This window comes from Vicia villosa, linkage group LG2 (assembly GCF_029867415.1).
Source record: "Vicia villosa cultivar HV-30 ecotype Madison, WI linkage group LG2, Vvil1.0, whole genome shotgun sequence".
Taxonomy (NCBI): domain Eukaryota; kingdom Viridiplantae; phylum Streptophyta; class Magnoliopsida; order Fabales; family Fabaceae; genus Vicia; species Vicia villosa.
The window spans coordinates 115,285,156-115,357,244 of NC_081181.1; positions in this window are offsets into that span (position 1 = coordinate 115,285,156).

The window sequence follows — 72,089 nt, forward strand, 5'->3', positions numbered from 1 at the left end:
ATCAGAAGTTGAGATACCCAATGGAAGGCAAGATTGTCACTGTGCATGGTGAAGATGAATATTTGGTAAGTTTCGTAGATGAAACCAAGTATCTTGAGTTCACTGGAGAGACATTTGAATCACCCCGCATAGCACATGAATGGAAGCTCGAGCCAGTTCCAGAAACTAAACATGTCTACACTCCGCCTAAAATTACTGAAGATGTTCCTACAATGGCTTCCCTGAAAGACGCTAGGGCTGTGGTAGAAGAAGGTGGCTGCACTATCTGGGGGCAATTACCTGACATCCCATACAAATCCAACAAATGGGGTTTAGGCTGCACTGCTAAGGATCAAAAGGGAACACCACCTCCTCGTTCAGAAGACTTGAAGCATCACTTCATCAGCAAGGGAGTCAATGCTAATGAAGAAGACGAAGATAATCACAACCTAGACAAATGGATCTTTCCTACGTCAGACAAAGGGCTGGACAACTGGAAGACCGAGGACATTGTTTCCATCTCCTATAGTCAGGAGTAATTGCCGTTCTTAGTTTATTTCCTGCTTTTCTTTTATTTCCAGTTTTTAATTCTTGTATTTCAATAAAGACAATAAAACGCTAAAGCCATGTGTCCTGCCCGAGGCACAATGGTCCATTTGTTAGGGCTTGTCATTTCATAAGCATATTTTCATTCAATAAAGCATTGGACGTTTCGTATTCAAATTGTGTGTTTGCTTTTATCTTTTCTTTTATTTACCTTTTATAGCTATGCGTTCTCACACACACCCACATAATGCACTACAGATCCACATTCACTCTGGATCCTGTTGATAACGATTCTGCTATTGCTAAATATGACTTTGAAAATCCGATCTATCAAGCTGAGGATGAAGGTGAGGAAGGTTGTGAAGTGCCTAGAGAACTTGCCCGTTTATTAGAGCAAGAAGAAAAGACTATACAACCGCACGAAGAGCCAATTGAAGTTGTGAACATAGGTACCGATGAAGAAAAGAAAGAAATCAAGATAGGGGCTGAATTAGAGGATGCTGTCAAGCAAAGGTTGATCCAGATGTTACGAGACAATGTTGAGATCTTCGCCTGGTCATACGAAGACATGCCTGGGCTCGATACTGATATTGTGGTTCATCGTTTACCTATCAAAGAGAATAGTCCTCCAGTTAAACAGAAGTTACGAAGAAGCAGACCAGACATGGCTCAGAAAATCAAAGAAGAGGTCGAGAAACAATTCAATGCTGGGTTCCTGAAAGTAGTGAGTTATCCGCCATGGATCGCCAATATAGTGCCCGTACCGAAGAAAGATGGAAAAGTCAGAATGTGTGTAGACTATAGAGATTTGAATCGAGCAAGTCCTAAAGATGATTTCCCATTACCACATATCGACATTCTGGTTGATAGTACTGCACAATGCAAGGTTTTCTCTTTTATGGATGGTTTCTCAGGTTACAATCAGATTAAGATGGCACCCGAAGACATGGAGAAGACAACATTCACTACGCCTTGGGGCACTTTCTGTTACAAAGTCATGCCATTTGGGTTGAAGAACGCTGGGGCAACCTACCAACGTGCAATGGTAGCCTTATTCCATGATATGATCCACAAAGAGATAGAGGTCTATGTTGATGATATGATTGCAAAGTCCAACACTGAAGAAGAACATCTGGTCCATTTACAGAAGTTGTTTGATAGGTTGAAGAAGTACAAGTTGAGATTGAATCCGAACAAGTGCACCTTTGGCGTGAGGTCTGGCAAGCTGTTGGGTTTTGTTGTTAGTAGCAAAGGTATCGAAGTTGATCCTGGTAAAGTGAAAGCCATACAAGAAATGCCCGCTCCACGAAACGAGAAAGAAGTTAGAGGATTCCTAGGTCGACTGAATTACATCGCTAGATTTATCTCCCACCTGACCGCTACTTGCGAGCCAATCTTCAAGTTACTGAAGAAAGATCAAGTAGTGAAGTGGAACGACCAATGTCAAGAAGCTTTTGACAAAATAAAGAAGTACCTGCAAGAACCTCCGATCATGATACCACCTACAGAAGGAAGACCTTTAATTATGTACTTAACAGTGTTAGAAAGCTCAATGGGGTGCGTACTGGGGCAACATGACGAGTCTGGTCGAAAAGAGCATGCGATATACTACCTTAGCAAAAAGTTTACCGACTGTGAAACAAGATACTCACTGCTCGAGAAAACTTGCTGTGCTTTGGCTTGGGCTGCTCGCCGACTGAGACAGTATATGTTGAACCATACCACTTTGTTGATTTCCAGAATGGATCCCATCAAGTATGTATTCGAGAAACCTGCTCTCTCTGGACGAATAGCAAGATGGCAAATGATACTAACAGAATATGACATCCAATACACAACACAGAAAGCGATCAAAGGGAGTGTGGTAGCAGATCATTTGGCACAACAAGCGGTAGATGACTACCAGTCAATGAATTTCGAATTTCCAGATGAAGATGTGATGCTTGTTACCGACTATGAACAACCTGGCCCGGATGAAGGACCTGAACCAGGATCCCGATGGACTATGGTTTTCGATGGAGCTTCAAACGCACTTGGTAATGGCATTGGCGCCATAATTGTCTCTCCTGCTGGTGGACACACCCCATTCACCGCAAGATTATGTTTCGACTGCACCAACAACATGGCTGAGTATGAAGCGTGTATCTTGGGGCTCAGAGCTGCTATCGATTTAAGGATCAAATTCTTGGAAGTATATGGGGATTCAGCCCTAGTAATCAGTCAAATCAGAGGGGAATGGGATACAAAACATCCTAATCTCATACCCTATAAAGAGTTTGTACTATCTCTAATTCCATATTTTGAAGAGATTACTTTCGAACATATTCCCCGAGAAGAGAATCAACTGGCAGATGCGTTAGCTACTATGTCGTCCATGTTCAAAGTCAGATGGGATAATGAGGCCCCCATAGTTATCATTGAAAGACATGATGAACCCGCATATTGTTATGAGATAGTTGACGACGAGGCTGAAGAGAAACCATGGTTTTACGAAGTAAAAAGGTACCTCGAGACTCAAGAATACCCTGAAGGGGCATCCATTAATGACAAAAAGTTCCTAAGAAGATTCGCATCCAAGTTCTTTCTGAGCAATGGGACCTTATACAAGCGCAACCATGATTCAACCCTGCTTCGTTGTGTGAACAAGAAGGAAGCTGAAAAAATCATGGAAGACATGCACGATGGTACTTTTGGGACCCACTCTAGTGGACATACTATGGCTAAGAAGATTCTAAGAGCAGGTTACTACTGGTCTACAATGGAAACTGACTGTCACCACCATTCAAGAACTTGTCACAAGTGCCAGATATACGCCGACAAAGTACATGTGCCTCCTGTTCCTCTGAACGTACTAACTGCTCCTTGGCCTTTTGCAATGTGGGGCATTGATATGATTGGAGAAATTAAGCCTACTGCTTCCAATGGACATCGTTTCATTCTGGTAGCCATCGACTATTTCACTAAATGGGTAGAAGCTGCTTCATTTGCCTCCGTAACCAAAAATGTGGTGGCTCGATTCATTAAACACAATCTCATCTGTCGGTATGGCATTCCCGAAAGAATCATCACTGATAATGGTACCAATCTGAACAATAAGATGATCACTGAGCTCTGCACACAATTCAATATCAAACATCACAATTCTTCACCTTATAGACCAAAGATGAATAGCGCTGTGGAGGCCGCTAACAAAAACATCAAGAAGATTGTACAGAAAATGACTGTGACTTACAAGGATTGGCATGAAATGTTACCATTTGCTCTTCATGGTTACCGTACCTCCGCACGTACATCAACTGGGGCAACCCCGTTCTCGTTAGTCTATGGTATGGAAGCTGTATTACCAATTGAAGTTCAGATACCGTCATTAAGGATCATGAAAGAAGCAGAGCTAGATGAAGATGAATGGATCCAAACTCGACTAGATCAAATAAACTTGATTGACGAAAAAAGGCTCGCGGCTGTTTGTCATGGACAACTGTATCAGAAACGTATGATCAAGGCATTTAACAAGAGAGTCAAACAACAAGTTTATCATGTTGGTGACTTGGTCATAAAGAGAATCATTCTGCCACAAGGTGATCCTAGGGGCAAGTGGACTCCCACATATGAAGGACCATTCGTCATCAAGAAAATCTTCTCTGGAGGAGCAATGATACTCACTACTATGGATGGAGAGGACTTCCCACAACCTGTGAACGCAGACATAGTCAAAAAATACTACGCATAAACATGACCCGCTAGGTCGACGCGCCTAGGCAAAAGTAAGGGCATCCCGGCAAACCAAAAGGGTTTGGGCAAAAATTAGGGATATATATATAAAAAATATGTACACCCGTCAAGTTGAAAACCCGAAAGGGCGACTTGGGCAAAAAAGGGTATCCTGCTAGACTGAAAACCTGAAAGGGCGGTCTAGGCAAAAGTTAAGGATCAAGCGTACGACTATGTCCCGTTCACATCATCCATCAATCAGATGCATCTACGACAACAAGTTCAAAAGGCTCAGATCAACTTAGTCATCTTTCTCCGACAAGCATGGGATGAGATACTCGAGGACATAATAGCAATAGCGGAGTGGAAACTCAATAGGATTACTTTTACATAGCTACTTTTTCTTTTGTCTTTTGTACCTTTTCAAAAAAACACACAATATGTTTTATCTTGCCTATTTATGGCTCTTCTCAATATAATTTACTTCTTCCTTCCAAATTCATTTTCTTCTTTTTTACTTTTCGAATACGCAAACGTCCAATGATAGTTTTGAATGAACATATGCATATGAACATGATTATCATCCATTTTTTTTTTCTTTTTTTTTTTTTTTTTTTTTTTTTTTCCAATAGAAATAGGTAGTAATCTATTAGTAGGAAAAGCAAAGAGACAATGTCCGAGGTAATCAAAAGTCCTCCCACAAATCGATTGACATATATTCATCCCCACAAAGCCGGGTTCACAAGATCATATCCCCACAGAGTAATCATTAAGAAGATATCTTCAAACACTCCCGATAGAGACATGGCTGCCCAACAGAGTTTACATCTTCAACACAGTCGCTCTCCTCCAACACGATTTATCAATATCTTTATCACCAATCAGGGAACATCAAGTCACTGATCATCTCCAAACAGAAATCATAAATTCCCAGCTGAGCATCTTCAAGACAAGATCAGACAGTACAATTACAAGGACAGAAAGATCTACATAAATCATATTCACATATCATATGTCATAAACATGTTCATACATTGCATACATTACCTCATAATGAACTCATACATAACATGCAAAAGCTCTCATTTATGTTGAGGGATTCATTACATAACCCATGCATCATGACATTGCATAAATTTAACTTTACCTTTTGCAGAATACAGGTACAAACAAACGAACGAAAACTCCAACTTTCCAAGATCTAATTCATCTACCACGAACGGTAATGACACGATCATTTCCAAGATCTAATTCGGTCACCACGAACGGTACTGACACGATCATTTCCAAGATCTAATTCAGCTACTACGAATGGTACTGACACGATCAACGCTCGAAGATCTAATTCATTTACCACGAACGGTAATGACACGATCACTTTCAAAGTCTAATTCAGCTACTACGAACGGTACTGACACGACAGAAGATCTAATTCAGATACTACGAACGGTACTGACACGATCAAATTTCAGAGATCTAATTCTATCATCACGAACGGTGTAGACACGATCACTGACGTCCACGGTCTAATTCAGTTACTACGAACAGTGCTGACACGACAAGAGAGTCTAATTCTATCATCACGAACGATGTAGACACGATTATCTCTCCGAAAGATCTAAATCATTTACTACGAACGGTAATGACACGATCAACGCGCAAACGACATTTCTCAAACTTCAACTACCGGATGGCATCTTTAAAGCCCATCCCCGACAAAAGTCCCTACTTCAAATAGGGCAAATTTCTTGGTATTCTTATGTTCAATCATCTTCCACCTTCAGATACCGACTGGCGCGCAGACCACTCTACATCTTCAGGTTTAAGATAATTGAACAGGGGCAGCTGTCATACCCCAAAATTTGCCCGTGCTATTTTTCATACACAAAACCAAATCATAAGACAAAGCTCCAAAACACAGTCTCCCACACAGAAGTTCTAAACTAGGGTTTGAATAATTCAGAGGAAAATCATTGAATCAAAGGCTCAAGGTGGTTCCATAAGGTCACTAACATCCCAAAGCATCTCCATATAAAGTTTCAAGACAAACAGAGCAAACTTAGTCCCTCAAATCATGACTAGGTCAACAGTCGACTCTCAAGGGCAAAATAGTCATTTCAAGCCAAAATACAGTCAAAAGTTCCAGATACCTGGTCAACAACATCCTCATAACCCTAAAGTCATCATTTGATCAAGGATTGATCATGATGATGCAGGGAAAGATCAGAAAAGTCAAAAGTCAAAGAGTTACTATTTTGGGCATGAACTGAAAAAGTCAACCAAACTTTGAAAATTCACCAAATATTCATACTTCATCAGAAAAATTCCCACCAAAGCTCATCTTGAAGAGAATTCATTCCTCTATCCAATGGTCCAAGAATCAAAGCTCACAGGTCAATGGTTTAAGAATTATGGCCTCATACATTACAGGTCCTTTTCAAAGGTCAACGAAAAGATATGTTTTTCAAAAGGTCATAAAATGAGAATGGAAAAGAATTTTGATATGGGACCAAAGACATTGGTTAGAAGACTCTCTAAGGCTTCTAAAAAGTCTTAGAACACCTCCATACCCCAAAACTTGAAGGAGATAGACCTTGTCAAAGTTAGGCTATTTTAGAAGGAAAAAATGTGAAGAAACTCAAATAATTTTGCTAATGGGCCTACTTTTTTTAAATCCAAACTTGTTCCTTATGACATTGAGAGCCCATAAATAAATTTCCACGAATTTACTTGAATTAGGTGATTTATTATGAATTTTTTATTCATATTAAAGGAAATTAAAAATAAAATTAAATCATATAATTGCAAAAATTTGATTTGATTCTATTTTTAACCAATTTCAATCACCAATTAAATCATATATTCAATAAAATTTCGTTCAAAAGAGATTGATTCATTGAAGATTGAAATTGAGCCAAAATTGGAAAGAAAAAGAAGAAAATTTCAATCAAATTTTCTCAATATGCAAATCAAAGATTGAAGGAGATTTGATTCAATTTCTGTTGCCCTAATCCATCACATATAAGTAGCAAACAATTGCAGACCCCTAACACACGAAATCTGCAGCCAAAGAGAGTACTACCCGAGTCAAGAAAACTCAAAGAAAACTCAAACTTCAATTCTTGGTTTCAAGGAGGTTGAAGGCTTTCAATTGATCCTAATTTACTCTCTGAACATCACTGAACGGTTCTCAATCGTTTCCAAGTCACCAAACCACACGAATCACTCACTGTAAGTCACTTTTAACCGATCTTTAAATTGCTTCGATTCTGCAAATTCATACATTCATTCTCGAATCCAATTGCATATTTGTGTTTCTCATATTGTGTTGATTAATTCTGGAAATTTTTGGACGTTATGATGCTGTTATATGCGTGTTGCCATGTTAGGGTTTAGAACTTTAATTTAGGGGTTTCTGTTCCAAGCAAAATCAGGTTTAATCAGGTCCATGACTGGATTCGCAAGGCTTAAACGGTTCGTTCCATGTATATGCGAAAAATTTTCTTGTCGTTTTGGTCCTGTTCGCTATTTTCCACAGGTGTTAAAAGCGAAGCTTTTATAGCGCGTATGGAATAAGCGGTGTAAAAAGCGAGTTGCAGAAATCTGGGTGGGGAAGATGAAGCGTGGCGCTCTCCTATTCGTCCAAACGCGCGCGTTTTTATTTTTAAACAGAAAGATCCTATGCGTCTTGGCGTACACGCTAGCCATGGTCCCTCATCCAGCCAGCCATGTGATCTTCATCCAGACTCATCCAACGCGCCAGATCACGCAGATGTATCATGGTCCCTCGCGCGCTAGCCACACAGGATCCAGCTGAGTTTTCTTCAAATTTTTTTATTTTTATTTATATAGTCACGTAAATATATATATATATATATATATATATATATATATATATATATATATATATATATATATATATATATATATTTGCTTTGTTTTTTTCTTTTTTCTTTCTCTTTTTTATTTAAGTATTTTCTTTTATATATAATAAAAACATTTATATTTTTATTCCTAAACCTTTTTTTTTATTAATATCTAATAATTGTTTTATTTTCTTTTAATATTTTTCCATTGTTTTTTTATTATTATTTATAAATTATATTTATTTAATTTAATTAACCATGTTAAAATTATTCAAAAAAAATCATAATTATTCCATTTAAATTCCAAAAATTTCGTAGATACAATTTTATGCTCGATTTAATTTTCTGAACTTGGTCTAATTAATTAGGTCGCGAGACCAATAATTAACTAAATCAATTCATTATTACACTCTCTTTGAATCTCAACCAGGATTGATAATACACTGATTTATTTTCTTTTCTATATTTTGTCAGGATTAGCAACATGATTTGCCCCAAGTGCGCGCCTTCAACAAACCTCGAAGTTAAGTAATTTAATTCTAATTCAATTTAAATTATATTTAGATTATTTTACTTTTAGGGTTTGCCTTGCATTCACTCTCTTTTCTGCCTTGCCTTTCAGGGTCAACCCTTAAAGGCGCCCTATTAACCATATCAGATCAAATCAGAGCTAAGTACCCTCACTTTTTAACTATTATTTTTTATATTTATTTATCCTTTATGGTTTTAGGGTTAATCCCTTTGCCATCGAACTTGACAATGCACTCACCCCTTTTTTATTGTTGTTTGCCATGTTTCTTTCTTTCCAGGGTTCGCCAATTGCCAAAGCTCGAATAGTCGGTAACCCTAAAACCTCGACCCTATTTAATTATTACTTGTTCAGACCTATTATTTTATATCCGCTGGTTACAAATCCCCTCTCCTCCGCTGGTTTCATTTTCCCCCTTCCCCTTTATTGCTTTATATTATTATGTACTGCGTGGTTAGTAATTTAGGGAGTGCAAGATTGTAATTGACCTAGAATCATTAATTTACAAGATAATATAATTTGAATTGAATCACGTGATTGATACACACACGCACGCTTTTTGGGTAACCCTCTCTGTTGCCTGTTGCCTTGTTGCCTGTTGCCTTTGTGTTTTTGCAGAATAAGCCACGTCCCTCGAATTCGAGGATACCTCAGCCATGTTGCCTCGATAAAAAGGTCACGATCCTAATGATGCTGCCTTCGATACACAAATGACCTCGACCCTCGGATGTTGCCTACGAAAAAAGGCTGAGGTATCTTCTGGCTGCCTACGAAAATGGCTTATTCTGATCCTTGCCTTAGACTACCTGCCCTTCTATGGCATGGGACAGTCTTATGGCAAAGGATGCTTCGATGACCCTTCAACCTCCAAACGAAAGGCTTCCTGCCCTCTTATGGCAAGGATAGACCCTTTCATTCTAAAAGGCAAAAAGAGACCTATCATCTGAGTTTAAGGTAATTGCCCCTAATTGCCTTGCAATGCTCAAACCTTTTTATTATATTCTTTCTCATAATTTTTCAAAAGGGCAACGCTTATTCACAAGCTAAAGTCCCTATCTTTTTAATCTACATTTTCTAAACAAACGAGCAAGCAAAGCAATTAAGAGCCCATGGAAAACCATGGATGCAAAGGGTGCCTTACACCTTCCCTTTGCATAAATTACCCCCCGAACTTAGATTTCTTTAAAAAGGTTTTTTTTTCTGTTTCTTTTTGCCTTTCTGATTTAGTTTGGATAAAATAAAAGTCGGTGGCGACTCTTGCTTACCGCGACATTTCGATTAATAAAAAGTCAGTTCACCGTATTACAGGATGCTTACCACTCTGTGCATTCAAGGAACCTGCAGCGAGGAGAATTAATTACATGTTGCGTACCGTTGTTATACGAATGGTTCGTCTCGCACCTACCGAAGTCTAGCACTTTCTGGAACGTTAGGGATGGCCTTTATTGGTCACAGAAAATCATGTCCCTCACTCATTCAGACATTGAGTGGTGTAGTCCTGACAACGACGAAACCAAGTTCATCTTCAGTTGCGGAAGTTATCCCAACGTACCCCTTATTGGAACTAAGGGAGGAATCAGTTACAATCCAGCTTTAGCTCGTCGTCAATACGGCTATACCATGAAAAACATACCAAGTAGTATTCAATTGGAGGGGCTGTTCTTCAAGAACATCGACGATCATGGTAACATGCTGAAGAAGGAAATTTTCCAAGCCTAGAGTCTTGTTCACACAAAAGGGAGAAGATTGTTAGGAAAACATCTTTGCATCTCCCTGGATCCCTACCTTCAATGGGTACGCGTCAGGGCATTCAAGCTCAGGATGCCATATCAGCGTCAAGAACCTATTCCCCTAAGGGAACCAATATTCCTTTTCTCCATCGATATTGAAAAACTACAAGCGGCATTAAATAAGGTATGCCAAGAAAGGAATGCTTGGAGAAACAAGTATCGAATTGTCAACACGGAGAACGTTGAGATTCAGAACATCCTAAGAAGGAAGGATGAGTTACTTGAAGTACTCGATCGACAAGTGACACAATCGTCACTTTCTCATCATATCCCTCCTGCTTCCTGGATCATCGATCAACTCACGTCAGAGAACGCTCAGCTCAAGAAACAGAAGAAAATGTTAGAACATGAAGTCAGCTCTTCGTCAAAGTTTTAGAGTCCTTTCTCTCTGTTTCTCTGTATTTCCCTTTTCAAAGTGTGTAAAAAACGGCGTTTTCGCTTAATTAATAAAAGTTTGATGTTTCTTAACGTAATTATGGTGTTTCCTTGAAAAATATTAACTTAATTACACATCATGCATCGCTTTAGTCGTACGCACTGACACGAGAATTGTCGCGGATCTAATCGTCACTTTGCTTTCTCCAGAACGAGAGGAGGAGAAGGAGGTGAACAAAGGCATTTAAGCTGTCTCATCCATACAACACCCGTTCAAGTCGCAAGAAAAGAATGGAAGACTTTGAACAAGAGAATGGAGAACTCAGAGAAGAGGTCACTACTCTCAAAGATGCTGTTGAAAGGCTCAATAGTATGGTAGAAGCCCTGGTGGTTGCACAGAATCGACCAACGCCAGAAGAACCACAAAGGACTGTGGTTTCCGAGATTGTTTCTACTCCTATTCCTCAGTATACCATGCCGCCCAACCGACCTTGGGGCATGCCGTATAATTTTATTCCAGATGGGTACATACCCACAGTTTCTGAAGTTCCAAGAGCTACTACGGAGATGCATCCACCGGAGGGTTACAGACCTTTGGAAAATAAAGTTCCAAGAACAACAGCAATGGGTTACGCACAACAGAATGCTGAGATACCAAGATCTGCTGTCATGGCTTCTCCACAGCCAATTATGCATACTTTTCCTCCACCGGGCGGACAAGTATATCATCACGCTCCCAGTGAGGACGCTGGCGTGTATGAAAGAATGGACGAGTTCCAGGAACACTTTCTGCAAATGCAGAAGGAACTCAAGACTATTCGAGGACAAGATCTATTTGGAAAGAACGCTGCAGACCTCTGTCTTGTTCCAAATGTTAAGATTCCTCACAAATTCAAAGTACCAGAGTTTGAGAAGTACAAAGGGAATTCATGCCCACAAAGTCACCTAGTGTTGTACGCTCGAAGGATGTCGACTCAGACTGATAATCAACAATTGCTCATTCATTATTTTCAAGACAGCCTGACTGGTGCTACACTCAAGTGGTAGATAAACTTGGACAGCTCAGAGATTCGTACTTTTCGAGACCTCGGAGAGGCCTTCGTCAAACAGTATAAGTACAATCTAGATATGGCTCCCGACAGAGATCAACTCCGGGCCATGACTCAAAAGGATAGAGAAAGCTTCAAGGAATACGCTCAGAGATGGCGTGAAGTTGCTGCATAGATCTATCCACCACTTGAAGAGAAAGAAATGACAAAAATCTATCTCAAGACCTTGAGTCCATTTTACTATGGACGAATGGTTGCAAGTGCACCAAGTGACTTTACCGAGATGGTAAACATGGGTGTACGTTTAGAAGAAGCAGTTCGAGAAGGACGCTTGAACAAAGAACCAGAATCTTCTATTGGTCCTAGGAAGTATGGAAGTTCTTTCCAGAAGAAAAAGGATCAAGATGTCAGCAATGTCTTGCACAAACCAAAGAAGAAGTTTTCACCTCAAGTTGCTACAATAACTCTGGTTGTTAACTCAGCGCCAGCTTATCAACCTCAGGTTTCTCAACAACCATTTCAACAAAGGTCACAACAACCTCAGCAGCAGGTTCGACCTCCAAATTTCAACAACAATCGGGTGCCGAGGTTTTTTACCTTTGACCCCGTACCAATGCCGTATGCGGAATTGTTTCCAACTCTACTGGCAAAAGGACTCATTCAGACAAGGATTCCCCCAAATCTGGTAAACAATTCTTCACCATGATTCAAGGCTGACCAATCTTGTCCCTATCATCAGGGGGCACCAGGTCACAACATTGAGAACTGTCTCCCTTTCATGACCGACGTTCAAAGATTAGTAAAAAGCGGAATGTTATCCTTCAAAGATACTAATCCTAACGTCCAAGCAAATCCTTTTCCGCAGCACAAAGAAGCTTCAGTGAATCTAATAGATCAACACCCCAATGTCATTCAAATCTACGACATTCGTCAGATAGGGGAAAATCTCGTCAAAATGCACGCTAGACAAGCTGGGTACGGCCATGTACCACCTCACAACTACTTCACATGTGAAATTTGTCTAAAGAATAATCAAGGATGTGCCGTAGTTCGAGCTGCATTACAAGAAAAAATGGACTTAGGATGGATTCAACACATCTGAGTCAAAATTGAGCACGACGTCAACATGGTTCAAGGATGTCCAGGAGAATACAAGATCTACAAAGTCGAAGATCTCGAAGGATCGGTAGTCAGGTTCCATAAGACTTTAAATGGACTTGCCTACTTTGGAACGGATTTCCATCCTTACAATAGATGCAGAATCTGTCGAAGAAATTCACGAGGATGTTTGCGCGTTCGCAACGACATTCAGAAACTAATGGATGAAAATACCATTACAGTTCTTGCCAACAGAGAAGATGACGAAGTCTTTACCGTATCTCCTCAAGTTAATCAAGATGAACCAACGCAAGTTAAGTATGACAGCAGGGAGACAGCAATTGCTCCGTTAGTCATCTACTTACCAGGTCCTGTACCGTATGAGTCCACGAAGGCTATACCATACAAGTACAACGCTACATTCATTGAAAATGGTAAGGAAATACCATTACCGTCTGTTGTCAACATTGCTGATGTTAGTCGAGTCACCAGAAGTGGACGAGTCTTCAACAGAACAATAGAAAATGTGGAGAAGCCTTCGGAAGAAGCACCGCATAGGCAAGATAATCATCCGACCAATGCTGTTCAAGCGAAAGAAAATGATGAGATCTTGAAATTAATCCAGAGGAGTGAATACAACATTGTAGACCAACTGCTACATACTCCGTCTAGGATATCTGTTCTCTCCCTACTATTGAGTTCTGAAGCTCATAGGGAAGCTCTACAGAAAGCTTTGGAACAAGATTTCGTAGAACCGAGTGTTACCGTGGGGCAATTCAACAACATCATTGCCAACATCTCCGCAGGAACTAATCTGAGTTTCTGCGACGAAGATCTTCCTGAAGAAGGAGTGGACCATAATCTTCCACTTCACATCTCAGTTGGCTGCATGGGTGATGTTCTCACAAAAGTCCTAATAGACAATGGATCCTCTCTCAACGTCATGCCGAAATCAACATTATCAAGATTATCCTTCAAAGATTACCCGCTAAGGGACAGTCATGTCATCGTTAAAGCATTTGATGGATCAAGGAAGTCAGTTTTTGGAGAAGTAGATCTTCCCATAACCATTGGACCTCAGGCGTTCAAAATCACTTTCCAAGTTACGGATATCCCGGAACAATACAGTTGTTTGCTAGGTCGCCCATGGATCCATGAGGCTGGGGCAATTACCTCAACGCTTTATCAGAAACTGAAGTTCATAAGAAATGACAAATTAGTAACCGTATGTGGAGAACGAGCTCTGATCGTCAGTAACCTGTCATCATTCTCCTACATAGAACCAAAAGAAGTCGCTGGAACTAAATTCCAAGCACTTTCCTTGGATAAGGAAAAAGGAAAGGAGAAAGCAGCGTCTATTTCTTCCTACAAAGATGCAATCCAAGTTGTAAAGGATGGCACTACCAGTGGTTGGGGGCACATTAATATTCCTACCAACAACAAGAACAGAACAGGAGTCGGATTCTTTCCAACATCATCAAAGGCTATTCCAGGAATTGAGGTAGTTCTTCCAATTCAAGAAACTTTCCGCAGCGGAGGTTTTCTTCAACCTATTCAACAAACAGTCAATACCATCGGTACGGAAAACACCAATGAGAATTTTGAAGTGGAATGTATGTCCTACCTTCTCGAGGCAGGACACATCTCCCTATCAGAGTCTGATTCACCTTGCTGTTATCCAACTAAAGGATTTGAAAGTAAGACTCAACCAAGATGTGACGAAGTTATCAACAGCTTCACCACCAGAAGTCATGGTTCATCAGAAGAAGTTCCTCCTGTCCCCGAAGAGACTTGGGACACATTAGGAGAACCAAGCAGAAAATTTGACTACATGGTGAAATACTCCGCTCTTGAAAGTTCAAAAATCTCTCTTGAAGACATTGTTCCGACTGGATGGAACATTGATTATGAGTACCTTACTCAGCCAAAAGAGATATATAACCCTTGCTATTCATCATCATCAACTGGTGAAGTCATCATTGAGGATTATATCCCCAAGTCACCCACAGAGGCTACGGATTTGGAGTTCACATACCTAGTCAATGCCATCTAGAGAGAAGAGAAAGATCAAAATACAGAAGAGGATAATCTCGAAAGTGTCTCCGACAACGAGTCTCTCCATTCAGAAGATTGGAAGTTTCCTCAAAAGAAAGTCCGACATACTCCACTTGGAAATGGGTATGCTCACACTGCCCAGTCTGCTGAAGTAGAAGAAGATCGTCTAAGTGTTGCAAAGACAGTGGTTGGTAAATCAAGACCTACCACAGGCCAACTTAAGCCTAAGGTTCCAGATTACCTAGTGCACAATGGGGTTCGCCACTATTGGACGGCTGTTGAAGTTTCAACTGTTGTTCGCATTCCTAAGTAGGAACTTTCACCGTTATTTTGTCCTCTCACTATAGCCCAGGGTGAACAGATGTTTCATAGGGCTTTGCATTTTACTATTTCTTAGGAAAATTTCCCTCTTTGCTTCGCCCAAAGCAATAGAGTTTTGTTTTATAGGGTCTTTGTTTCAAGAAGTGACTGTCGATAAATAAAAATGTCATTTTGTTCCTTCGTTAGTTTTTCCTTTTCTTTTTTCAGAAATTGGTAATCCTAAAAAAACACCCTTAAAAAACATCAAAATATTCCATTAACTGCATACACCGAGTCTTCCCTCGTTGTCTAAATAAAACTCATCACACATATGCAGATTAATCATAAAACACCCCGTTGAAACGTGCGACCGTATGACTTCTCCAAGCTATAGGTTTCCTGTATTCACGACAGAGGAAGAAGAAGTCGAAGAAATATAAAAGGAAATTTCACGGTTACTTCAACAAAAGGAAGAGGCCATTCAACCATACAATGAGTCTCTAGAGATCATTAACCTTGGTTCCGATGGAAACAGAAAAGAGGTTAAGATTGGAGCTTCACTCAGTTCAGAGATCAGAGAGAGTTTGGTACAGCTACTCAGAGAATTCTCAGATGTCTTCGCTTGGTCTTATCAAGATATTCCAGGGTTGGATACCAATATAGTGGAGCATCACTTACCCTTGAAGCCAGAATGCCCTCCGGTCAAGCAAAAAGTGAGAAGAACTCATCCAGAAATGGCTATGAAAATCAAAGAGGAAGTTCAAAAGCAAATCAACGCCGGTTTCCTCGTCACTTCAGAATACCCTCAGTGGTTAGCTAACATTGTTCCCGTTCCTAAGAAATATGGAAAAGTCCGCATGTGCGTCGACTACAGAGATTTGAACAAAGCTAGCCCTAAGGATGATTTTCCGTTACCACATATTGACATGTTGGTTGACAGTACAGCAAAATCCAAAGTTTTCCGGATACAACCAGATCAAGATGGCACCTGAAGACATGGAGAAAACAGCTTCCATCATCCCTTGGGGAACGTTCTACTACCGCGTTATGCCTTTTGGACTAAAGAACGCAGGGGCGACATATCAAAGAGCTATGACTACACTTTTCCGCGACATGATGCATAAGGAAGTGGAAGTCTATGTGGATGACATGATTGCCAAATCAGAGAATGAGGAAGATCATATACAGAATCTGACAAAGTTATTTCGACGCTTACGGAAGTTTCAGCTTCGCCTGAATCCCAATAAGTGCACTTTTGGTGTCTACTCAGGAAAACTCCTTGGTTTCATCGTCAGCAAACGAGGAATTGAAGTGGATCCAGATAAAGTCAAGGCAATTCAAGAAATGCCTTCACCCAGAACCGAGAAATAAGTTAGAGGATTTCTTGGACATTTGAATTACATCTCGAGATTCATATATCTCATGACTGCAACTTGTGCTCCAAATTTCAAACTTCTACGGAAAAATCAGAGTTGCGTCTGGACAGACGATTGTCAGAAAGCGTTCGACAACATTAAGGAATATCTGCTCGAACCACTCATCTTGTCTCCTCCAGTGGAAGGAAGACCTTTGATAATGTATTTAATCGTCTTAGAAGATTCCATGGGTTGTGTCCTTGGAAAGCAAGACGAGACGAGAAGAAAAGAACATGCCATCTACTACCTGAGCAAGAAATTCACTGACTGTGAATCCCGCTACTCCATGCTCGAGAAAACCTGTTGTGCTTTGGCCTGGGCAGCCAAGCGTCTCCGCCAGTACATGATTCAACATACTACTTGTTTGATCTCCCATATGGATCCAATCAAGTACATTTTTTAGAAGCCTTCCTTAACTGGGAGAATTGCCCGATGGCAGATGTTGTTATCAGAATATGACATTGAGTATCACGCACAGAAAGCCGTGAAAGGAAGCATTCTAGCTTAGCACCTGGCTCACTATCCACTCAATGGTCATGAATCAACCAGTTTTGACTTTCCGGACGAGGACGTCATGTACCTCAAGATGAAATACTACGACGAGCCACTACCAGACGAAGGACCTAAGATAGGATCCCAGTGGGGCTTGATATTTGACGGAGCTGTCAATGCTTATGGACAAGGAATTGGGGCAATCATTGTTACACCTCAAGGTACCCATATTCCATTTGCCGCCAGATTAACTTTCAAATGCACAAACAATGAGGCCGAATATGAAGCTTGCATCATGGGTCTCGAAGAAGCCATGGATCTAAGAATCAAACACCTCGATGTATACGGAGATTCTGCTTTGGTCATTAATCAAATCAAAGGAGAATGGGAAACACGCCAACCAGGGCTAATTCCTTACAAAGACTACGCGAGAAGATTGTTACCATTCTTCGACAGGGTAGATTTTCATCACATTCCTCGCGAAGAAAACAACTTGGCTGATGCATTAGTCACACTCTCTTCCATGATTAGGATAAATCATTGGAATGACATTCCTCGGATCGATGTCATGCGCCTGGATAGGCCCGCTCACGTGTTCACAGTAGAAGCAATCATCGACGATAAACCGTGGTATCACGACATCAAGAACTTTCTTCAAAAGCAAGAGTACCATCTTGGGACGTCAAAGAAAGATAGAAAAACTTTGAGAAAGTTAGGTGGCAGATTCTTCCTGAATGAAGATGTTCTGTACAAGAGAAATTTCGACATGGTTCTGCTCGGATGCATTGAATAGAAAGAAGCAGAAATACTCATGAGAGAAATACATGAAGGTTCCTTTGGTACTCACACCAATGGACACACCATGACAAGGAAAATACTGAGAGCAGGATATTATTGGCTGACGATGGAGTCAGATTGCTACCAGTATGCAAAGAGGTGTCACAAATGTCAGATCTACGCCGATAGAATTCATGTGCCACCATCTCTCCTCAATATACTCTCTTCCCCTTGGCCTTTCTCCATGTGGGGAATCGACATGATTGGAATGATCGAGCCAAAAGCGTCCAACGGACATCGCTTCATCTTGGTAGCCATTGACTATTTCACCAAGTGGGTTGAAGCAGCTTCGTATGCAAACGTCATAAGACAAGTTGTCGTCAGGTTTATCAAGAATCACATCATCTGTCGCTACGGCATTCCTAGCAAGATAATCACTGACAATGGGTCAAATTTGAACAACAAAATGATGAAGGAACTTTGTGAAGAATTCAAGATTGAACATCACAACTCGTCTCCTTACAGACCAAAGATGAATGGAGCTGTAGAAGCAGCTAACAAAAACATCAAGAAAATCATTCAGAAGATGGTCATCACTTACAAAGATTGGCATGAAATGCTCCCGTTTGCTCTTCATGGTTACCGTACATCTGTACGTACTTCGACTGGAGCAACTCCTTTCTCCCTTGTATATGGCATGGAGGCCGTCCTACCCGTAGAGGTTGAGATCCCATCAACAAGAGTTTTGATGGAGGCAAAATTAACAGAAGCCGAGTGGTGTCAAAGCAGATTCGACGAATTGAACTTAATCGAAGAAAAGCGCATGACAGCTTTATGCCACGGATAGCTATATCAACAAAGAATGAAGAAAGCTTTCGACAATAAGGTTCGACCTTGCACAATCAAAGAAGGCGACCTTGTACTCAAAAAGATTCAATCTTTTCTCACAGATTCAAGAGGGAAATGGACTCCCAATTATGACGGCCCATACGTGGTCAAGAGAGATTTCTCAGGAGGAGCCTTAATACTCACGACTATGGATGGAGAAGAATTCACCCGTCCTGTGAACGTCGACGCAGTCAAGAAATACTTCGCCTAAATAAATAAAAGAACAGCTCGCTAAGTTGAAAACTCGCAAAGAGCAGCTTAGGCAAAAAAGAGCGTCTCGGTGAATCGAAAACCCGAAAGGGCGATTCAGGCAAAAGTTAGAGACATAAAAATATAATAATCAATCCCGGTAGACTTAAAACCCGAAAGGGGTAGTCTACGCAAAAGTTAGGGATATATGGCAAGTAATTGTGTTCAGGACAAACTTGATCATTCAGAAATCCATAGCGGAGTATTCATCACCAGTAGGTCATCTTCTACGAAGCACGAATACAGCGCAATTCAGAGTGGAAGGGAAAGATAATGGTCGTCACGTTTCATCGTAGCCCTTTTCCCAAAAAATTACCAATTTCCAACTTTGTAAATACTCCATGGAATCAAGCATTTGGCTGATTACCATTCCATAAATAATAATTTGAACCTTGTGCCTTTTCTTTGCAATCAAGTCTTATTCCGTTTCTTAATATGCATTTTTAAGTTTAATAGTCATTTTCTTAAAACAAAATGTTTTCATAAAATAAAATGAATTTACTTGTAAAATAAAGGTGAAATTTCTTTCTAAGGTTTACAAACAATAGGAAGAATGCAAACAGTTGCTCCAAGAACGGTTGAGACTCCGGGAACCCAAATTTCCCCATAAGGTCGCTTTGCGAACATCTTCCGATGAAGGGTCTTCAGTTCAAATCATATCACTCACTTCAAACAGCGGGCAACCGGTAACCAGTTATCCCCAACGGAGTGCAAACTGCAAAAAGAAGACATCTTCTGATCAACAAAGATTCAAGTCGTATCATAGGATTTCACATCTGCGACAATTCTATTCACATTCACTTTACATTCATAATATTCATGCATACTTCGCACATCATAATTGCATAGTTAGCATAGTCTAGTTAGGCTTTGATCAGGTTAGTGCCCGAGTCACTTGGGCATGTACTCAAGCTTCCCCTGCACAGTCATGAAAGGGTTTTTCTTCTTAAGAAAGAAAGTTCATACACCCGAATTTCCCAAGAGGTTAACAAATGGTGGTCTTCCAGAGGAAGATAGTTTGTTTACTTTGAGAAATCCCCAGCAAGTCAACAAATGGTAATCTCTCTCAAAGAGATAGTTTGTTCACTCCCAAGCAAAGTCGACAATAGATATCTTCTTCAAATAAGATAGTTTGTTCAATTTTGGAATTCCCCGACTGAGATTCTCCTGCAGAGCGACACTCGACAATCTTCTTCAAATAAGATAGTTTGTTTCGCATTTGAATTCCTCACAGAGTCGACGAGCGGTTTTCTTCTCCAAGTAGTTCAGATTCCCCGGCATAATTGACGAGTGATAGTTTTTCCTCCTGGAAAACAGTTTGGTAATTCCCCAGCAGGGTCAATAGATGGCACTTTTCGTCAAAGAAAATAATTTGGAATCTTCCCAGCAGATCGACAAATGGTAGTCTCCTTCCGGAAGACAATTTGCTCACTTCCAAGGCTTTCTCGGCATAAGTCGGTGAATGGTGGTTTTCTTCCCGAAGACAGTTCGTCCACTTTCAAGCAAAGTCATTAGCCCCTCAAAAGGGCGCATGATCATAGGATATTCCTTCAAAGACATCAAGTTAGAAGGAAATCATGATGAAGTTTCTTAGTTGCCATCAAATGGTATCTCACCTCCAAGTGCTGTTGAGAAGTTTGATGAGGAAACAAACCCTTGGAAATTTTCTCTTCATCAGAGATATCTTCCAAAAGATGATGAAGTTTCTTAGTTGCCATCAAATGGTATCTCACCTCCAAGTGCTGGTGAGAAGTTTGATGAGGAAACAACCCTTGGAGATTTTCTCTTCATCAGATATATCTTCCAAAAGATGTTGAAGTTTCTTAGTTGCCATCAAATGGTATCTCACCTCCAAGTGCTGGTGAGAAGTTTGATGAGGAAACAACCCTTGGAGATTTTCTCTTCATCAGAGATATCTTCCAAAAGATGATGAAGTTTCTTAGTTGCCATCAAATGGTATCTCACCTCCAAGTGCTGGTGAGAAGTTAGATGAGGAAACAACCCTTGGAAATTTTCTCTTCATTAGAGATATCTTCCAAAAGATGACGAAGTTTCTTAGTTGCCATCAAATGGTATCTCACCTCCAAGTGCTGGTGAGAAGTTTGATGAGGAAGCAACCCTTGGAGATTTTCTCTTCATCAGAGATATCTTCCAAAAGATGATGAAGTTTCTTAGTTGCCATCAAATGGTATCTCACCTCCAAGTGCTGATGAGAAGTTTGATGAGGAAACAAACCTTTGGAGAATCTCTCTTTATCTGAGATATTGTCCAAAATCACAACTGAGACCAGTTTCGCGATTTAGACATCCGAAATGAGAGGAAGTTGTTTACCTTTTTCTAAGTAATAAACGCTTAGTTAGAGGAGATGGATCACGCATTTCGCATTTTTACCGGAGTTTGTCTCCCTATCCCCCGCCAAGTGCGACAATGGGATCAAGTCATGCACAAGGATTTTATTATCACTGCGACATCTCAAGGATGCCCAAAATCCGGGTATTCTTTGATATTTAAGTCTCTTCCGCACAGGAGAGATCAAGATGTCAATCTTTCTCCCTCCGGACGAAAGAAACTTAAATAGGGGCATCTGTCATACCCTAATTTTGACCCCCCTGAGATGTCATAATTGCATCCATAACGGATGACTAACAAAAAGTTACTTCAAACTTCATCAAACATTCGCCTGGTTGAGCTCGGCATCACTAATGGATTCATTCACGGCGGGTGGAGGAGAAGGAGTGTGTTTCGGGTCATGTAGCTCCACGAGGCGGCCATTCTACACCACCTTAAGGAAGTCTATCCCGTACAAGTCCACTTCAGATTACATGAACAAAACTTGCTCCTTAGCTTTGTCAAAGGCCTCATCCCCAGCTGTTAGCACTTCAATCTGCGAATTCCACAAAGATTCTTTCAAGTCTTCTTAGAATATATCGCCAACTTCAATTGACCATTCAGATAAGCGATAATAGTGTTGAACTTGGAATCAGAGGACTCCTTTTGAGTCTTCAGCTCAGCAAGGTCCTTCTCCAAACTGAAAGCTTTATCCTCCACGGCCTTCAAAATCTTTTCCAGCTTGGATATCTTATCCGAATGGAGCTTCTGGTCTTTCTCAAGCTCATGTATTTTTCTTGCATGGTCATCCCCGACTTCAAAGAGACCCCGAGCCAGAACCATACTCTTCATGAGATAGGAGTTGAGGTTCTGGAAGAGTTCTTGAGGACCCATCAATTTATATCTTTTGACATATCTGTCAGCATTCAGATGGTTATAAGCATATTTGACTCCATCAAAGTCATTTGACCAGAAACTGAACTCCCCGGGATTACCACCACTTCTCTCACCTTGGCCTCGCATCAGGGCAAGAACGTCTAAGTCTTTCTGACAGGCATGATCCTTCATAACAATCAGAGCCTTTTTTGGAGTAGGTTGGTGAAATTCCTCGGGTATATCTTGAGTAGACACCACTTGCTCAGGAAGTTCCACTGACTAGGCCTTAGAGCCGGTAATTGGCATACCCTAATTTTGACCCCCCTGAGATGTCATACCTCCAAGTACCTTATTAAACTCAGGACAGGTACTCAGAGCAGTCACTTGCTTGTCTGATACCCAGTAGAGGGTACTCAAGGACAAAAGAGTTCAGGCAAAGAATCGATCAATATGAGAATAGCCTCTAATACAATCATAGGATTCAAATGATTCATTTATTCACCTATTTTGATTAGACAACATCCATAAAAAGCTCCAGGACACCTATCAATTGGTTCAATCATCTTCAAATAATCCATATGACAATATCCATAAGGCATTACACTTCAATTCAAGATCTACAGTCATCAATTTCATCTGGTCGACAATTAGGTTTTTGACCTAATTCACCAAGATAGTTGACTTTTAATCAGGACATGGATCCAAAACTCAAAACATGACTCAAGACCTTCTTTTACCTCAATATAATCCATTCACATCATTCATTTGAGGAGGAGAGTTTGATTCATCACAGAAGTCCAAGATTTCACTTCATTCGGAAAAGTCAACTGTACAGTGTCACCTTTAACTTTTAGGGTTTTGAGTCAAAACATGACTTTTAAGGATCAATATCATCAATATATGATTAATGAAGTCATTTGACCAAAGAAAATCAATCAAGAATTAAAAAGTCAAAGATTGACTTTTCATACTTAGAAATTTTTCTAAGTGTTTAAGTCTTTTTTTCAAAATTTTGGAAGGGAATATCTCAAAATTTAAAGTACAAACTGAAAAAAACCTCCAAAATCAAAGTTCTAGATTTTAATCCAATGAACAACTTTGTCACATATGATTTTTTGGCTAGAAATCAACCATTGAAGAGATATGGAGCTCCAAAGTTGCTGCCTTCATGAAAACAAGCAAAAAACCCTAGTTTTCTTCAAACTTCAAGCTCATTTTTCACAAATTTCCCAATTGATTTTGAAGAAACTTCAAACTAATGAATTGAATTACATGTTAAGGGCTTTCCACATTGTGCTCAACCTTCTCCAAATTCATTTTGAGCTAAGAGATATGATTGATCAAAGTTAGGCATTTGAAGTGAAATTATAGGTCATGCCTAAGTGTGAAATTTGCAATTTTTATGCAAGTGCTTACACTAAATGATGCCTCTAGACTTCAGAAATATTGCAAGGATAGGAGAGAATCGTTTGCATCATTGCACAAATATTTGAAGGGAATATTCCAAAACCAAAACATGTGATTATGTAATGATTACATTTTTGAGAATTTATGGCCAAGTGGTGATTCATCAAAGGAATCTTCTCCCAACCAATTAGAGCTCATTTCTGCATCAAATTTGTCTCCTGAGATCAAGCAAAACCGATGGCTAGGGAGTGGTATCAAAGAACTCATCATTGCATATGGATCTTTCTCACATTTCTTCATAGCCAAGAAACCAAGTTAACCTCATTAAGCAAAGCTCACTCTCTGCAAACACACTGAACTCTTTGCCTATAAATAAGAGAGCATACCTCAGTAATTAGACACACCAAAGCAACAGAATTCTTTCTTTCTCTCTTCTCCCTTCATACTTAGGTTTTTCAAAGGTTCTTTGGCAAGAAGGCTCGGATTCTTCAAACCAAAGCTCTTCCTTTGAAAGTAAGTATTCACACATATCAAAGGAGGTATTTAGAGGTGATCCAAGCATCTGGAACAGCTCTATACTTGGAGGATCATCATCTTCACCTCTCACTTGGAGCCATATCAGTTGGGGTCGAGCAAGAAGTTCTGGGGAGTTCTAATCCAAACTAGGCATCTCATCACCTTCTTGGGGGATCACTGAAGCTTTTGGGATCGTTACAATAACTCTATAGCACCCTTTGATCAAAGCTCGATCTTCATTTCAGAGGTAAGTTTCATCAACTTCAAACTCTATGATTCCTATCTCATAAATCAAAACTTGTTATGCCAACAAGTTTCTGCACCTGAGAGGATCATTAACCCTCAGTCAATTGCATCATATCTTACATATAGAGTATTTCATTTTAAATTTCAGTTTTAGGGTTCTTAGTGTTCATGCTTGCGAATTTTAAGTTACACTCAGAATAAATGAAATTAAAGGGTAATATCATAATCCTCGTCCAAAAACGAGCAAAATCCATCTTTACATCTTTGGATTTGGTTGAGAATTGAGAGAGATAGGATTTCCAGAAATTTGAAAGCTTGGGGTTGAAGATGAAGATGGTGGCGCCATTTTTCAAATTTCCCAGGTTTTAGTTTAATATATTTTGAATGGTTTGTGTTTAACCTACGAATTCATCGTAGTGTCCCAATGGTTACAGCGCACGTCCAAACTCTTGCCATGCCTTAGGTCTGGGGTTCGATCCCCCCCTCAGACCTTTTGTTCATTTTATTTTCCAATTCATTTTAATGCTTTGCCTTCACATATAATCACATGGGCTCCTTTGCTAAACAGGCCACACGCGTGGCCCAGTTGGTATTTGTTTTGTCTGGTATTTGAAGGGCATTATTCCCGGTGAAACTCTTCAGATACCTATGTGACCTATGTCCATCTTCACTTCTTCTGTTTTCAAAAACCTTTAACTGTTTATCATAAATATTCAACTGTTAAAAAAATAAAACAACAAAAATTGCTGGTGAGGCTTTGTACATACATCTTCAAAGACCTCCACTCCATCCATGTTAGGCTTTATAGATTTCAATTTACAGTCTTTATTTAAATTACTGTCAAATATAAACTGTTTATATATTGTTTAGAACTACGTCTGAGTGTAAACCTTAGGACAGTTAAACTATATATATATATATATATATATATATATATATATATATATATATATATATATATATTATAGGACTATGGCCTAGGATTGAGAATGTCTTCCCGGTGAAGGTTCTTTCCTAATTAGAGATCTTTAGTTCAAACCCTCAAGATGAATTATTCCCGGTGAAACATCTTGAAAAAAGCCTTAGAACCCAAAATAGGACACATCCACCCAAGAGGAATTATTCCCGGTGAAACCTCTTACCCATTTGCTTAGAGGCAAAATAAGTTCAAAACCACATAGCTTTCTCTTGTGCTATAACAAGGACCCTCGATGACCCTCGATTAGCCTCCTCTTGGGCTTTGTACAAGGACCCACAGGCTTCTTAAAAGCATTCCCAGCTTCCTCTTGAGCTTGTATACAAGGACCCATCAGGTTTCTTATAAACATAGGAACAGTTCTTTAGTTACCTTTTAGCCTATCCTGGTGAGTTTCTTACATTCTTTAAACAGACTTTAAACAAGCTAAGATTGTCTCAATCTCATATTGAGTACACCTTTTGGAATGAGAGACATGGACAGTCTCTGTCACCCTTATCTTCATTAATCTTCCTTAGTAGAGTCTAGGATCCATATTTGTTTATCCTTGGTCAGTGTCAGCCTCAACCTTGGGCCTCATACAAGGCATAAAATAATGACTTCCCCAGTTAAGAGCCAGCCACAATTCTGGGCTTTGTATAGAACACCAAATAAAATCCATCAAATAAATGCTCTCCAGCTAGAGTCAGCCTCAATTCTGGGCTTTGTACAGAACACAAAAACTTCACAGTTTAAGTCAATCCCCAGTAAAGTTATCTCCCAGAGTCAATAAAATAATAAGTCAATCAAAAGCCTCAAGCTTGGGCCCCATACAAGCCAACTAAAATCAAATCTTTTATACAGTAGATAGATATAGCTTATCTCCATAGAGAGATCTTTCTCCTATCTCACCACATTCAAACAAACAAACATTAAATTACATTTTAATTTTAATCAGTCTCCCATTTAGGATTTTGAAAGGCATGCTCTGGCAGTAAAACCCAGGCATGTGGTAACTTTCCCTAATTTGGATGAGCATCTTTCTTTCATTCAAGACGCGGTTGACTGGTATACTTGCACATACACAAGTAAGGTCCCCCTCTTGAATGAAATGAATTCAGTTATTCTGTCACTCTTTTAATGTTTGTGGTAGAATAGTAGAAATACCTCTCTGTAGAGATGATTTCATGTCTCTTTACTGTAAACAGAGATTTAATTAAAGCTTCAACCTTGAGCTTCAAGCAAGGCACCAAAAATAATTAATTTCCCTAATTAGTTCTCCGAACTACATTAAGCTCTGACTTCCATTAGGGATATGTAGGCATGAGGTTCACAAGGAATCTCAGCGAGCTAATAAAATACCAAAAATAGTCAGTCTGTCTGTCTTTCTTTTAATTCAATCCATTCCTTCTCCTAACACAAAGGAGAAACTTTCCCAATAATAAGCAACAAACACAAACACATAGACACAGAGAAGGTTCCCGTAGGGTACTACGGATATGTATGGTGCTTAAACTTTTCCCTATGTAAAACCGACCTCTCGGACTCCAGAATTTCTAGTCTAGGTGAATCCCCACACTTAGCAAACTCCTAGGGTTTATTTGAGATCTTTTTCCCCTCTCCTACTCGTAGGATAATTAAAAAGTTCATGTGATATCGTAGGAAGAACTGAAACAAAATTCATCCCGCCCCGGGCGCATTCTCCTTCCAAATTTCGCGTGAAGGGTCTAGCGTGCCGTCCTCCCAAGTGAAATGGGGAGGTAAAAAAACGAAACCACAGTAATCTTCTTACGCTTTATGGTCCGGGTCTCAAGACCGGAGATATCTTACTTGTTCTCAGACGGTCCACCGGTGCCTCTTCGAGCAGCACGGGCCGCAGCCAGAACCTTCCTTTTCTCGATAAGAGACAAGTCAGTCATTTTGTCTGCATAAAATAAAATCACATGGATTAGAAATTCATAAAAGGACAAAAAGCTTTATACAATCGATAAAAGGGTCATTACTAAGAAAAGCAAGGAGTTCCCTGTCGGAGATGGGAAGCAATGATTTAATTTTCATCATACGTAAAGAATCTAGAACTTTCAGACAGCTACATTCCACTTCGCTCAGCTTCTTATGCGAAAACCCACATATAGGGACAGGGTCTTTAGTCCAATAGTGGGGAAAGCGGGCATAACCGAAATCGGTATAGAGGACTTGTGGACAAGTCAGTCCGCCTTTCACCCTCACGAACTTTGTAACGACCGTTTTTCTTTAATTATTTATTTATGTGAATTAATTGCGCATTATGTGTTAATTATATGTTTAATTGATTTTATGTAGTTTTATTTGGGGATTATTAGTAATAATATAAGATAGTAAGTGTTGTTGATAATTGGGCCTAAGTCGGTATTAGTAAGTGAGGGGTGTTAGTTAGAGCCCATTAGTAATTTAAGATAGTAAGGGTTTAACTAAAACAAGGGTTTTAGAGAAAATAGAAATTAGAAGTTCATTTTGGGGTTTTGGTGAAAGAAGAGAAGAGTAGAGTGAAGAGAAAGAGGGGAATCTCAAGATTGAAGCTAGAGTTGTCTTCAATCCAAACCTAATTTAAGGGTGGGATTCTTTCATGCTAAAGGGATGTATGATGATGTTTTGGGTGGAATTTAATTGTATGTTGCATCCATGGAAGTTGTGTAAAAATTGAATAGAGATTGTTAGGGTTTATGAACAATTGCTTGATTTGATGATTTGAAATGTGTTTAAATTGATGTTATGATGTTATAAGACCCATAATATGTGTTGTATTTGTGTTTATACCATGTACTCTGATTGTTCGTGATGTTTGATGTTTTCCAACTTGATTGGGTTGAGTTTAGGGGTTTTGGGATGGGTTTCGTATGCTGTTTTCTGTGTTTGGGGTTTTCTGAAAATCGCCAGTTCGCGCCGCGAACCCTTGTGCGCGCCGCGAACCTCTTGGTAGAAACTTTAGAAATTCTGGATCTGCTCAGTTCGCGCCGCGACCCCTTGTTGGCGCCGCGAAATGCTTGGCAGAAAGTTGGGAATTTTTGGATTCGCTCAGTTCGCGCCGCGAACCCTGTTTTGCAGAATTTTTCCTAAACTTTGAAATGATGTATCTTTTGAACCGTAACTCCTTTTTAAGTGCCGTTTGAACCTACGTGAAGCCCTAATTGATGTCTTTCCATTGAATATGCTTAGTGTAACTTAGAATACTCTTGGAATCTTCTTGCATTGGATTTTGTTGACATTGGATATCCGGAATTGATTATGTCGTTTAAGTTGATCATGTCGTTTACGTGGATTGTGTTGTTCGAGTCGATTATGTCGTTAAGTGTGATTGTGAATGTGCATCATTGAGTCACATTCATTGCATTGTTTGAGACGGCCCTAGTGGCAAATGTTTGAGACGGCCCTTGTGGCGAATGTTTGAGACGGCCCAATGGCAATTGTTTGAGACGGGAGTTTTACTCCAATGGTACCACATGCATTTGCATTGTTCGAGTTGCATAAGTAAAGTCGTGTGATGAGTCGTATTTGAATATTTGTGTGTGCATAACATGAATGTTATCTTGTGTCGATTTGATGGTTGTTTCGTTGAGCATATGTGATAAATGCCTATGTATGCCTTAATTGAGATTGATATTATTGTTGTTGGTAAGATGTTGAATGATGTGAATAGTAGTAAGTGATATATGTTGAGAAGTGGTGACCGATGTATGATTATTTCTCCGCTTTGAATATTATCATACGCTTCTTTATAATGAATGATATCTCACCCCTTCTGTTTGAATGTTGCCCTCTGTTGGTAACGTGCAGGTAATGACGCAGAGTAGTCGTGTACCTATAGCTCGAGTCGGTGTGTGTCGATGCTCTGATACGTAGCACTCGGGGAACGTTGGATTACTTGTTTACGTCTTGTTTCTTGTGTTTATCCTTGTTGAACTTTGTCCTTATGTTATGCTAAGACTTGTTAGATGTATTGAGCCGTGTTTGGCCTTGACATTATGAGTTGTATTGTTGTTGACTTATGATTTTCCGCTGCGATGCAAGTACTTAATTTGATGGCAATGATTAATGATTTCGATATTGTTCTCCTACATGTGTGCTATGTATCTAAGTGATTGATCATGATGTATGTATGTGATTTTGTTGTTTTAAATGTGACGCTCCGAATCATTATGTGCTAATTGTTTGGAATTTTGTACTCTGGTATTCCTCTTTATTGCGGGGTAGATTTGGGGTGTTACAAACTTACCCTTATAGTCCTTGTAATTGTTAGTGAAAGCTATCGGAAAGATTATGGAGGGGATGTCGCTTATCTGGATCCAACTGCTTTTCTCTAAGCCATTCACTTCAAAAAAGGAGAAAAACAAGCCTATTGTGGGTACTGTAGCGGGGAAAATCTGAGATCGAAGCCATAGGATTGACTCGACTCAATATTTCGTTTGAAATCGCCACCGCGCTTTATTTTTTCAAAGGAAAAGGGAAAAGAACGTAAAACCCAAAGTTGTTTTTAAAACAAAAAGAGAACTCAGGTTCGGGTGTTGATTATACAAGGGGAAGGTTTTAAGCACCCCTCATATCTGTGGTACTCCACAGGAACCTTTTTGAAAATCTGTGTTGTGTGTGTGCTAAAAAGGGTTTGTTTTATTTTTAAAATAAGCTCGGCAAGACGTTAAGCCTTGTGCCTACATACCTCCTCGGTGCAACGGAGAAGTCAGAGCTAATGTAGTTCCGCTTAAAGGAAAAAAACGTTTAAAAACGAATAAACACTTTATCGTCGTCGGAGAGAAATACTCAGCTGTGGATTTTGAGCATGAGAACAAATGAGTTCTTTGCATCGCAAATGAAAGAAGGGCTCCAACTCGGATAGAAATCAACGAGTATGCCACTAGCTCTCTCACGCAGAAAAGATCTCATTATATCAATCAATTTCAAAATCGTAGGGGTATCGCTACTCGTTTTGACAATTAGTCGTGTCTAAACTTTTGAAGAAAAAGGCCACTAAGGGCAAAAGATGTTTTTTAAAGAAAAGGTTTTGAAAAGGTTTGCAAACATAAGAATGTTTTGGAAAAAGGGAGAAGATTTTGAAAATTAAAGAAAGGGAGGAGATGAAGAGGCTATCCTAATACATAAAATAAAAGCTAAGGAAAGAACGGTCTAACCGAAGAAGAAGCCAACACTTGACATTATGAGTCAAGGTAGATTTCCCATCCTTTGGACTATTAATACCAACATATTACCACTTGGGGATCCAGATGAACTTATTATCTTAGCACCACTTTGCATTAAGCACATTAAAATTCTGACGAAAATCGGGCAGAGTAACGGCTGTTTTCGGGTAAAATCCTTATATCAATGCCTTGGAATTAACCATCAAGGGCTTTCAAGGAAATACCTGCACATACAAACAGACAACAATCCAATGCCAGACAGACAGAATAACAACAGAGAACAATATCATAAGGGTCCAGAGGTACTAAGTCCATAAGTCCGAATCTCCAAAATGCTAGGGATAGTAACCAATTGTCCAAAAGAGAGCCTTAGGTGTTTTTTAGATTTTTGTTGTTTATTAGTGTTTTGGCATAAAAGTAAAGTATGGTCCAAGTGGACAAAAAGAAAATAGCGGAAACATAAACATAGCGTCCAAATGGACAAAGAAAAAATAGCGGAATATAAACGTCCAAATGGACAAAGAAAAAATAGCGGAATGTAAATATGATGAAATGATAAAATAAAGCGATAAAGCGAGAAATATAAAGAGAGCAATATAATAAATTGCGGAAATTAAAGTTAGTTGTTACATGTTAAAGATAACCATCTTGAAACTTGTCAAGTATGTTATCAAAGTTAGTAATGAAGATCGATGGTGAGTGAAGAATGTTCTCGGATTTAAATTCAATGGAAATTTATCAGAAGCTTGATAAAATCATAGCGACTACACGATAAACCTCCATAAGTCTTAAATCAACCGCATACAATTCTCTTCCATATTTGATCTTTTTTCGATTCGGGACACGAAATATTGCGCTATGTTAAGCAGATCGCCAAGTGATTTATGTAGAAATCACCCTACAACGAGGCCGGTCAAAACTTTATATGCTAATGCATGCGAGAGAAGTGATATGTAGATCACTCTCCGAAAGCAATACCGCACGAAAAGAAAATAAGGAGCGATCTAGTATTTACCAAGAATCCATAAGAATTCTCAAGGTGTTAAGACTTTCATCGATCAAAAGAAAAAAAAGGAGAAGAAGAAGATAAAATGCATAAAGTAAAATCAACTCACACTATCATTAATATCATTCATCTAATATTATCGATTTGGTCCTTTCAAACCTATCAACATCCTAGATCCAATGATATTAATGAAGTAGAGGAAGAAGAATAAAAATGCACAAAAGATAATCAACTCACACTATCATTAATATCATTCATCTAATATTATGGATTTGGTCATTTCAAACCTATCAGCATCCTAGATCCAATGATATTAATGAAGTGGAGGAAGAAGGAAGCCAAAACAAGCATAAAAGAGGCAAAAAAACACATTCTGTCCCAGGGGAAATCAATTTGCCTAAGGAGGAAATCGATTTCCTTAGTGCAGGTTTTCAAATCTGGCGCAGAAACGGAATGGAAACCGATGTATGATTATTTCTCCGCTTTGAATATTATCATACGCTTCTTTATAATGAATGATATCTCACCCCTTCTGTTTGAATGTTGCCCTCTGTTGGTAACGTGCAGGTAATGACGCAGAGTAGTCGTGTACCTATAGCTCGAGTCGGTGTGTGTCGATGCTCTGATACGTAGCACTTGGGGAACGTTGGATTACTTGTTTACGTCTTGTTTCTTGTGTTTATCCTTGTTGAACTTTGTCCTTATGTTATGCTAAGACTTGTTAGATGTATTGAGCCGTGTTTGGCCTTGACATTATGAGTTGTATTATTGTTGACTTATGATTTTCCGCTGCGATGCAAGTACTTAATTTGATGGCAATGATTAATGATTTCGATATTGTTCTCCTACATGTGTGCTATGTATCTAAGTGATTCAGCATGATGTATGTATGTGATTTTGTTGTTTTAAATGTGACACTCCGAATCGTTATGTTCTAATTGTTTGGAATTTTGTACTCTGGTATTCCTCTTTATTGCGGGGTAGATTTGGGGTGTTACATTAGTGGCATCAGAGCCTGGTTGTTCTTGTCCGGCCATGTGTCGTGTCGTAGTGTAGTCTAACAAGCGTATATTGTTGTTTGTGATGATTGCTTTTGAGTTGTAGTGAATACTTGTGATGGCTGGGAGGAATGATGCTGCGATAGCTGCTGCTTTGGAAGCAATGGCTCAAGTTTTGGAGAACCAACAGCATGGTGGAGAGAGTGATGCTTCTCGGAGTTTGGCTACCTTCCAAAGAGAGAACCCTCTTGTGTTTAAGGGAACTTATGATCCTGATGGCGCTTTGACATGGCTTAAGGAGATTGAGAGGATTTTCCGTGTCATGGATTGCACTCCTGAACAGAAGGTTCGATATGGGACTCATATGCTAGCAGTCGAGGCGGATGATTGGTGGCTAGAGACCCGTAGGAGATTGGAAGCGAGTGGTGAAGGGATCTCTTGGATTGTGTTCCGCATGGAGTTCTTAAGGAAGTACTTTCCTGAAGATGTCCGTGGCAAGAAGGAAATTGAATTCCTTGAGCTAAGTCAAGGGAACAAATCTGTTGTGGAGTATGCTGCTAAGTTTGGTGAGTTGGCAAAGTTTTACCAACACTGTGATGGGCCGAATGGTGAGTTTTCCAAGTGCATTAAGTTTGAGAACGGTTTGCGCCCGGAAATCAAGAAGGCGATTAGTTACCAGAAGATTCGTATCTTTGCTGATTTGGTTGATTGTTGTCGGATCTATGAAGAGGATAACAATGCTCATTATCGTGTGATAAGTGAGAAGAGGGGAAAGGGTTATCAAGGTCGTGGTAAGCCTTATGAAGCTTCGAGTGGAAAGGGCAAGCAGAAAGCGGTTGAGGGTAAGAGAACTAGTGGGGGAGATGCTCCTGCTGGTATTGTGTGCTTCAAGTGTGGCAAGGTTGGTCACAAGAGCACGTCGTGTAATGTTGATGCTAGAAGATGCTATCGTTGTGGGAAGTTTGGTCATGCATCGTCCGATTGTACGCATAAGGATATGGTGTGTTTCAACTGTGGTGAAGGAGGCCATATTGGAAGCAAGTGTCAGAAGCCCAAGAAGGAGCAATCTAGTGGAAAGGTGTTTGCCTTGTCGGGAACTCAGACCACTAGTGAGGATTCGCTCATCAGAGGTACTTGTTTCATTAATAGCATTCCTTTAATTACTATTATTGATACTAGTGCTTCTCATTGCTTTATATCTGCTGATTGTGTTAATCGATTGGGTCTTGTGTTGTCTGCCATGAACGGAGAGATGGTTGTCGATACTCCGGCTAAGGGTTCGGTGACCACTTCTCTTGTGTGTTTGAAGTGTCCAGTGTCGATTTTTGACAGAGACTTCCTTGTTGATTTTGTGTGCTTGACGTTGAGAGGTTTGGATGTGATCTTAGGGATGAACTGGTTAGAGCATAACCGTGTTCACATCAACTGCTATGATAAGTCTGTGAGGTTTTCTTCTCCTGAAGAGGAAGGCTTAGAGTTGTTATCTGCCAGACAGTTTCGTTTGTTGATGAAAGAAGATGTTCAAGTGTTCGCGTTGATTGCTTCGATGTCTGTTGAGAATTAGGCTGTAATAGAAAGGTTGAAGGTAGTATGTGAATTTCCTTAAGTTTTCCCTGATGAAATTCCCGATGTACCGCCTGAGAGAGAAGTTGAGTTCTCCAATGATCTTGTACCCGGTACTAGACCTGTGTCTATGGCACCGTACAGGATGTCTGCTTTAGAATTGTCTGAATTGAAGAAGCAGTTGGAAGAGTTGCTTGAGAAGAGGTTTGTGAGACCTAGTGTGTCGCCGTGGGGAGCTCCAGTGTTATTGGTTAAGAAGAAAGATGGAAGTATGAGACTTTGTATTGATTATCGTCAGTTGAATAAGGTGACAATCAATAACAAGTATCCGCTTCCAAGAATTGATGACTTGATGGATCAATTGGTTGGTGCTCGTGTGTTTAGCAAGATCGATTTGAGGTCGGGTTACCATCAGATTAAAGTGAAAGATGAGGACATGCAGAAGACGGCTTTCAGAACACGTTATGGACATTATGAGTATTCCGTGATGCCCTTTGGTGTTACTAATGCACCTGGAGTATTTATGGAGTACATGAACCGCATTTTCCATGAGTATCTGGATCGTTTCGTGGTGGTGTTCATTGATGACATTTTGATTTACTCTAAATCAGAATCAGATCATGCTGAGCATTTGAAGTTGGTATTGCAAGTCTTGAAAGAGAAGAAGTTGTATGCTAAGTTGTCCAAGTGTGAGTTTTGGTTGAAAGAGGTTAGTTTTCTGGGGCATGTCATCTCGAGTGATGGTATTGCCGTGGATCCGTCTAAGGTTGATGCCGTGTTGAGATGGGATACTCCTAAGTCGGCTACCGAGATTCGAAGCTTTTTGGGACTAGCTGGTTATTATAGAAGGTTCATTGAAGGTTTCTCTAAGTTAGCCCTTCCATTGACTAAGTTGACCTGTAAGGGTAAGGCTTTCGTGTGGGATGTTTCTTGTGAAGATAGTTTTACCGAGTTGAAGAAAAGGTTGACGTTGGCACCGATTTTGATATTGCCTAATCCGGAAGAATCGTTTGTGGTTTATTGTGATGCTTATAAGATGGGTTTAGGAGGTGTGCTCATGCAAAATGGTAAAGTTGTTGCTTATGCATCGAGACAGTTGAGAGTCCATGAGAAGAACTATCCTACGCATGATTTAGAACTTGCTGCTGTAGTGTTCGTGTTGAAGATTTGGAGACATTATCTTTATGGTTCTAGATTTGAAGTCTTTAGCGACCATAAGAGTTTGAAGTATCTGTTTGATCAGAAGGAATTGAATATGAGACAACGAAGGTGGTTAGAACTGTTGAAAGACTACGATTTCAGTTTGAATTATCATCCAGGAAAGGCTAATGTTGTTGCCGATGCTTTGAGTCGCAAGACTTTGCATATGTCGGCAATGATGGTTAAGGAGTTGGAATTAATTGAGCAATTTCGAGATATGAGTTTGGTATGTGAAGTGACTCCTACGAGTGTTCGATTGGGTATGTTGAAGATTAACAATGATTTTCTGGATAGTGTCAGAGAAGCCCAGAAGTTGGATATGAAATTGGTTGATTCGATGATTGGAGTCGATCAAGCTGAGAATGGTGATTTTAAGTTAGATGCGCACGGTGTGTTGAGGTATCGTGATCGGATTTGTATACCTGATGATGTGGATTTGAAAAGATCTATTCTTGAGGAAGGTCATAGGAGTAATCTGAGTATTCATCCCGGAGCTACGAAGATGTACCAAGATTTGAAGAATTTGTTTTGGTGGCCTGGAATGAAGCGTGACATAGCTCAGTTTGTGTATGCATGTTTGACTTGTCAGAAGTCGAAGGTTGAACATCAGAAGCCTGCTGGTTTAATGCAACCGTTAGAAGTCCCGGAATGGAAATGGGATAGTATTTCCATGTATTTTGTAACAAGTTTGCCGAATACCGTGAGAGGACATGATTCGATTTGGGTGATTGTTGATAGGCTTACGAAGTCGGCTCATTTCATACCTATTAACATCACTTATCCGGTTTCGAAGTTGGCGGAAATTTATGTCCGTGTGATTGTGAAGTTGCATGGTGTTCCTTTGTGTATTGTTTCGGATAGAGATCCGAGGTTCACTTCAGATTTTTGGAAGAGTTTGCAAGAGGCGTTGGGTTCTAAGTTGAGGTTGAGTTCGGCGTATCATCCTCAGGCCGATGGTCAAACGGAGAGAACGATTCAATCTTTGGAGGATTTGTTGAGATCTTGTGTTCTTGAGCAAGGAGGTACGTGGGATACTTATCTTCCATTGATAAAGTTCACATACAACAATAGTTACCATTCGAGTATTGGGATGGCACCTTTTGAAGCGTTGTATGGTCGGAGATGTAGGACTCCGTTGTGTTGGCATGAATCGGGTGAGAGTGTAGTACTTGGACCTGAGATTGTTCGAGAAACTACCGAGAAGGTTAAGTTGATCTGTGAGAAGATGAAGACTTCGCAAAGTAGGCAGAAGAGTTACCATGATAAGAGGAGGAAAGATTTGGAATTCCAAGCTGGTGATCATGTATTTCTAAGAGTTACGCCAACGACTGGTGTGGGAAGAGCCTTGAAGTCGAAGAAGCTAACTCCTCGTTTTATCGGACCATATCAGATTTCCGAGAGAGTTGGTAATGTGGCGTATAGAGTGGCCTTACCGCCTAATCTTTCGAATTTGCATGACGTGTTTCATGTGTCGCAACTTCGAAAGTATGTTTCGGATCCTTCGCATGTGATTCATATGGACGATGTGCAAGTGCGGGATAATCTCACGGTGGAGATGCCGATAAGGATTGAGGATCGCGAGACGAAGACGCTTAGAGGCAAAGAGATTGTTTTGGTGAAGGTCGTTTGGTCGGGTGCTACCGGTGAAAGTATGACGTGGGAATTGGAAAGCAAGATGCGCGAGTCGTATCCTGAGTTGTTCGATTGAGGTAATTTTTGAGGACGAAAATATTCTAAGTGGGGGAGAGTTGTAACGACCGTTTTTCTTTAATTATTTATTTATGTGAATTAATTGTGCATTATGTGTTAATTATATGTTTAATTGATTTTATGTAGTTTTATTTGGGGATTATTAGTAATAATATAAGATAGTAAGCGTTGTTGATAATTGGGCCTAAGTCGGTATTAGTAAGTGAGGGGTGTTAGTTAGAGCCCATTAGTAATTTAAGATAGTAAGGGTTTAACTAAAATAAGGGTTTTAGAGAAAATAGAAATTAGAAGTTCATTTTGGGGTTTTGGTGAAAGAAGAGAAGAGTAGAGTGAAGAGAAAGAGGGGAATCTCAAGATTGAAGCTAGAGTTGTCTTCAATCCAAACCTAAGGTAAGGGTGGGATTCTTTCATGCTAAAGGGATGTATGATGATGTTTTGGGTGGGATTTAATTGTATGTTGCATCCATGGAAGTTGTGTAGAAATTGAATAGAGATTGTTAGGGTTTATGAACAATTGCTTGATTTGATGATTTGAAATGTGTTTAAATTGATGTTATGATGTTATAAGACCCATAATATGTGTTGTATTTGTGTTTATACCATGTACTCTGTGATTGTTCGTGATGTTTGATGTTTTCCAACTTGATTGGGTTGAGTTTAGGGGTTTTGGGATGGGTTTCGTATGCTGTTTTCTGTGTTTGGGGTTTTCTGAAAATCGCCAGTTCGCGCCGCGAACCCTTGTGCGCGCCGCGAAACTCTTGGTAGAAACTTTAGAAATTCTGGATCTGCTCAGTTCACGCCGCGACCCCTTGTTGGCTCCGCGAACTGCTTGGCAGAAAGTTGGGAATTTTTGGATTCGCTCAGTTCGCGCCGCGAACCCTGTTGGCGCCGCGAACCCTGTTTTGCAGAATTTTTCCTAAACTTTGAAATGATGTATCTTTTGAATCGTAACTCCTTTTTAAGTGTCGTTTGAACCTACGTGAAGCCCTAATTGATGTCTTTCCATTGAATATGCTTAGTGTAACTTTGAATACTCTTGGAATCTTCTTGCATTGGATTTTGTTGACATTGGATATCTGGAATTGATTATGTCGTTTAAGTTGATCATGTCGTTTACGTGGATTGTGTTGTTCGAGTCGATTATGTCGTTAAGTGTGATTGTGAATGTGCATCATTGAGTCACATTCATTGCATTGTTTGAGACGGCCCTAGTGGCAAATGTTTGAGACGGCCCTTGTGGCGAATGTTTGAGACGGCCCAATGGCAATTGTTTGAGACGGGAGTTTTACTCCAATGGTACCACATGCATTTGCATTGTTCGAGTTGCATAAGTAAAGTCGTGTGATGAGTCGTATTTGAATATTTGTGTGTGCATAACATGAATGTTATCTTGTGTCGATTTGATGGTTGTTTCGTTGAGCATATGTGATAAATGCCTATGTATGCCTTAATTGAGATTGATATTATTGTTGTTGGTAAGATGTTGAATGATGTGAATAGTAGTAAGTGATATATGTTGAGAAGTGGTGACCGATGTATGATTATTTCCCCGCTTTGAATATTATCATACGCTTCTTTATAATGAATGATATCTCACCCCTTCTGTTTGAATGTTGCCCTCTGTTGGTAACGTGCAGGTAATGACGCAGAGTAGTCGTGTACCTATAGCTCGAGTCAGTGTGTGTCGATGCTCTGATACGTAGCACTCGGGGAACGTTGGATTACTTGTTTACGTCTTGTTTCTTGTGTTTATCCTTGTTGAACTTTGTCCTTATGTTATGCTAAGACTTGTTAGATGTATTGAGCCGTGTTTGGCCTTGACATTATGAGTTGTATTGTTGTTGACTTATGATTTTCCGCTGCGATGCAAGTACTTAATTTGATGGCAATGATTAATGATTTCGATATTGTTCTCCTACATGTGTGCTATGTATCTAAGTGATTGATCATGATGTATGTATGTGATTTTGTTGTTTTAAATGTGACGCTCCGAATCATTATGTTCTAATTGTTTGGAATTTTGTACTCTGGTATTCCTCTTTATTGCGGGGTAGATTTGGGGTGTTACAAACTTACCCTTATAGTCCTTATAATTGTTAGTGAAAGCTATCGGAAAGATTATGGAGGGGATGTCGCTTATCTGGATCCAACTGCTTTTCTCTAAGCCATTCACTTCAAAAAAGGAGAAAAACAAGCCTATTGTGGGTACTGTAGCGGGGAAAATCTGAGATCGAAGCCATAGGATTGACTCGACTCAATATTTCGTTTGAAATCGCCACCGCGCTTTATTTTTTCAAAGGAAAAGGGAAAAGAACGTAAAACCCAAAGTTGTTTTTAAAACAAAAAGAGAACTCAGGTTCGGGTGTTGATTATACAAGGGGAAGGTTTTAAGCACCCCTCATATCTGTGGTACTCCACAGGAACCTTTTTGAAAATCTGTGTTGTGTGTGTGCTAAAAAGGGTTTGTTTTATTTTTAAAATAAGCTCGGCAAGACGTTAAGCCTTGTGCCTACATACCTCCTCGGTGCAACGGAGAAGTCAGAGCTAATGTAGTTCCGCTTAAAGGAAAAAAACGTTTAAAAACGAATAAACACTTTATCGTCGTCGGAGAGAAATACTCAGCCGTGGATTTTGAGCATGAGAACAAATGAGTTCTTTGCATCGCAAATGAAAGAAGGGCTCCAACTCGGATAGAAATCAACGAGTATGCCACTAGCTCTCTCACGCAGAAAAGATCTCATTATATCAATCAATTTCAAAATCGTAGGGGTATCGCTACTCGTTTTGACAATTAGTCGTGTCTAAACTTTTGAAGAAAAAGGCCACTAAGGGCAAAAGATGTTTTTTAAAGAAAAGGTTTTGAAAAGGTTTGCAAACATAAGAATGTTTTGGAAAAAGGGAGAAGATTTTGAAAATTAAAGAAAGGGAGGAGATGAAGAGGCTATCCTAATACATAAAATAAAAGCTAAGGAAAGAACGGTCTAACCGAAGAAGAAGCCAACACTTGACATTATGAGTCAAGGTAGATTTCCCATCCTTTGGACTATTAATACCAACATATTACCACTTGGGGATCCAGATGAACTTATTATCTTAGCACCACTTTGCATTAAGCACATTAAAATTCTGACGAAAATCGGGCAGAGTAACGGCTGTTTTCGGGTAAAATCCTTATATCAATGCCTTGGAATTAACCATCAAGGGCTTTCAAGGAAATACCTGCACATACAAACAGACAACAATCCAATGCCAGACAGACAGAATAACAACAGAGAACAATATCATAAGGGTCCAGAGGTACTAAGTCCATAAGTCCGAATCTCCAAAATGCTAGGGATAGTAACCAATTGTCCAAAAGAGAGCCTTAGGTGTTTTTTAGATTTTTGTTGTTTATTAGTGTTTTGGCATAAAAGTAAAGTATGGTCCAAGTGGACAAAAAGAAAATAGCGGAAACATAAACATAGCGTCCAAATGGACAAAGAAAAAATAGCGGAATATAAACGTCCAAATGGACAAAGAAAAAATAGCGGAATGTAAATATGATGAAATGATAAAATAAAGCGATAAAGCGAGAAATATAAAGAGAGCAATATAATAAATTGCGGAAATTAAAGTTAGTTGTTACATGTTAAAGATAACCATCTTGAAACTTGTCAAGTATGTTATCAAAGTTAGTAATGAAGATCGATGGTGAGTGAAGAATGTTCTCGGATTTAAATTCAATGGAAATTTATCAGAAGCTTGATAAAATCATAGCGACTACACGATAAACCTCCATAAGTCTTAAATCAACCGCATACAATTCTCTTCCATATTTGATCTTTTTTCGATTTGGGACACGAAATATTGCGCTATGTTAAGCAGATCGCCAAGTGATTTATGTAGAAATCACCCTACAACGAGGCCGGTCAAAACTTTATATGCTAATGCATGCGAGAGAAGTGATATGTAGATCACTCTCCGAAAGCAATACCGCACGAAAAGAAAATAAGGAGCGATCTAGTCTTTACCAAGAATCCATAAGAATTCTCAAGGTGTTAAGACTTTCATCGATCAAAAGAAAAAAAAGGAGAAGAAGAAGATAAAATGCATAAAGTAAAATCAACTCACACTATCATTAATATCATTCATCTAATATTATCGATTTGGTCCTTTCAAACCTATCAACATCCTAGATCCAATGATATTAATGAAGTAGAGGAAGAAGAATAAAAATGCACAAAAGATAATCAACTCACACTATCATTAATATCATTCATCTAATATTATGGATTTGGTCATTTCAAACCTATCAGCATCCTAGATCCAATGATATTAATGAAGTGGAGGAAGAAGGAAGCCAAAACAAGCATAAAAAAGGCAAAAAACACATTTTGTCCCAGGGGAAATCAATTTGCCTAAGGAGGAAATCGATTTCCTTAGTGCAGGTTTTCAAATCTGGCGCAGAAACGGAATGGAAATCGATTTCCCTAAGGAGGAAATCGATTTCGTCAGTGCAGTTTTCAAAAAATCAGCATTAGGAAGCATAAAACTTGACTTAAGCAAACATACAAACACCTTATGATCACATATCAATTGGAGCACGAATTTTCCATCAAATCACCATCAAATAGGACCAATATAGCATCAAAGATGCATCACATACAAGCACAAAAGAATCACATTATGATGGATGAATAAGGATGAAGAAAATTACCAAATCTTGAACAAAACTTAGATCTACTTCAAGAATCACCAACACAAATCTTGATCTCTCAACAATTGAAGAAAAAAGAGTGAAATGGATGGTGGTTTAGCTCAAAGTTTGTGAGGTTCAAGATGTGACTCACAAACTTTATGAAAGAAAAAGAGCTTTGGTGAATTTGGTAAGGATGAGTAGAGAAATTGCAAAGGGTTTGTTGGCTCTCAAAGCTTGAGAAATGAGAGAGTAGAGGTCTCTATTTATAGAATTGGAGCAAGAGTAGCGGCAATTTGGTCTTTTTTACATTTGGTAATTAGCTTATGTTTAAGAAAATTTCTTCACCCACCTCCTAACCTTCCTGCCCACCCCTGGTGAATTTACAACACTACCCCTTGTTTCGGAAGTTCATTTCCGAAAAGGTACTTTTTTTTGAAAAAAAGGTGTTTTCGGAAATGTATCTCCGAAAACGTGTTTTTTTTAATATAAAATATTGATTTCGGAGATGCATCTCCGAAATAAAGTTACATTTTTAGAAAATGTGGTGTTTCGGAAGTTCATCTCCGAACGCACCCCCCTTGGAGAAATTCGGAAATGAACTTCCGAATTTATGTCTGGACAGAAGAAAAATGGAAAACAACAACGATTCGCTTTATTTAATCGGGTGAAGATTACAACGATAATATTACTGAAAATTAAAGTTACATATTGTTGAACACGGGTAGGTGGGGATGAGTCAACATTTTGATTACGTCGTCCGCCGATCTTTGAAGTTTCGCGTCCAACTCGATCGGGCCTTTCGAAGAAAATAGGTCGAACGTTGTCCACAAAACTGCTAAATATTCGTCGTTCTTGATCTCAAAAGGTGTGAACTTAATGCCTCCCTCGTCGTTAAGCGATGGCGAGCGGTACTCGAGCTTTACAACCTTTCGATTCTCGGGATAACGCAAAAGCGTGTTGAGCGACGGTATCAACTCCGCAAACGGCGTGTCGCGCGAGAAGCGAAATTGGAACGGCATCGGGTAGCCGGTTTCAAAGTAGACGAATGCTAGGTGGGGGTAGGTTTGTGTCATTTGTGTTTTGTGGTGTGAAGAGGATGAAGAAGAGTGTGTGGTATTTATAGACTTATTGGAGCATTGATGGCCCAACAAATCTTATCCTGCATTAGGGGACATTTCGGAAATGAACTTCCGAAAATAGGCTCCAGACATGTATATTTCGTAAGTTCATTTCTAAATTATGCAGAAACAGACTTAAATTTTACATTTTGTTGATTGCTTAGTGTGTTGTGTAAATTGAACAAATGGAATTCAAAATAGACATAAATTACACAAAGATGACATAAAACATACTTATATTATATATGTATTGAATCGGTCCGATTTTACATGATAAACAACAATACATACAAAAAATGATCGTTACAAACAAAAACGATCCGGAACGAACTAAAATTCACCGAACCAATCGGTGGATCCTAAGTCCAAAATAGGCATGTTCTTCGACCGCTCTCTATTTTGCTCGCGCTCTTTGCTCATCATTTCTTCAAACTCCGCCATCCTCGAAACGAACGGATCCGGCCAAGTCTCCGCCTCATTTGAACGATGTGCCGTCCATTGACAAGAAGTAGCCGGTATAGGACAACCCGGTTTCAAAAACACTTGAACGAAGTGCCGCGATCGTAGATACCCGATGCATATGATGCGGCCCGACGCGTCCAACGGCGGTCGACTATGAAGTGGAAAGAAAGTCTCACTTAGTCCAAACCTCGTCAAATCGATACACACCATATCATACGCACTTGCTATTAGATGACCCATATCGGGGAATGACATCCACTTCGAAACCGGAGTGATACCGGTAAGTGATGGAACAAGTGCATCATGAATTTTTGCAAACTTTTCTTGATTTTCATATAGTCGGTCGTAGATGTCCCGATACGAAGTCAACTCCGCAATGAGTTCTCGTCGGACTAAAGTGTGATTATTTTCCCCTTTACCGAGTAAACCCGCAACGGCCCGATATCCACAATTGTCGTCGCCTCCAACATCAACGATGTTATCGATATATTTGTGCATAAAAAGTGGCATCTCATCAATGTAGACAATTGGTGATTTTTTGATCGGCGGTGTACGAGGTAGCTTCGAAATACGGGCTCCTTTGTTACCACTACACTTAGACTTCGGTGTCTCATGAATTTCCGGGAACGATGCATCAACATGTTCAAAGTAGGAAGGAGATCGTTTTGTTGACGTGTCATCTTGTGTAATTTTGGACTTTTTCGGTGCACCTTTCGTTTTAACCGGTTGAGATGGCGGTTTCAAATCGGTGGTCTCCGGAAATGCGATCTTTCGCAATTGTTCTTTTATGTGCATTTTTGTTGTGTCGTCCGCTTTAGCAAACTTCTCCATTATCACTTCCAACTCGTCGGAGATGGTGATTTTGGAGTCATTTTCTTTCGGCGGGTCAAAATCATAAAAACGAAGTTTCTTCCAATGGTCGGCTACCTCATCCATGCGTATGGGTGAATTCAAATTTTTCTTTTTTGCAAGTATACAAGCACACGGAAGGCCGTATGTAGTTCTAATGGTGCACCCACATAATGAACTATTCGTCCCCGTGGTCTCCGACCGCTTAGCTTCATGAAACAAAAAATTCAAACCCGTTCGAGATATGTTGTAAATCAATTGGGAGAATAGAATTTGGCCCTTATACCGGTGTTCCATAACCGTCTTGCTCCGACCGAACGATGTTTGAATTTCATTGTGTTGATTTTCAAGCATTTGGTTCACGGTGTCCCATCCGCGACACAAATCTCCCTTGCTATCACCCAACCACCTCTTGAAGACCGCATGTGCGGATTCAACTCGGTTAGTCGTGGTGCAACCAAGATGTCTAACCCGATTTGTCCAAGCGCACACGACTTTTTCTCTAACTTTGTCAAGAATGGTGGATTCGACGTAATGACAAAAAGTCTTAATGGAACCACACAAAGACCTAAAGTGTACCAATTTCTCGGTATAATCCTCTTCGGAGTATGCATCCAAAATTCCCCTCCATGCCGCCATTATCCTATCAACCACAACACCGGCTTTGACAACTTTACCATTTTCATCCGGCCTATCTTTTGTCCCAACCGCGGGTTTCAACTTGCTTCTCACGTTGCAAGTTATGTGATACCGGCAAAGTAAAGAGGTAGATGTCAGGAAGACGGTATCGACCGCATTCATCAAAGCATTGTCCCGATCGGTGACAATGACGTTTGGCATAACCTCTTGATCAACTAACAAAGACTTGCAAATTCCCAAGGCCCACGTAAAGTTGTCTTCTTTTTCACACTCCAAAAAAGCAAACCCCACCGAATAAGTCTTGTCCGTCGAGGTCACACCGACGATCTCTAGAAGAGGAAGCCTATATTTGTTTGTCTTGTACGTCGAATCCATGACTAGAACGGTTGGAAATGTGTTGAATAATTTGATACTTTCGGGATGAGCCCAAAAAATATCACGCACCGTAACTTTATCCTCGGAGGTTCGGAAGCTTGAAACATATTTGTTATCGTCTAGTAGTTTCAAAAGTTGTTGCATTTCCGACCGAGGATCCATATTCAATACTTTGAGATTGTGCCGTTCATTGTAAACTTGCTTGATATTTGAAATGCTATCTGGATTCTTACGCTTCAAATCGGCAAGTATGTTGTGAGGCGCCACTTTGGCTATCGTTAGGTCCGATATCACATTCCTCTCTTCGCGGGATAAACGACACGCCATTGGATGCCCGTGTAACTTGACATCCAAGGCATGATTATGAATTCCACAAATTACAGTTAACCGCCACAAATCATCAACCCTCCGAGTAGCACGCAACTTAAACAGACACCCGCACTTCCTCGATCCCGTGTCCTCGTGTTTTAGCACCCGGTTTGATTGTACATAACTACCACCCCGTTTGCAATTCAAAACAACGAAAGCTTTCCGCCTACTATTTCCGTTGTCCGACCTTAAAATAACAATTCCAAATCCATGTTTGTGAGCTTCCTTCCGAACCCAATCAATCAATTGTTCGCGATTACCGAAGCTCCGATCATTTGTAAAATGTTGCCGAACATCGACCGCATTGATCATAGGAGTAACGTCAATAACCGGATCGTTATTAACGTTGACAATTTCCGGAACTATGCCTCCATCGTCTTGCACAATGTTGTCCGGATGCACCATACCTAACAAATGAATAAATTAGCAAAATTGGCCAAAACTGTTTTTTTTTAAACTGCCAGGGCATATTTCGGAAGTTCATTTCCGAAATTTATTAGGTAATATATTTCGGAAATGAACTTCCGAACCATATCAGTTTTCAGCATAAAATTTATCAATCAATGTAGTGAAATAGGGGATGAAATGAGTGATGTTTACCTGAAATTGATGCTTTCTATGCTCCCTTTAACGTGATCAACGGTTTGAAACTTGATTTTAGGGCGAAAAATGGATGGAGATTGATTGGGTTTTAGAGAGGGGTTTGAGAAGTTTTGGAGAAAAATGATGAAATAGTGAAGGAGGGAAATTTGTATATGCAGCAACAGTTTCGGAAATGAACTTCCGAAAATATGCACGGATTTTGAATTTTTTTGACTTCGGAAATGCACTTCCGAATTGTGGAAATTTTTTTTAAAAAAAAGCGCTTTGGAAGTTCATTTCCGAAGCAGGGGTATTTTGGGATTTTCGCTGGGGGTGGCCCCCATAGGGAGGTGGTTAAAGAAATTTTCATGTTTAATTGGTGTTTAAATGATATTTAAATGGTAAAATGGTATTTAAATGGTAAAATGAAGGGAATTAATTTTGATGAGGTGGAAAATTGGTAAAATAACAAAAATGATCAAAGAAAAAGGTGCCAAAATGGTGTCAAGCTTCCCTCCTATTTTTTTTTGAATTTTCGCCCCAGGGAAATCGATTTCCTTCTTCAAATTTTCAAAAATTTGCTTCCTTGCACTGTTTTAATTTTTGCCCGATCTTTTACCTGTAAAATATAAACAAAAGAGACAAAATGCATATTTTTGGATTTTGGTTAGTATAAACAAATAAAAAGCTAAAAGTGCTTGATGATTCCCCTCAGAGACGATCACAATATCAAGGATAGAGCTTCACAATGGTGCTCTTGATTAATGATTGAATGCAAGTGATGTATGATCTTAGGGTCAAAAATTGGGGTATGACAGATGCCCCTATTTAAGTTTCTTCGATTCGTAGATACGATGATTGGAAATCTTCGTCTTGACGAAATCGAAGAGACTTAAATATATAAAACACAATTTTTGAACCTAAGATGCTATGCAATGTTTAATGAATGCATATGATGAGGATAAAACACGGCAACACCGGGGAGAAAAAGGAATTCCACTGGGGAAAACAAATGTCTTGTGGGCAGGACTCCACTGGGGAAGGCAAGACTTTGTTGGAGAGACGAAATTTTGGTGGGAAAAGAAACTGAAGGATAGAAAAACACTTAGAAAGGGGGGGGGGGGTTAATAAGTGTAGTCTTAAAACTTGAACGATAAAAACAATTTGCACAGTTATTTTTATCCTGGTTTGTTGTTAACTAAACTACTCCAGTCCACCCCCACGGAGTGATTTACCTCACCTGAGGATTTAATCCACTAATCGCAACAGATTACAATGGTTTTCCACTTAGTCCACGACTAAGTCTTCTAGAGTATCCTGATCACAACCTGATCACTCCAGGAACAAATGCTTAGACACAAGCTAAGACTTTCTTAGAGTATCCTGACCACCACGTGATCACTCTAATTACAACTGCTTAGACACAAGCTAAGACTTCCTAGAGTATCCTGATCAACACTTGATCACTCTAGTTACTTACAAATTAATGTAATCAATTCTAAGAGTATTACAATGCTTCTGAAAAGCTATAATCACAACAGTGATATTTCTCTTAAAGTTTAAGCTTAATCTCACTAATATATTACAACAACAATGTAGTGAGCTTTGATGAAGATGAAGTTTCTGAGTTTTGAGTTGAACAGCGTTTCAGCAAGTTAATTATCAGCATATTCAGTTACCTTGCTTCTCATCAGAACTTCATATTTATAGGCACTTGAGAAGATGACCGTTGGGAGCATTTAATGCTTTGCGTATTCCGTACAGCATTGCACTTAATGTTTCACTCTTTTGTCAACTACCTCGAGCCTTGTTTACACTGTGTCTACTGACGTTGCCTTTAATAGCTTCTAACGTTCCTTTTGTCAGTCAGCGTAGCCTGCCATCTGTACTTGCTTCTGATCTGATGTTTGTGTATACAACGTTTGAATATCATCAGAGTCAAACAGCTTGGTGCATAGCATCTTCTTGTCTTCTGACCTTGAAGTGCTTCTGAGCGTGATACCATGAGAACTTCAGTGCTTCTGCTTCTGATCTCAAGTTCTTCTGATGCTTCCATAGACCCATGTTCTGATTCTGCTTTGACCATCTTCTGATGTCTTGCCAGACCATGTTCTGATGTTGCATGCTGAACCTTCTGAGACAAAGCTTCTGAGCGCTGATTTGTGCATACTCTTTATATATTTCCTGAAAAGGAAATTGCAGTGTATTAGAGTACCACATTATCTCACACAAAATTCATATCCTTGTTATCATCAAAACTAAGAATATTGATCAGAACAAATCTTGTTCTAACAATCTCCCCCTTTTTGATGATGACAAAAACATATATAAATGATATGAATTTGCGATCAGAAAGAGCAGACGGCTAAAGACAATTACACAGCTAAAACATAAGCATGTGAATATATCTCCCCCTGAGATTTATAATCTCCCCCTGAGATGAATAATCTCCCCCTGAAATTAATACTAGAAGAATTTTATAAATAAAAGACTTCTTGAGTATTTCAGTAGAGACGTTCACATATGCTTGATCTTCAGAACATTCACAGCTTCTAATTCCTGCTTCCATCGGACAGCTTCAGAACTTGAATTTCTTTGATCTTCAGAACATTCACAGCTTCTGATTCCTGCTTCCATCAGACAGCTTCAGAACTTGAATTTCTTTGATCTTCAGAACATTCACAGCTTCTGATTCCTGCTTCCATCGGACAGCTTCAAAACTTGAATTTCTTTGATCTTCAGAACATTCACAGCTTCTGATTCTTGCTTCTATTAGGACAACTTCAGAGCTTGAATTTCTTCTTACATCACTTCATGCTAGATTGTATCAGAACATTGTTGAATGTACCAAAGCATCATCAGAGCATCTCTACATCCTGAAATGTTACAGAACAAAACTAAACGACAAAAGTCAGCATGAATGAGTCAGAACATAGAATATGTTTCAGAACACATAATATGTATCAGAGCCATATAAAATGTATCAGAACAAATAGACATAATGTTTCAGATCATATTCTATCATCAGAATATCTGAACATTCTTCCTTCTTGCTTCTGATCCTGAAGCTTCATAGCACTCAGCTTGCTTCAAGAATCCAAGAACTTGATTCATCTTGTTGCTTCTTATGTTGATCTTGAATCTTCAATTCCTGCAACAACACAACTTAAAACATAGAGCTTTGCAAGTTCTGTTAGTAATGTGGGGCCTTTTTACCCGATAACTGATAATATTAATCAGATCATTTATCACATTTTCTCCCCCTTTTTGTCATAACATCAAAAAGAATATAAAAGATTCAGATGTAGAAAACATCAAAGGAAAGAAACCGAATACTTTTTCATTGATTAAACAAACAGGATTACAAAAGATGTATGCAGAATAAGCAGATGCAACAAACAAAGAAAACTACAAAGACCAAAGACTAAGACCCTAGCCTAGACAAAATCTGCGCTAGTATGTCATGAATCCTGTCAGTGCTTGCAGTTTGCCTTGCCATGAAGGAGCGAAACTCAGCATTGGTGGCTTCTTGCGTGTCCAAACGAGAAGGTTCACCAGATGAAGAAGCGCCTGAACTTCTGCCAACAGGGACAGCGATCTCAGCAGGGCGATCTTCTGGAAGGTCTTCAGCTTCTGCACCATCCATCTCAACATCTGAGTCTGACTCAGAAGCAGCCTCAGCATATTCTGGTTCGGGCAACTCAGAAGCTCCAACTTCCAACGCCTGAAGAATAGCTGCTAGGTTTGTTGGAGGAGTTGGACCAGCAACTTCTGCAGGATAAACCACTTCGGGAAAGACCATGTGAGGAGCGCTTTCAGAAGGGTTCATTCTGAACCAATTGAACAGCCATTGAAAATCTCCAGTCAGCACTGGATACCTTGGTCTCCATACCACGATGTCTCTGCAGGGATTTCCTTCTTCCATCTCATCTGCAGGTATCCTTTCTTCAAGAACTCTTTTGTTCCTGATGAGATGGTGATAGCTGCTTTCACCAACTTCCAAGAGAAGACCACGAGCACCAGGTGCTTCAGTCATGATCCTTCTCTGGACATCCGTAGCCCTAACCAGAAAATCCTGGAGAAAGGCTTCCCAGAGGTTGCAGGTAGCATACTCATCCAGATGATTAAGGTGAGTAGCACCCAGAATCTCCAACCAGCTATTTACATCTGAGTGTAAAAGCTCTAGATAAGCATGAGTGGTAGGTGTAGGAGGGTTAATAGTGAATCTGGAGTCAGGAAACACAAAACTGTAGGGGTTAGGTATTCTGGTGGGAAAAGGGTGTGAGAGCGGTGAGGAGATATCTGTGAGATGGGTTGAGGAGGGAGGGATATCAGATGGTGAAGATGGTGGTTCCAGAGAGGTGAATGAAGAGGAAGAGGTGGTGGAGGTCTGTGAAGAGGGAGGAGATTGAGGGATACCTTCAAGGGGTTGATACACACGTCTAGAGTAGTTTCCAGACATCATAGCTTCAAAGGGATTCACCTTGAGAGGATCGTAGGTGATCCTTACCCTTTTTGGTTTGTTTTCAAGTTCATCAGTTGCCTTTCTCTTTTGTTTGCGGTCAGTTTCTTGATTTGATGAGCTTGACGAAGGATTCATGGTGACTTTGCAGATAGTGAAAACCGCTAGGGTTTATGCGAAATGCAGATAATGAGAGAGAAAAAGAAACTGAATGCAAGAGAGAGAAATATGAGAGGGAAATGAAACGTTTGAAGAGTATAAAAAGAAAAAAAATAAACTGAAATGATGAATGGCATTTAATGTTACGTGACATGAGGAGAGAGACTTATGACAAATGAAGTGATTAGCACAGTTACCTAAGTAGGCGTCCCCTCAACTGCACGCATGCTTTTCCAGAAATAGTGAACACGTGTTTACCATCTGGAAAGCCAGTTACAGCTGTTTTACTTTTAAAGAGATTCTGAGTCAACTTAGACAATGAAACGTTAGTAATAACAGAATCACTACTTCTAATTGATTACAATCAGAACTTCTTATAAAAAAGTCCAATCACATTTCAGGAGATACTCATACATAAGATCTTCTCATCTTATCATTCTGGGCATAAATCCATACTGATATTCTTCAGAATGAACTTAAACCTATCTTCAGCAAGGGGTTTTGTAAAGATATCAGCCCATTGATGGTCTGTATCCACAAAGTTTAAAGATATAACACCCTTCTGAACATAGTCCCTTATGAAATGATGTTTAATCTCAATATGTTTAGCTTTTGAATGTAAGATAGGATTCTTAGATAAACATATAGCAGAAGTATTATCACAGAAAATAGGAATGTTACTCTCATATATCTGATAATCTTCTAGCTGACTTCTCATCCAGAGCATTTGTGTGCTACAACCAGCAGCAGCAACATATTCTGCTTCTATTGTTGAGAGGGCAATAGTAGCTTGCTTCTTGTTGTACCATGAGATCAGATGACTTCCAAGAAATTGACAACTTCCAGAAGTGCTCTTCCTTTCAATTCTATCTCCAGCATAGTCAGCATCACAGAATCCTACTAAGTTGTATTCTTTGGATCTTCTGTAAACTAAACCAACATTAGTAGTACCTTTCAGATACCTCAGAATTCTCTTAACCGCTGTTAAATGAGATTCTCTCGGATCTGATTGGAATCTAGCATACAAACAAACACTGAAGAGAATGTCAGGTCTAGAAGCAGTTAGGTATAGAAGAGATCCAATCATACCTCTGTACAATTTCTGATCTACCTTCTTACTTACCTCATCCTTGCCTAGGACACATGTTGGATGCATAGGAGTTTTGGCTTCTTTACTTTTAGAAAGATTAAACTTCTTCAGAAGTTCTTTCACATACTTCGTTTGATGAACATAGGTTCCATCAGAAGTTTGGTTGATTTGAATCCCAAGGAAATACTTGAGTTCTCCCATCATGCTCATTTCAAATTCAGCCTGCATAGACTCAGCAAACTCCTTTCCAAGTGTAGCATTAGATGTTCCAAAGATGATATCATTAACATATATTTGACATATTAAAATATCCTTTTTAAAGGTTTTACAAAAGAGAGTAGTGTCCACTTTTCCTCTAGTGAAACCATTTTCCCGAAGGAAAGAACTAAAACGTTCATACCAAGCTCTAGGAGCTTGCTTCAATCCGTATAATGATTTCTTTAATTTAAAAACATGATTTGGAGACTTGGAGTCTTCAAAACCAGGAGGTTGATGGACATAAACTTCTTCATCTATATAACCATTTAAGAAGGCACTCTTGACATCCATCTGATAAAGAGTGATGTTATGTTGAGTGGCAAAAGAAATTAATAGACGAATAGATTCTAACCTGGCCACTGGTGCAAAGGTTTCTGTGTAGTCAATCCCTTCTTGCTGACTATAACCTTGAGCAACCAGTCTGGCTTTGTTTCTTACCACTTCTCCCTTCTCGCTTAGCTTGCTTCTGAATACCCACTTAGTGCCGATGATGTTAAATCCTTTTGGTCTAGGAACCAAGTCCCATACATCATTCCTTGTAAACTGATTGAGTTCTTCTTGCATGGCAATTATCAAGTCTGGATCTTCTAGAGCTTGATCAACAGAAGTTGGCTCGATCAAAGAAACAAGACCTAATGGACAGTCTGCATAGTTCTTAAGGAATGCCCTTGTTCTGATGGGATCGTCTTTCTTCCCAAGGATCACATCTTCTGAATGAGCTGATGCAAGTCTGGGTGATCTTCTGACTGTTGGCTCTTCAGAAATCCTGAGATTCTCTAAAGATGCAGCAACTTGATCTTCTGATCCATTGCTTCTAAGACTATCAGCTTCTGCAGCTTTGCTTCTTGGTTCTACTGCTTCTGATATATCAATATCAAAATCTGCAAAATTCTCAAACTGCTTTGGTTTTTCAAGACCAAGCTTATCATCAAACCTGATATTGATTGATTCTTCTACAATCAATGTTTCAGTATTGTATACTCTGTAGCCTTTTGAGCGTTCAGAATATCCAAGAAGGAAACACTTTTGTGCTTTAGAATCAAACTTACCAAGATGATCTTTAGTATTCAGAATAAAACATACACATCCAAAAGGATGGAAATATGAAATGTTGGGCTTTCTGTTCTTCCACAATTCATAAGGAGTCTTATTTAGAATAGGTCTGATAGAGATTCTATTCTGAATATAACACGCAGTGTTTATTGCTTCTGCCCAGAAATGCTTAGCCATATTGGTTTCATTGATCATGGTTCTAGCCATTTCTTGTAGAGTCCTATTCTTTCGCTCTACAACTCCATTTTGTTGTGGAGTTCTAGGACAAGAGAAATCATGGGCAATGTCATTTTCTTTGAAGAACTCCTCAAAGAATTTGTTCTCAAATTCACCACTATGATCACTTCTAACCTTTATGATTTTGCACTCTTTCTCAGATTGGATTTGAGTGCAGAATTCAAAGAACACTGAATGAGACTCATCCTTGTGTTTTAAGAACTTTACCCATGTCCAGCGGCTATAATCATCTACGATGACTAATCCATATTTCTTCCCTCTGACAGATGCTATTTTGACTGGGCCAAATAGATCAATGTGCAAGAGTTCTAACGGCCTTGAGGTAGACACAACATTCTTAGACTTGAATGCAGGTTTGGAGAACTTGCGCTTCTGACATGCTTCACAAAGAGCATCTGATTTGTATTTCAGATTTGGGAGTCCTCTGACCAGATTTAGTATGTTAATCTGAGAAATCTTTCTCAAACTAGCATGTCCTAATCTTCTGTGCCAGACCCATTGCTCCTCAGAAACAGACATAAGACAAGTCACCTTCTGCTTCTCAAGATCAGAAAGATCAATCTTATAAATGTTGTTCTTCCTCTTGCCTGTAAATAGGATTGAGCCATCCTTCTGACTTACAGCCTTGCAAGACTTTTGATTGAAGATTATATCATAACCATTGTCACTTAATTGACTTATGGACAATAAGTTATGCGTTAATCCTTCTACAAGAAGTACATTAGTTATGGAAGGAGAGTTACCAAGACTTATGGTTCCAGAGCCAATGATTTTGCCCTTCTGATCTCCTCCAAACTTGACTTCTCCACCTGGTTTAAGCACCAGGTCTTGGAATGTAGACCTTCTTCCCGTCATGTGTCGCGAGCACCCAGAGTCCAGGTACCATGACATTTTGCTTTTTGTCCTCTTTGCCGCCAAGGATATCTGCAACAGAAATTATCTTCTCCTTAGGTACCCACAATTTCTTGGGTCCTTTCTTGTTAGTTCTCCTCAAGTTCTGATTGAACTTGGGTTTAGCAAAATATTTAACAGGAGGAACATCATGATATTCTTTAGGTTTGTCAGCATGATATTTCTTAGGATGTGTCACATGCTTCTTGGTGTGAACAGTGTTAAAACTCTGTGCATGTGAAGTGAGCCTAATATCATGTGCATGGCCATATTTGAACTGATCATACAATGGCTTGTATGTGATCTTCAGATCATCAATAGGTTCAAATTTATGTGAGGTATCACCCTCATAGCCAAAGCCAAACCTTCTGTTTCTAGAAACACCATATATCATAGAAGCAAGATGACTTCTGCCAATACTTCTAGATAAGAACTTTCTGAAGCTCGAGTCATATTCTTTCAGAATATGATTCATGCTAGGAATGGATTTTTCTGTTTCAGAAGGAGATCCAGTATCTTTGGATAGATTTAAAACTTTTTCCTTCAGTTCAGAATTTTCCAATTCCAGCTTCTTAGTTTCAAATTCAAACTGCTTCTTCAGCTTTTTGTATTTGATACTAAGATGAGCCTTGAGTTCCAGAAGTTCTGTTAAACTGGAAACTAACTCTTCTCTAGATAGTTCAGAAAATACCTCTTCAGAATCTGATTCTGATGTAGATTCTGATCCATCATCTTCTGTAGCCATCAGCGCGAAGTTGGCTTGCTCTCCTTTAGAGTCTGATTCTGATTCTGATTCAGAATCATCCCATGTTGCCATAAGACCTTTCTTCTTATGAAACTTCTTCTTGGGATTCTCCTTCTGAAGTTTTGGACACTCGTTCTTGTAATGTCCAGGCTCATTGCACTCATAGCAGACAACCTTTTTCTTGTCAGATCTTCTGTTACCAGAAGATTCTCCTCGTTCAAATCTCTTTGAACTTCTGAAGCCTCTGAACTTCCTTTGCTTGCTCTTCCAGAGTTGGTTTACCCTTTTGGAGATCATGGACAGTTCATCTTCTTCTTCAGATTATGATTCTTCAGGATCTTCTTCTCTAGCCTGAAAAGTGTTAGTACATTTTTTAACATTTGATTTTAATGCAATAGACTTACCTTTCTTTTGAGGCTCGTTTGCGTCCATCTCTATTTCATGGCTTCTCAAGGCACTGATAAGCTCTTCCAACGAAACTTCATTCAGATTCTTGGCAATCTTGAATGCAGTCACCATTGGACCCCATCTTCTGGGTAAGCTTCTGATAATCTTCTTTACATGATCAGCCTTGGTGTAACCTTTATCCAGAACTCTTAATCCAGCAGTTAGCGTTTGAAATCTTGAGAACATCTTCTCAATGTTTTCATCATCCTCCATCTTGAAGGCTTCATATCTCTGGATTAGAGCAAGAGCTTTAGTCTCCTTGACTTGAGCATTTCCCTCATGGGTCATTTTCAATGACTCATATATATCATAGGTCGTTTCCCTGTTAGATATCTTCTCATACTCAGCATGAGAGATAGCATTCAGCAAAACAGTTCTACATTTATGATGATTCTTGAAAAGCTTCTTCTGATCATCATTCATTTCTTGCCTTGTAAGCCTTACGCCACTAGCTTTCACTGGATGTTTGTAACCATCCATCAGAAGATCCCATAGTTCACCATCTAGACCAAGAAAGTAACTTTCCAGTTTATCTTTCCAGTATTCAAAGTTTTCACCATCAAATACTGGTGGTCTAGTATAACCATTGTTACCATTGTATTGCTCAGCAGAGCCAGATGTAGATGCAGGTGGATCTGTTGGAATTTCACCAGACATCTTTTACTGAAGCGTTTTTCTCTTCCTGAATCTTTTCTAAACACGGTTAAGTGCTTGCACCTTAGAACCGGCGCTCTGATGCCAATTGAAGGATAGAAAAACACTTAGAAAGGGGGGGGTTTGAATAAGTGTAGTCTAAAAACTTGAACGATAAAAACAATTTGCACAGTTATTTTTATCCTGGTTCGTTGTTAACTAAACTACTCCAGTCCACCCCCACGGAGTGATTTACCTCACCGGAGGATTTAATCCACTAATCACAACAGATTACAATGGTTTTCCACTTAGTCCGCGACTAAGTCTTCTAGAGTATCCTGATCACAACCTAATCACTCCAGGAACAAATGCTTAGACACAAGCTAAGACTTTCTTAGAGTATCCTGACCACCACGTGATCACTCTAATTACAACTGCTTAGACACAAGCTAAGACTTCCTAGAGTATCCTAATCAACACTTGATCACTCTAGTTACTTACAAATTAATGTAATCAATTATAAGAGTATTACAATGCTTCTGAAAATCTATAATCACAACAGTGATATTTCTCTTAAAGTTTAAGCTTAATCTCACTAATATATTACAACAGCAATGTAGTGAGCTTTGATGAAGATGAAGTTTCTGAGTTTTGAGTTGAACAGCGTTTCAGCAAGTTAATTATCAGTAGATTTGGTTACCTTGCTTCTCATCAGAACTTCATATTTATAGGCACTTGAGAAGATGACCGTTGGGAGCATTTAATGCTTTGCGTATTCCGTACAGCATTGCATTTAATGTTTCACTCTTTTGTCACCTACCTCGAGCCTTGTTTACGCTGTGTCTACTGACGTTGCCTTTAATAGCTTCTAACGTTCCTTTTGTCAGTCAGCGTAGCCTGCCATCTGTACTTGCTTCTGATCTGATGTTTGTGTATACAACGTTTGAATATCATCAGAGTCAAACAGCTTGGTGCATAGCATCTTCTTGTCTTCTGACCTTGAAGTGCTTCTGAGCGTGATACCATGAGAACTTCAATGCTTCTGCTTCTGATCTCAAGTTCTTCTGATGCTTCCATAGACCCATGTTCTGATTCTGCTTTGACCATCTTCTGATGTCTTGCCAGACCATGTTTTGATGTTGCATGCTGAACCTTCTGAGACAAAGCTTCTGAGCGCTGATTTGTGCATACTCTTTATATATTTCCTGAAAAGGAAATTGCAGTGTATTAGAGTACCACATTATCTCACACAAAATTCATATCCTTGTTATCATCAAAACTAAGAATATTGATCAGAACAAATCTTGTTCTAACAGAAACTTCCCTGGGGAAAACATTTCGCACCAGAGAGGTTAAAGCATCACCTTTCACCAGGGGTGAGAAAAGGGGGCATCCTCTTTCACTAGGGATGAGAAAATATGCATCCTCTTTCACTTGGGAATCAGAATGCCGATCTTCCATTAACAGAAAACACACCATCGTTCCACTGATGATATGAAAAGATATGCATCCACGTACCACTGACGATGAACAAAATATACCAACGTTCCACTGAAGGTGAGCTACCAACTCAAAAGTTGAAGGTAGAAGAAAATCGAATCACCGCCCCAATAGTTGACGATAAGCTACCAACTCAATAGTCGAAGGTAGAAGCAAATTGAATTACCGCCTCAATGGTTGACGAGTAGCTACCAACTCAATAGTTGAAGGTAGAGAAAATTGAATTACCGCCTCAATAGTTGACGATAAGCTACTTTCATACCCCAAAATTTGCCCATCATATTTCAATATATTCTGACTCACAAGATCTTCAGCCACTCAAGTCTATGCAAGGATTGAGCACACTTACATGTCTCCTACGCAACAGGCCATAACTAGGATTTTATTTCCCTCCAAGTAAAATAAATTTCTGATACTTCAAATGGACTTCATGACTTCTCATACGTCTCATAATACCCTCGTGGCAAGTTTCAAGCTCTGATTCTTCAGATTGCTCAATCAACAGCTCAAATGATCAATAGTCGACTGGTTGACCTAAAAGTTAAACCGTGGTCAAAGTACAGTCAAAACTGCTGATTTTTGGTAAACATCAACATTTTAATGTTAGATTCATCATTTGATCAAAGGTTGATCATGATTCATCAAGGAAAACTCAGAAATCAACAATTCTAGAAGTTTCTAAATTAGGGTTTTTATGAGAAAGTCAACTGAACTTTGACCAGCCATAACTTTCACATGGAACATCCAAAATTTTCCATCCAAAGCTCATCTTGAAGGAAATTGGATTCTCTACAATTTTGTCTCTCACATGCCAAGTCTAAAAATGCTTCATTTGAGAGATATGGACCAAAACATTATAGGTCCTTTTCAAAAGTCAACCAAAAGTCATTTTATTCAAAAGAACATACAAGGAGCATGGAAAATTATTTTGACATGAGACCAAAGACATTGGTTAGAGGACTCTTCAAGGTTTCTAAAAAGGCCAAAAACTTGAAAAAATGTGGAAGCATGAGGAAATGGCAAGGTGCACAAGTTCACTTATTTTTAAGGGCATATATGAAAGGAAAAGGGCCAAAACTCCAAAAATTTCCAAATGGGCCTATAATCTTTTTATCCTATCATTATTCTAAGCCCATGTACGCCCCCAAGACAAGTCCCCATTTATTTTTTATTGTTTTATTATTTATTTTATGATTTTTATCATTAAATTAGTTATATAAAACAATAAAATTAATAGGAGATTTTATTTTGATTCCAATCAAATATGATCACATAAATATTCAGTACAAAATCAGTGATAAAATAATTGGATTGAGAGATATTGAGATTGGACAAATTTAGAAGTTTTTACTCATATTTTCCAATCAAATTTTCATACATCAAAGACCAAGATTGAAATAGATTTGGCTCAAGTTATTTAACCTAAATTCATCTACTATAAATAGGCAAGCAATCCAAAGCATTGGAGGACGAAATTGGTTGTAGACACTAGGGTTTCCAAGAAAAAAAATTATCCAAGAACAAGTGGAGATCGTATTCCTCCTTGCAGCCAATCTCAGGCCTTTTCAGTAACTCCACCTTGTTCCCAAGGACTCCAGGAGTCAATTCAATCTAGAATACAAGTTCAGAACACGTAAAAAGAAGTCCTACCATCCATTCACGGTTTGCAATGTTTTTGAACGTGAATTCTTAAATTCCCGCTACTTAAATCAATTGCATGTGTTCATACTCATTCAGCAGGTCATTTAGAATTATTTTGAATAATTGTTCATGAGTTTAGGTGCGTCAGTGGCGTTTCACCATTGCTAGGGCAAGAAGGATTTTCTCCTTCGTTTTCATAGTTCCGGGCAATTTTAGAACAAACCAATGGCACTAGCGTGATCGCAATGTTGTGTTTGGTTTATCTGGGCACATTTGTTCTTATCCCATGCGTTTCTTTTGAGTTTTAATTTTCCAGGAAGGATTCGCAGCAAAAATCGCAGGTAAAGACATAAGTAAATCCGCAGGTGAATTTGGAGAAGATGATGAACAGTGCAGGCTGACTCTTGACCGCACAAGTGGATGGTTCGCTCTCCCCTATTGGCCGGTCAATGTCTCCGTTCTCTCTCTGCACGCGTGGGATGTCATGATTCGCCAGTCAACTTTTCCACCCTTCTCTCTCTCTTTTCCATTCGTTGCTGCAACACGCAAGGGGCCCACTCTTTGACTCTTACTTTTGAATGAGTTATTTGATTTACTTTTATTATTTAAAGATTGATGATCTTTTATTATCAAATATCCTGCGCAGCACAACTGGTTGAGAGGAACAATACTACCCTCACAGACCTGGGTTCGAACCCCAGGTTATGCAATGATATTTTTCAGTTTATTTGTTTCCAGATCCCATGCGCGCTACTGCAGGAGGATTCACGATACACCCTCCATCTATGGCCATTAGATTGCTTGCGTCCTGAATCCAGCGCACCAGATTGAAGAATCATATCATGGACCTCCAGGCTGAACCACACTGGATCGAAGCTAAGTTATTTCTAAATTTTTTTTTTTTTTTTTAATTACATAAACTTTCTTTTATTTATTTTCTTTTCTCTTTTTATTCAGATATTTTTATAAATTTTTTTAGTATTTACTAAAATTAGTTCTTATAATGTTATTTGTTATAATTCTTTATTTTAATCGAATATTCGATTTTTTATAATTTTATCAATAGTTTTTTTTTTATAATAAAAAACATTATTCTTGTTAATTAATTAATTGAAAATTAATAATTAGTTTTTAGGTGTATAAACCTCGATTCTTTTATAAACCTTAGAATCCTCTGGTAGGTGTTTTCCACTAACGCATTTTTTTGGGTCACAATAAGTTTTCTTAAATAACCCTTTTAGGTTTAGGGTTAGGGTTTGTAATCAATTAAGGTTTAGATCAGTCAATGCACTAACCCTTTTTCTGTCCTTGTTCAAATTTTCAGGATTAATCAAGATTCTCCGATTACGCGCCAGGGCATTCAAAAGCTAAGTTCTGATCCCTCTTTATTATTATTTAAATTATTTTTACCTTTGATTTTAATTCTTGCCTTATGGTTTAAATTACTTTCAACTGTCAATGAATTACTCATACACTTACCGCTATCATTTTCCGTTTATATCAGAGTCAATCAAAGTTCGACGAGGAAGATCAGGGCGGAGATCAAGATAATTAAATTAAATATTTATACTTCTTATTTTCTGTTATAATTCCCCCATCCCCGCAGGTGTTTATTGTAATAGCGTAGGTTTTAATTCTTGCCTTTAATTTCTGCCATTTTAACTGCGTGGTTAGTAATCTTAGGGAGTGCAAGCCTTTAACAGAATTAGATAAATATAACTATAAGATAAAAATTATCTGAATACAATCATGTGATTGATGCACACACTCACCTTTAGGGTAATCCCTATGGTTGCCTTGTTGCCTTATATTGTTGCCTCATTGTTGCCTGTTGCCTCTAAACGTATTAATAGTCAAAGTCCCTCGATTCCGAGGATACCTAAAGCAATGTTGCCTGTCGCCTTCAGAGTTATTGAAACTCCCTCGATGTTGTCTTATAGGATGATTGTCCCAATTGCTAAGGTATCCTCGCATGATGCCTTAAATGACTATTATGTCCTTCCCTTAGACTACCTGTCTTCTTTATGGCAAGGGACAGTCTTGTGGCGAATGATAATTTCTCGATGACCCGTCAAACATCCAATTGAAAGACTTCCTGCCTTCTCATGGTATGGATAGATCCTTTCATCTGAAAAGCTAAAAGAACGTTTTTTCAAACTTAGGGTAGTTGCTACTAATTGCTTGCTCTAAATTCAAAACTCTTTTTCCCACTTATTTTCAAATACTTTCAAACAAGGCTACGCTTATTTACAAGCTAAAGTCCTTAAACAAAGTTTTTACTATTCACACCCTACTTTTCAAACAATTCAAACAAACAAAGTGAGCTAAGCAATTAAGAGCCCGTGGATAACCATGGATACAAAGGGTGCCTTACACCTTCCCTTTGTATAACTTACCCCCCGAACTCAAAATATTTTTAAAAGGTCTTTTCCTGTTCTTTTAGCCTTTCTATATTGGATAAAATAAAAGTCAGTGGTGACTCTTGCTATCCGCAACATTTTCTTTAAAGTCAGTTCACCGTATTACAGAACTGGCGACTCTGCTGGGGATGCTTTCGAATAAAAGAGGGGTTACCTTAGAGCTAGGATCACTTTAAATTTGTTTGACTTGTTTGCTTTATTTTTAAAGGCTGTTTTAGGTATTCTGCTGTGTGAAAGATCCTACACCCGGATCTAGTGTACCCTAGGTATGTGGCATGAGACTAGGAAAGCTGTACGACATGTATCGTTATGGTTGAACTGGTGGCCACCGTTAGTGCGATGCTTTGGTTTGTCCTGATGGCCCTTGAATATGATCGAGGAGACATTTGGCTACCGCGTGGTGTCATAAGCACTAATTCGCCCTTAGAACCTTAGTTGAACTTGACTTTGGCCTATAGGGAGTAGCGAGATAGTTGGCTTTGGATTCCTGACTGAAGCTGGTTGATACTCGATGCTACACTCATTGAGATTGGACTCTAGGGATGCTTTTGGCTGGCCGATCGAGTGCCATGTTGAGACAATGCCCGCGAGAAAGATCAGGGATATAAGCACCATAGAACCCGGTTACTATTCTAGGACAGGTTGAACCAAATTAACTTCAGTGGGGAGGGTACTTACCTACGAACCTCATGCAAGCCTTTAAACCTAAGGACACTTGTGTGACTTATTTGTGCTTGCTACTAACCCTTTGGTTTTCTTGCAGGTTTTTCTTGTGGGACTCACTCGTCCTTAATATCTTACGCTTTGCCTGATGCATTACATAACATCATGACATCATGACATCATATGCATAACATGATTTAACTAACCCTTTCAAGGATCTTAGGAATTTAGGGCGCACAATTTCAGGTGCTTTTATCAAGGACTGAACTCTTATATAGGGGCAAGAGGATTTATTTTCCTCTGGCCACACACCTTCCAATTCAAAGACTCGGTGCCTACCAAGGGGCAAGAGGATTTATTTTCTTCTAGCCATATACTTTCAAATTCAGAAGTATCCCGAATCAGAGGCGATGACCCACTCGACATGGTGAGCTTGATTCTCAAAGAAGGACGTTCAAAGACAAGAGTCAGAATTGTTCAAACAAATATGCGACCAAATCATTCTCTAAATGTGCTAACTATATTCCTTAAAGATCCTTGAAAACATTGCATCTGCATTCATAACATCGCATCACAGGTTCCTACCACAGGTTTCTCACCTCCTCGCTGTTTATTTCAGTATCATGGATCTCGAACAATCAGTTAAGGATCTCCAAGCTGAAAATGCTGAATTCCAAGCCTTGATCCTGAATTTGTCCAAGGGGCAAGATGAGCTGAAATCCCTTCTGACTAAGAAGGAAAAGAAGACCAAGAAACCTAAAGGTGTTCTCAATCTGGGAAGAAGGTTCAAAGGCCCTCTCAAAAAGGTTGAAGAAGCTGAAACTCCCAAAAAGGGTAAGAAGACTCGAGTGAAAAAGCTTAGACCGATCTTGCAACTCAGGGATGCTGAAACCTCTGAAGACAGTGTTAAGGATGAGCAAGGTGATGATGCTAGTGTCAAAACTGATGCAAAAAGTAACCACGATTCTGCTAAACTCTCTGAAGAAGAAGAGGACTATTACCATGAGGACGAACATCCCGATGACAAATACAAGATGTTAGAAGAGCGTCTGAGAAGCGTGGAAATTCAGAAGGTACCTGGGCTGGATTTTGAAGAACTAGGACTCGTTCCTGGGGTAGTTATTCCTCTGAAATTCAAAACTCCCGCCTTTGCTAAGTATGATGGAGTCTCTTGTCCCAAGATGCACTTGAGATCTTATGTAAGAAAGATTCAGCCCCACACTGCTGATAAGAGGCTCTGGATCCATTTCTTCCAAGAGAGTTTATCTGGAACTCAACTCGAATGGTACTATCAACTGGAAAGTACCAACATCCGTACTTGGGAAGATTTGGTTGTTGCTTTCTACCAGTAATACCAATACAATGCTGACCTCGCACCAACTCGCGTACAACTACAAAGCATGTCTATGGGACCCGAGGAAAGTTTCAAGGAGTATGCTCAAAAATGGAGAGATCTAGCTGGAAGAGTCAAACCCTCCTTGACTGACAGAGAATTGGTTGATATGTTCATGAATACACTGACTGGTCCTTTCTACAGTCATTTACTTGGAAGCTCCTCGTCTGGTTTCACCGATCTCATACTGACTGGAGAACGTGTTGAAAGTGGTATCCGAAGCGGAAAAATTCAGGTGGCTACTCCTTCTGGTACTATTAAAAAGCCATACAATGGGAGGAATGAATCCAACATTGTTGGGGCAGTCTTGGTCCCTAGTCAGGCTCCAACACAACAACAACAAAAGACAGATCGATGTAAGCAACAAGGTGGCCAACGTACTTGGAAATCCAAACCCAAAAGGTCATTTACCCCACTACACATGCCATTGGCTCAAGCTTTGCAACACTTACTCGATCGGAGTCTGATAACTCTACTGCCTCCATACTCAGCTCTTGCTAATCCCGTCCCTGGGTACAAGCATCATGCAAAATGTGCTTACCATTCAAATAGTCCTGGTCACGATACAGAAGATTGTGGGCCATTGAAACATAAAATTCAAGACTTGATTGAAGAAGGGGTCGTCGAATTTGGCCAACTAGAGGAGCCATACAAAGTCTAAAGGATGGCTATTTTAGATCATTAATTTACTCACATTCGCAATTTCTTTCTTGTTTGTTTAAACATTCGTCTTATGTCAGACTCTATTTATTTTATCATAATCATTAATGCATTGCATACGTTCGTCTTGAATTATTTCTCTTCCTATTTCTATATTAAACTTTGTTTTTATTTGGTTTTCTTTATGATATTCAATTCTCGCTAAAGTTGTAAGCCTTTTGAGGGAGGATGACGAAAACGATACCGTAACCTCATACAGTATGCTTTTAAACGGACTATGTTGACGATGTACAGGCATTGTTTCAATTCCTAAACAGCGGAGATATAAGGATGTTAATCCCTCGTCAACCCCTTCGAGCCTAAGAAGTAGAAGTTTTCTTTCTCATACAGATTAAAACCTTTAATCATAACCTGGGGCAGGGTAGTTACTCAGTTACCTCAATTATACCAGGTGCTTTACACAAGTGATGGATTCCCGTAATTCTCAAGTCAGGCAGTCAATATCCATAAAAGAAAAAAAGAAAACCGTTAAGTCAAAACCTATGAAGGAGACTTATCAAAAATCGAAACATCCCGCTGACTGTAATCTCAAAATAAACAGTTCAGGCAAAAGTTAGGGACAACAAAGTCAAAAAGAGGTCGCTACAAATCCTTGACAAAAGAAAAATTACAAAAAAGGATGACTGCCTTTTCAAATAAACTTTCGGTGCTTCAACCATCATCAAAAGTCAACATTACGACTTCAAGACCTGCTAGAACTTAAATGCAAAGTTAACTGAGCATAAGATCGAAGAACATCACGAAGATTGGGATGGGTACAAATAAACTTTGAGCCTTTATCCTTTGTTTCTTAAACCGTGAACCAAGCCACGTTACAACCCTTGAAAGTCCTAACTAAAGCATGGTTAGTTCGAAAGCGTACTGTCACAAAAAGGGTATCCTGACTCCTTAAATTTTACCAAAAATACTGAGTTGGTATCATGTTTTTACAAATATCACTTTCTTACATATCTTGTTTTACTAAAAATTGTTTTTAAACTCCAAGACAGACATATGCATTGCATTTTAATGAGTGTCATTATAAAACAATTTTGTCTACGTAATTTCAAATGTTTGGCATCAGGAAGAATCTGCATGGGGCATAATTAATGACTAAAAGTCCTCCCGACAAATAAATTTGCAGAGATGTCTCGCATGCATGACTCGATCATCTAAAAACTTGTTTATACAAGGGGCATAACAATTCATAGAATCTCTCAGAGGCACTGAAAAAACCAGAGAAGTTAGTCTATCACTAGGGGCATGTCATATCAGTCACAAATCTCAACAAATGCTATTTAGCTACTAGCATCACATAATGTCAGTATCTGTCTCTTCTTTGAAGTTCTAATTCCAAATTCAAGTATCAAGCATACCAAGCTACTGATTCCAGAGGCGGGTATACTCTCGCAAGTGTTTTTGAACAACAAGTACTCAAAGACAAGGGGCAATGGAAAATTGAAAATCTCTGGGAATCTTCCCCACAGAGCAGTTTTCATAGTATATCCCTACATAGCACTTTAAGAAGTTATCTTCAAGCAATCTATTCCCAACAGAAACTTGGTTCCCCAACGGATTTCATACCTCCGACATTGCCGGTTTTCCGACACAATCTTCTTCTCTAGCATGGTTTATTCAAACTCGCTATTTCCATTAAAACAGACGCTCAAAAATCTGGTCAGATAGTATATCAAAATACTATTCTTCTCTCTTGTACCCGGATACATCAGGATCAGATCACTCAAGTCAATCTCATCCCCAAGCGAAGAACAAAAATCCCCAGCTGGATATCATTGAACGAAAGACAGGAATTCTCTTGTCATTATCTCCAACAGCACACAGAGATTTATTTTCTCAACCAGCAGTTGCTATACAAAAATTACCAATATGCTTCGACTATATAATCCATCTCTGCATCATTCATAAATACATGCACAACATATAATAATCTCGTTTATTTCGAGAATCTCAGTACATGCATCATGATACTGCATAAAACTAATCTTTCCTTTTCAGGTCATTTCATAATCAAAAGAATATTATCATCCAAGTGCGGTGCAAATACAACTGTATCAACGATTCAATCTCGACACTCATTCAAGACAAATACAAATCTGATACTTCATTCCAGGTCTTTCTTCAAAGATAATTCAAAAACAATCAAAGAACATCCTATCCTTTCTAGGAGCCTTTCTAGGTAGTCTTCTCTAAAAACGTTTATCATCCTTCCTAAGAACCATTTTAAGTAATCTTTTCTAAGATGACTCATAGCCTTTCTAGGTAATCTTTTCTAAGATAATTCATATCCTTTCTAGGAACCTTTTTAGGTAATCTTTTCTAAGATAATTCATATCCTTTCTAGGAACCTTTTTAGGTAATCTTTTCTAAGACGATTCATATCCTCTATAGGAACCTGTTTAGGTGATCTTTTCTAAGATGTTTCATCCTTTCTAGGAGCCTTTCTAGGAATTCTTGTTAAAGACGTATCATATCCTTTCTAGGAGCCTTTCTAGGTCAGTCTTGTTTAAGACATATCATACATTTCTAAGGCGTATCATATCCTTTCTAGGAGCCTTTCTAGGTCAGTCTTGTTTAAGACATATCATACCTTTCTAGGACGTATCATACCTTTCTAGGCTAATCTTGTAACCTTCCTCAACATATCTATCCAATATGTTCTAAGACATCCCTTACCCTTTCAGGATACTCTTTATTCAGTCTTCTCTAAGACAATTCCTCCCGAGCTTTGTTTAAAGCCTAATCTCCTTTAAATCAACCTCGCCAGGTAGTCTTCTGTAAGACATTATTTTAATGAATCTCCTTCGAATACAATCAATGCATATGATCTAGTCTGAGAAACATCGGCTTTGGACGAACAACTTTTCTCCGACAAGCGCCTTACAATACTTCAAGCTCGAACATAGTCTAACGTACGACTTATCCTGACTTTCATTCTTATCCAGATCAGATGGCATCTTTAAGCCCATTTCCTACAAAAAGTCCCTATCTCAGCAAGGGCAAATTTCTTGGGTATTCTAGTGTTCAATCCTCGTCTACCTTCAGACTCCGACAGGCACACATACCAGTCTACATCTTCAAACATAAGAAAATTGAACAGGGGCAGCTGTCATACCCCAAAATTTGCCCATCATATTTCAATATATTCTGACTCACAGGATCTTCAGCCACTCAAGTCTATGCAAGGATTGAGCACACTTACATGTCTCCTACGCAACAGGCCATAACTAGGGTTTTATTTCCCTCCAAGTAAAATAAATTTCTGATACTTCAAATGGACTTCATGACTTCTCATACGTCTCATAATACCCTCATGGCAAGTTTCAAGCTCTGATTCTTCAGATTGCTCAATCAACAGCTCAAATGATCAATAGTCGACTGGTTGACCTAAAAGTCAAACCGTGGTCAAAGTACAGTCAAAACTGTTGATTTTTGGTAAACATCAACATTTTAATGTTAGATTCATCATTTGATCAAAGGTTGATCATGATTCATCAAGGAAAACTCAGAAATCAACAATTCTAGAAGTTTCTAAATTAGGGTTTTTATGAGAAAGTCAACTGAACTTTGACCAGCCATAACTTTCACATGGAACATCCAAAATTTTCCATCCAAAGCTCATCTTGAAGGAAATTGGATTCTCTACAATTTTGTCTCTCACATGCCAAGTCTAAAAATGCTTCATTTGAGAGATATGGACCAAAACATTATAGGTCCTTTTCAAAAGTCAACCAAAAGTCATTTTATTCAAAAGAACATACAAGGAGCATGGAAAATTATTTTGACATGAGACCAAAGACATTGGTTAGAGGACTCTTCAAGGTTTCTAAAAAGGCCAAAAACTTGAAAAAATGTGGAAGCATGAGGAAATGGCAAGGTGCACAAGTTCACTTATTTTTAAGGGCATATATGAAAGGAAAAGGGCCAAAACTCCAAAAATTTCCAAATGGGCCTATAATCTTTTTATCCTATCATTATTCTAAGCCCATGCACGCCCCCAAGACAAGTCCCCATTTATTTTTTATTGTTTTATTATTTATTTTATGATTTTTATCATTAAATTAGTTATATAAAACAATAAAATTAATAGGAGATTTTATTTTGATTCCAATCAAATATGATCACATAAATATTCAGTACAAAATCAGTGATAAAATAATTGGATTGAGAGATATTGAGATTGGACAAATTTAGAAGTTTTTACTCATATTTTCCAATCAAATTTTCATACATCAAAGACCAAGATTGAAATAGATTTGGCTCAAGTTATTTAACCTAAATTCATCTACTATAAATAGGCAAGCAATCCAAAGCATTGGAGGACGAAATTGGTTGTAGACACTAGGGTTTCCAAGAAGAAAAATTATCCAAGAACAAGTGGAGATCGTATTCCTCCTTGCAGCCAATCTCAGGCCTTTTCAGTAACTCCACCTTGTTCCCAAGGACTCCAGGAGTCGATTCAATCTAGAATACAAGTTCAGAACACGTAAAAAGAAGTCCTACCATCCATTCACGGTTTGCAATGTTTTTGAACTTGAATTCTTAAATTCCCGCTACTTAAATCAATTGCATGTGTTCATACTCATTCAGCAGGTCATTTAGAATTATTTTGAATAATTGTTCATGAGTTTAGGTGCGTCAGTGGCGTTTCACCATTGCTAGGGCAAGAAGGATTTTCTCCTTCGTTTTCATAGTTCCGGGCAATTTTAGAACAAACCAATGGCACTAGCGTGATCGCAATGTTGTGTTTGGTTTATCTGGGCACATTTGTTCTTATCCCATGCGTTTCTTTTGAGTTTTAATTTTCCAGGAAGGATTCGCAGCAAAAATCGCAGGTAAAGACATAAGTAAATCCGCAGGTGAATTTGGAGAAGATGATGAACAGTGCAGGCTGACTCTTGACCGCACAAGTGGATGGTTCGCTCTCCCCTATTGGCCGGTCAATGTCTCCGTTCTCTCTCTGCACGCGTGGGATGTCATGATTCGCCAGTCAACTTTTCCACCCTTCTCTCTCTCTTTTCCATTCGTTGCTGCAACACGCAAGGGGCCCACTCTTTGACTCTTACTTTTGAATGAGTTATTTGATTTACTTTTATTATTTAAAGATTGATGATCTTTTATTATCAAATATCCTGCGCAGCACAACTGGTTGAGAGGAACAATACTACCCTCACAGACCTGGGTTCGAACCCCAGGTTATGCAATGATATTTTTCAGTTTATTTGTTTCCAGATCCCATGCGCGCTACTGCAGGAGGATTCACGATACACCCTCCATCTATGGCCATTAGATTGCTTGCGTCCTGAATCCAGCGCACCAGATTGAAGAATCATATCATGGACCTCCAGGCTGAACCACACTGGATCGAAGCTAAGTTATTTCTAAATTTTTTTTTTTTTTTTTAATTACATAAACTTTCTTTTATTTATTTTCTTTTCTCTTTTTATTCAGATATTTTTATAAATTTTTTTAGTATTTACTAAAATTAGTTCTTATAATGTTATTTGTTATAATTCTTTATTTTAATCGAATATTCGATTTTTTATAATTTTATCAATAGTTTTTTTTTTATAATAAAAAACATTATTCTTGTTAATTAATTAATTGAAAATTAATAATTAGTTTTTAGGTGTATAAACCTCGATTCTTTTATAAACCTTAGAATCCTCTGGTAGGTGTTTTCCACTAACGCATTTTTTTGGGTCACAATAAGTTTTCTTAAATAACCCTTTTAGGTTTAGGGTTAGGGTTTGTAATCAATTAAGGTTTAGATCAGTCAATGCACTAACCCTTTTTCTGTCCTTGTTCAAATTTTCAGGATTAATCAAGATTCTCCGATTACGCGCCAGGGCATTCAAAAGCTAAGTTCTGATCCCTCTTTATTATTATTTAAATTATTTTTACCTTTGATTTTAATTCTTGCCTTATGGTTTAAATTACTTTCAACTGTCAATGAATTACTCATACACTTACCGCTATCATTTTCCGTTTATATCAGAGTCAATCAAAGTTCGACGAGGAAGATCAGGGCGGAGATCAAGATAATTAAATTAAATATTTATACTTCTTATTTTCTGTTATAATTCCCCCATCCCCGCAGGTGTTTATTGTAATAGCGTAGGTTTTAATTCTTGCCTTTAATTTCTGCCATTTTAACTGCGTGGTTAGTAATCTTAGGGAGTGCAAGCCTTTAACAGAATTAGATAAATATAACTATAAGATAAAAATTATCTGAATACAATCACGTGATTGATGCACACACTCACCTTTAGGGTAATCCCTCTGGTTGCCTAGTTGCCTTATACTGTTGCCTCATTGTTGCCTGTTGCCTCTAAACGTATTAATAGTCAAAGTCCCTCGATTCCGAGGATACCTAAAGCAATGTTGCCTGTCGCCTTCAGAGTTATTGAAACTCCCTCGATGTTGTCTTATAAGATGATTGTCCCAATTGCTAAGGTATCCTCGCATGATGCCTTAAATGACTATTATGTCCTTCCCTTAGACTACCTGCCTTCTTTATGGCAAGGGACAGTCTTGTGGCGAATGATAATTTCTCGATGACCCGTCAAACATCCAATTGAAAGACTTCCTGCCTTCTCATGGTATGGATAGATCCTTTCGTCTGAAAAGCTAAAAGAACGTTTTTTCAAACTTAGGGTAGTTGCTACTAATTGCTTGCTCTAAATTCAAAACTCTTTTTCCCACTTATTTTCAAATACTTTCAAACAAGGCTACGCTTATTTACAAGCTAAAGTCCTTAAACAAAGTTTTTACTATTCACACCCTACTTTTCAAACAATTCAAACAAACAAAGTGAGCTAAGCAATTAAGAGCCCGTGGATAACCATGGATACAAAGGGTGCCTTACACCTTCCCTTTGTATAACTTACCCCCCGAACTCAAAATCTTTTTAAAAGGTCTTTTCCTGTTCTTTTAGCCTTTCTATATTGGATAAAATAAAAGTCGGTGGCGACTCTTGCTATCCGCAACATTTTCTTTAAAGTCAGTTCACCGTATTACAGCTACCAACTCAATAGTTGAAGGTAGAAGAAAATTGAATTACTGCCTCAATGGTTGACGATAAACTACCAACTCAATAGTTGAAGGTAGAAGAAAATTGAATTACCGCCTCAATGGTTGACGATAAACTACCAACTCAATAGTTAAAGGTAGAAGAAAATTGAATTACCGCCTCAATGGTTGACGATAAACTACCAACTCAATAGTTGAAGGTAGAAGAAAATTGAATTACCGCCTCAATAGTTGACGATAAACTACCAACTCAATAGTTGAAGGTAGAAGGAAATTGAATTACCGCCTCAATAGTTGACGATAAACTACCAACTCAATAGTTGAAGGTAGAAGGAAATTGAATTACCGCCTCAATGGTTGACGATAGACTACCAACTCAATAGTTGAAGGTAGAAGGAAATTGAATTACCGCCTCAATAGTTGACGATAAACTACCAACTCAATAGTTGAAGGTAGAAGGAAATTGAATTACCGCCTCAATGGTTGACGATAAGCTACCAACTCAATGGTTGAAGGTAGAAGGAAATTGAATTACCGCCTCAATGGTTGACGATAAACTACCAACTCAATAGTTGAAGGTA